The sequence below is a fragment of the Mesocricetus auratus genome, unplaced genomic scaffold (assembly GCF_017639785.1).
Source record: "Mesocricetus auratus isolate SY011 unplaced genomic scaffold, BCM_Maur_2.0 Super-Scaffold_100676, whole genome shotgun sequence".
Lineage (NCBI taxonomy): Eukaryota > Metazoa > Chordata > Mammalia > Rodentia > Cricetidae > Mesocricetus > Mesocricetus auratus.
The window spans coordinates 57208128-57278624 of record NW_024429266.1 but is presented as its reverse complement, the minus strand read 5'-3'; the positions used below and the strand labels follow the sequence as shown (position 1 = coordinate 57278624).

Here is a 70497-nt window from a genome sequence, read left to right as displayed (position 1 = left end):
CAGAGGCAGAGGACCCTAAGCTTAGCCCCTGTCCTCACCAGGGTCACTGACAGCAGCCAGTAGCGATACTGAAGTCTAGCAGAGAGATGGCAGGCAGCCACAAACTCTGCTTGGACACTGAATCTGCATGTGGTACCAGATGGGCCATTCTCTCTTGTTGACTCAGTTTCTCATTTGTCTGCAGGACAGAAACTTAGTCACAGGATTGTTGTGAGAACCCAGACTTGACAAAGCCAGGAGCACTGAGCAAGCAAACAATCCCAACTCAGGGCAAGAGGTCCAGGCCAGTGGACGGTAGCTTCTCCCATGTGATGGCCCAGTGTAACTGGGTGAATCGGTGTGAGTCTCTAGGATATCTGGATTAGCAAGCAACCGTTCGGCTCATTTGCGGCAGACAGTAGTTGGGCATGGGCTGTGTTGAAAGATGGTAAAACAGGAATGAACCTCTGGGTGTTAGTTTGTAGACCCTGAAAAGTAACTCTAAGGACCACTCTTGGTTTCCCTGGGCCTCCCTCTGTGCACCCTGACTACAAGGTGGGTACATGGTTGCCTTTGAATGCACAGTTACCAATAACTCATGGACCTACAAATCTCTCTGCTTAGAGCTCTCTGTTTCCCTCCTCATTCTGTCTTTCATCTTTTAGCTCTCCTTTCTCAGAGAACCTTTCTGGGCTCATTTCACACACAGACAGACAGACACACATGGACACCAGCACAGACACAGTCACACACAGACACACACATACACACACTAGCTCTTATCACACTAGTTGCCACCAGACTGTGCTTACTCCAGAGCCTGGCACGTAAGACATGCTAAATCTTTTTTTTCTTTCTTTTTCTTTCTTTTTTTTTTTTTGTGTCAATGACTAAAGCAAATCATTCCTGTTTTGGGGCTTAGAGCTTGCCTGAACACAAGAGAAGTACCGCCTCCCAGGCTAGGCTTTGCCTCCTCTCAATCTTGCTTCGTGGCTTGGTACTCCTCCCTACTTGATGCCACCTGGATGTTGCTTCCTAAATAAATGAATGGATCCTTGGCCAGGAGCTCTTAGAGGGCGTTTCTTGAGCAGGCAGTCTTAAATTCTCTTCCCCTGAGGGTCAAAGCCAGGCCCGTGGAGTGTGCCGCTAGACTAGCTTGGAGCTGAGCAGTCTGGAGAGAAGATAGGAGCAATCTCTGTCTCCTCTTTTTTCCTTTTTGTTGCCTGTGGGACCTGAGGTCAGGGCCCAGGTCACTTGAAGCCCTGTAAACCTTCTCTGGTTGTGACCGGTGAGACCCATTTGTTGGTCCCCAACTACCCAGCACTTTCTTCTTCCGAGTGGGTGTGAAGGGATACCGAGGCCTCTTTTCCCCCAGCCTCCTGTCCCCAAGACACCAGCCAGATTGGGAAGGGAGTGAGGGTCAGGCTAGTTCAGAGGAGGGGTGGCGTGGCCAGACGGTTGAGGTCCTCTGGTGTCTGGAGTCCAGCCCTGGGCTCTCAGCCCCCGCGCGAAGGGAGGCCAGCCGGAGCTGTGCAGTGAATGCAAAGAGCTGGGCGAGCTCCCAGCCCGGCGCCGCCGACGGCGTCCTCAACCGCGGCCCAATGAGAAGACAGCAGATAATTTATTCTCTAATCCCGGTTCGGGTGCCGGGCGCGGGCGAGTGGCGTGGGCTGGGGGTGGGGTGGTCCCCTCGTCCTCTCTCCCGCTCCCGCGGCCACCCCTCCCCCGCCCGCGGGCTCGGGCCGCGCACACACACATTTCCTGACAATTAGCGAGCACACCTTGGCCGCGCGGCCTCCGGCAGCGCCGCAGCTTTTGTCTCCCGCCCCGCCGGGCGCAAAGTTGCCGCTGCGCCGCGCTGCTCCGGCTGCCAGCCGCCCGCCGCCGTCGGGGGGCGTGGAGGGCGGGTGGGCCAGCCGCCGGCCCGGGGCTAGGGGGCCGCAAAAGAGAGGCGGAAGAAAAGTAAGGCAGCGCTGGCCCCTTCCTTTGTTACAGCCTGAGTGTGAGCGGGCGTGAGCGCGCGCGGGAGTGTCGCTGCGCGCCAGGCGGTGCGTGTGAGTGTGCGTGTGTGCGCGCGCGTGTGCAAGGGCGCGCGTGTGTGTGCGCGGGTCGGGACCCAAAGGCGCGAGGCGGCCGCGCGGGCAGAGAGCGGACCCGCTTCGCGGTCTTTCTCGCCCGCGCAGAACTCGGGCGTGCGGGCAGGTAGCCGGCCAGCTCCGGCTCTTCCCGGGACGCAGCTCGCGGCTGCTTTCAGATGGAAACCCCACCCCGGCTGGGACCGGGCGGTCTGCGGGGTGAGGGAGGACTGGAGGGAACGGCCCGCGAGGGGCTGCCCCACCGCAGGGGGCGCCGGAGGTGCGACGAGTTCCGGGAGGAGCCGGCGACGGTCCCTGCGAGCCCCGGAGGGCGCGAGGCTTGGGAGGTGGTTTGTGGGGCCGAGGAGCGAGCGGGAGGGGGGCGGGGGCGAGACTAAGTCTGTCTAAATGCCAGTTCCCTGAAGTTCAGCGCGTCGGTTGTCATTTCATCCCTTAATGCATATTTATGCCATGTCGAAATAGGCTTCATAATTAACTCCTGGAGTCATCCGCAGAGGTTAAAGGGACCCCGAAGATTTGTGCATTGATTGGGTACCCGGTGTGTGTGTGTGTGTGTGTGTGTGTGTGTGTGTGTGTGTGTGTGTACGCGCGCGCGCCCCGTGCGAACCCATTGAGAAGAATAATTATTTTTCTCCGCTGGAAGCTACAGCCGAGAATCAGACGAGGAGGGAAGAGAGAGGTTGGAGAGGGAGAGGGAAAGAGGGAGACAAAGGAAGTGAGTGCAAGAGAGGAGCCGGCTCAGCATCCGAACTGTGAGTACTGAGCGGAAAACAGGCAGAAAGTGCTGGGAGTCGGCGACCCCTCTGCGGGCTGGGTTGGGGGCCGGGAACCGCCGAGCACTGGCGTCTCTGCTTTGGGTTGGTCGAACCCCCTCCACCTCCGGCAGGCTCACCTGAAAGCCAGATCTGACCCGCTGCCGCCTGTGCCAACCACTGCCCTGGGTAGGCAAAAAGGAAGCCCCTCACCCAGGCTCCGTTGCCTTTGTTCCTTCTAAAGGGTTTCACAGTTAGTGGACTCCAGGGGGGAATGAGAGGGAGCTCGCTCGCTAAAGCTGAATCTACCTCCCCTGGTTGAGTGAAAGCCACACTGAGTGTTTCCCTCTCTCCTTTGCTGCGTGGTGGAATGCGATGAAGAGGGGGCTGAACCAGAGGCAGGGACCAGGACTTTGTGGCACCTGTGCATTTGTTTGGCACACAGAAGGGAAAAACAGCGGTGCATGGTACCCCAGGAGCGGAGAGAGGTCCTGGAAGCCCTTGTGAAGGAGGCTGGGAGGAGCCATGTCCAGTGCAAAACCACTAACTCCAGTAAATGTGAGACAAACATGTACCTGGGAGGAGGGGACACCAGCTACTTCATTCTCCCTCCAATCCTCTCCAGTCCCTTTGGCTTTGGGGTCTGAAAGGACCTCTGAGCCCTGAGCTTCCTCCCACCCCTCGGCCCCCTTGGGGACCCTTGCATACCTAATAAGGCCGGGGAGAAGCCACCCCGAGGAGGAACCCTGGCTGTGGCAGAGGCCCGGCAAAGCACCCTTGAGAGGATAGATACTCCCCTTCCTGAGGAAGGGCCCCTGACCACGGATAGTGACCCTAAAGGAAGGCTCCTGCCTCTCCATAGCTGGGCAGGAGAGGGCGCCTGGGGGCCAGAGGGAGAGCCCTCCTTCCTAACCAACATTCCACAGCCTCCCTTTGGAAGCACCGGTGTTCAGCCCTCCGTCTTCATTAGAGATTCTTCTCTCTCCTGGTCTGATTTAATTTTCCCTGGTGAATTTTTAAAGGTACTTTCCTCTGCCAGTGAACAACTTAGTTCGGGGCTAACTTAGCAGAGGAAGTCAGCTCCTTGGTGACTGGGTTCTGTATCGAGAGGATTGTCCTCCAAGAAGTCCCCGTGGTGCCAGTTTGTAGACTTAGACCTTCAAGGGTGCCCCAGCTGAGGCACAAGGCTGGAAACAGCTTTTTTTTTGTTGTTGTTTGTTTTTGTTTTTTGGCTTTATGAGACAGGGTTTCTCTGTATTGTTTTGGAGGCTGTCGGTCCAGCCCAGCCTTGAACTCACAGCAATCCACCTGCCTCTGCCTCCCGAGTGCTGGGATTAAAGGCGTGCGCCACCAACGCCCGGCTCAATTTTTTTGTTTGTTTGTTTGTTTTTTTTTCTGGAAACAGCTTTTACTTTTCAAATTGTTCAGTGCCATCAGGGCTGTCCCAGATGCAGGCTCTTAGAGCCACCCTTCCCCTGCTTCCTCCAAGGGGCTGCTGGGCACTTGCTCCTGCCTCTACCTTCTTGCCATCATGCAAAGACAGGACTATTCGGGAGGCGGGCTTCAGAAGTGGGGTCATTCTCCTAAAAGCTGATGAGGACACGGAGTCCCAAGAGTAGGTGTGGTCGAGTCTAGCCTGTCCCTTGGAATCATGTCATAAAACTGATTGACAGAAGGGCAGCTCTGACTTAGAGTCATGCACAGTGGCTTGTCCCTCACTGGTACTAGCATTGAGTCCTATCCAAGGGTCTTGCGCCATGTTTGACCCATTGTATATACTTAATGCATGTCATTGAAGGAGTAGCTGTCCCCAGACGAGTCATCATTTGAGGTTTAGGGGACTTGGCTGAAAGGGCAGGACTAGGTAGGCCTGGGCAGATGTGAGAACTGTTTGATATTATTCATGGTATTCTCTGGCAAACTGCATGCAAATTTACCAACGACCCATTACCATATTTTTCTCTAACAGCATGGCTGACTGAGAGGCAAAACTGTGGTCTGAGTTCTGTGCTTGGGGAGCTTTCACTCTGGTGGCATGAGCTCCTTCTTGTACTTTTCCTCCTGTAACCCAGCCAACAGGCTCCGTAAGGATTGGTACTAAGGCTGGAGAGACCTTGTACCTCTTATACCTTTGCTCTTCCTTCCTTGGAGCTTGTCTACTGCTGGAGAAGCGCTGTGGTGAAAGAAAATTCATGCCTGACTTCACTGTGGTTCCCTGTTCAATGGGAGCATCTGCCTCCTCTGGGGGGGCTCCCAAAGTGTTAAGTGAGAGAGAACCTCAACTTCTCATGCTTCGGGTTAGAAACGGAGGGTGTACAGGGCAGACTCAACCACAGGAAAGGCCCCCTAGTCTAGGCCTAGAGAGGGGAGGCCATCCTGTCCTCTGTGGTAAGCCCACTGCTGATCTGGTTCTGGTCTGGAGGACAGTGTATGGGAGCCTGTGCGTTCTTCAGAACCTAACTGTCTGGGTCCATCCCAAGCACAGTTCCAAACTGGGAGGTCTATTTGGAGCAGAGACAACAGATTGAATCTCTTGAGGTTCCTTTGGACCTTCAGCAGTGCCTCCCACCATGGTGGGTGGAATCCGATTGCTGTACTGCTCCTCATCACTTCCCACGGCCTAGGACCTACAGGCAGACAGGCATGTGAGAGCCAGCGCCTTAGTATTGTCCCAGGGTCCCCTTGCCCTGCCACCACAGGCTGAGACAGGTTTCCTGGGCTCCAGAAGACACATAGGTGGGGAAGAACCTCTGAGAATCAGAACTTTTTGGACCCGTGAGTCTGGATGGGACCATAGGTTCGGCTAACTGAACTTATGAAGGACTTCCACACAAGCATTCCGTTTATTATGGGCTCACTGGGTGTCCAGTGCAGATCTGGAGAACGGCTGTGTGCATGTGCGTGGCTGTCTCTGGGAACACTGAGCCTTACCCCCTGTGGAAAGGGTGGCATTCTATTACCTTGGGCTAAGCCTAGTCTGTCCCTGGGCCTTCTCTCTCGCGGAGAGCTGGTGCTTTACTGGCATGTCTCCACTTGTCTCCTTTGAGAAGCCTGCTCTCCTTGGCTTATCTAGCTGGAACCACTGTCCCAGAAGTATCCCTAGAAGGGAAGTGTTATGAGAGGGAGTCCCTAAAAAGCTAACATTCCCACTGTGAAGCAGACTTCAATTCTAGCCTGACCTGGGTTGTCCAGTTGTGCAGAGTTCATCGGGAAAGGGCAACTCGGCCGCTCTCGGTGTCTGCTTTCCCAGCATGCAGTGGGCTCCTGAGGGAGTGTTTGGAGGCCAGGGACACTTTAGGCCCCCTCATTCCTGTTTCCCTAGCTCTCCCTCATGTCACTTCAGCTTGTCAGCTCCCGTACTTTCAAGTGTTCTCTTTCCCCTCTCCCTGTATCCCCTTCCCCTGCTCCCCCATCACACGGCCCTCCAGCAAAAGAGAAAAAAAACTCTAGAGCAAACCTCAGTTTTCTTTTTTTTGGTTTTTCGAGACAGGGTTTCTCTGTATTGTTTTGGAGGCTGTCCTGGAACTAGCTCTGTAGACCAGGCTGGCCTCGAACTCACAGAGATCCGCCTGCCTCTGCCTCCCGAGTGCTGGGATTAAAGGCGTGCGCCACCAATGCCCGGCCCAAACCTCAGTTTTCTTAGCTGGAACTATAGTGTTAACATTACTGGACATAACTAATAGATGGCAGGTGCCTGCAGAAGTTTCCATCCAAGAAAAGATAAGCTCCTTTTGCTTGTGGAAAATGTACCTTAACCTCCATCCCCTTCAGTTTCTCTCTGTTCCGCCTCTACCATTCCCCCCTGCCCACCCTGCCTCCTGCCCTTGGTTCCCAGCTGCCTTTTCTTTACTCTCTTCCTTTGGCCCCTGCCCACCCTCCCCCAGCACCTGCCACGGGCCGCAGGGTTACACTGACAAGGGCAGGGCAGAGCTGATGGCAGTCTCAGCTTATCATAGGAGGCCCAAGAATGTGTGGAGTCATGAGGGACAATGAGAGCCAGCGACAGGAAGAATGGGGCCTCTGTTGGAACAAATCTCCCAAATCCAGAGCTTAGCCGCACGGCACACCCGAAGGCTCCTCAGAGTAGGTGCTCTCTGCCAAGGTGGTAGGCGATGGAGACAGGATACAGGTAGACCTCTTTATTTTGTGAGCATGTGGGGGGGGGGGCTTTGATCCATAGCACACATGTGCAGGCCAGAGGACAGCCTGAAGTCAGAGCTCTGGACATCAGACTTGGTGACAAACAACTTCAACTACTGAGCCCTCTCACTAGCCCTAGCTTAGGCTCTGGGGTCTTTTCCCCTGGAATTCTTAGGATTTTGATGGGACAGGCCTGAGGATGTGGTGGGACAGGGAGAAGCTACGGTGGCCCTGGACGGAGGCCCCTGTGGACAAAGAATGTGCCTTTGGCCACCTGGGTTCAGGCTCCCACCACTAGCAGAGCTGTAGGTTTAGGGGTTGACTCTAGGGTAGGGACGGTGGAAATGGCATCTGTGGGAAAGGCTGAGTCCTTGTGTTCTCACGGAGCTGTGGCCTTGTGCTGCCTTGGGGACAGAGAAAGCAGGCCTGAGGAGGCCAGGTTTTCCTGTCAAAAGGAGGTGGGGCCCATGTGACTTGCCTCCCCTTCCTCTACCTCTCAAGTGAGGTCTAGCCAGGCCAGAGCCTGTCACTACCCCCTCCAGCCCCATGGGGCCTTTGGACGTAGAAATAGCTTCAGGGGTCACCCCATTCCAGAGCTTTCTTGGGACTTGTTGGGTGTGCTGGGTCTGGCAGTCAGGACATTGCTACGGCCATGAACTGGAGGCCACGCTTGAGCTGTTTGAAGAAGGGACGAGGTGGATCAGTGCTGATCTTGGTTTTTCGAGGCAGGGGAATGGTGGTGACAGTGTGTATGGTGAGGAGTGAGAAGAGGAGGGGCCCCTGCAGGGAGCTGCCTCAGGTCTCTTGCCAAAAATTAAACCATTAAAAAAAAAAAGGCTGGAGGGGAGCGGCAGGGGAAGGAAGGAGAAAAAGGAGATGGCAGAGGAGGGAGGGGACCAAACAGCCCCTCCACACCAATAGCCCGGCAGGGGACGTGAGTAATACTCGGCTGGTTCAGAGGGAGTGAGATCAAAAGCGAGGAGATACAAGAGGTTTGTGCTTCACCGACCAGACAGCCAGAGGCTCAATGAGACCTTTGTTAACCCAGGCCCAAGTCAGAACTGAAGGAATACCTGACTACCCGCCCACTGACCGCCCGCCCCCAGCAGTCTGGTAGGGGGAGAGGCAGGTCACCAGAGAGTCAAGGCAAGTTGGGCACAGCTAGGCCTGGCCAAGAGTGGGTGGAGGAGGGAGGAGGTCTGGGCCAGGCATGGAGCTTGGAGTGAGCCGAGGGAGTGAGTGGCTGCCTGGAAGGCAGGAAGTGGCTCTTCTGGGATTATAAAGGGAACTGTGTGTGTGGGGGGGGGGGACCTGGTGAACTTGCCACCCCAGCCCCTAACCACTGTTCCTTGGAGGGGACTGTGGACATTTGGCCTGGAGCACACAGCTCTCTGTAGATTTCGGGGCTGGATCTCCGGGGATCAGTGAAAAGGACAGAGGCTACGGAACTGAGGGCTGGTGACTTCAAGTGTGAAGCCGGGTGATGCTTCATTAAGGTAGGGTGTGGTGGTGGTGGTGGTGGTGTGTGTGTGTGTGTGTGTGTGTGTGTGTGTGTGTGTGTGTGGTGCATGCTGGGAATTCAGTTAAGGGGATTGCTTCACCATGCCTCCTGCACAGGTGGGGGGGTAGGGCTAAAGTAGGGTGCTAGCTACTTCTTGATCCAGACCATGCCCCCACTGGGGGGTTCCTGGGGGAGGCCTGAGTCCCCTGAGACCTCAGTGGTTTTAGATAAGAAGGTGCCTTTGGGGGCAGATGCCTACAGCTGGTTCACACTGCGAGAGAGGAGAGGAAATTAATTTGTATTTAGGACATAGTTTTCCCAGGGTCCTGAGACCTAGATGAGGCCCCTCCCTCCTACTCAGCAGATGGACTGCTCCGAGCTGGCTACCCTCAGCTGCTGGGGACTTCAGCCCAGGCGCTCCCTCACCTCTAAGTCTAGTGCAGCAGTTCTCAACCTGTGGGTCTCGGCCCCTTTGGGAGCTTCACATCAGATGTTTACGTTATGATTCGTAATGGTAGCAGAATTACACTTATGGAGTAGCAACAGAATAAGTTTATGGTTGGGGTCACTACAGTATGTATTGAAGCGCTAGGAAGGTTGAGAACCACTGTTTAGAGAATGGTGAGACTCCCTGCACCAGTTCACCCAAAACTTGGGGGAGCTCAACACTTGTTCCTCCTCTAAACAAAGCACACTGCTGTACTGGAAAGGGTTAATTAAGTCTAGCTCCCCCCCCCCCCGAAAAAAACCCGAGCCCACTATGGGGCCTGGACATCTTGAAAAGATTGCCCTTATTTGTGAGAGGAGAGGGTAGTTAGGGACCTGGGAGGGGGCTGGATGCTAATTAGAAGAATCTGAGGAGGTCCTTTATGGCCAGGAAGCCGCACCTCCTCATGCCCACCACGAGGGCCATTGTGTGGGGCCTTTGAAGGGCTAGACTGGAAACTCATTATTGCCATAGCCTTAGTATTCTTGGGGCCCACCAGGTGGTGGGGAGGGGTGGGAGAATGCAATGGGGGGGGCTTGGACTCCCAGGGAGGCGAGGTGGGGAGGAGGGAGGTATGAGAATCCTCAGTCTCCTGCTTTTTGAGATTCCTGCCACTGGACCCCTCCGCTCTGCTGTGGCCTATGGCTTTTCATTCCTATGTGATTGCTGTTCCAAACTCATGTAGGGCTAAAAGCCATGGGCTACAGTGAGGGGCAAGCTCCTGCACCACCACACTCCCTAAGGACCAGCCACAGAGGGCGCCAGAGGGAGGGGCTGGCACATCTAGTGACTCTGGATTTGGGGCTAAGCTGTGTGATCTTGGCCGTGTCACTTCCTCTCTCTGGATCTGGTCCCTTCATTGTGAAGGGTTAGGCTGCAAGGAAGAAGGCGGCAGGTTGCCGGTGACACTGAGGACATACTGAGGAGTTGGTTCCCTCTTACCGAGCTACTGAATCCTGGGCTAGTGGAGAAGTGGGGGTTGGCTTCACCTTCTTAGTCTTGGTCTTTTATTTCTCCTCCCTCTGCCCAGCTCCAAATCCCAAACTGCTCTGTCTAGATGCTCTTTTGAGGTTGAAATGGGAGCATCCAGGCCAACTACCCTGCTGGTGGTGGTAGCAGCATGTTCCAGAATAAAACTAGGAAGGGCATATCTCCCCAAGGTACCACGCTGGAACCCAGAGTCCCCCAGCTTCTGGTCCTTACCTTGCCCATCTGCTAGGTTCCTGGAGGGCACTGCCTTCCCTGCTTCCTCCACCAACCTGGTTCTATTCCCACTCTGAAAACTGCACAGATGGAATTGAAGTAGTCAGTCTGGCTGGAACGGCAAGGGAATCACCCCACCTCCTACCCTGGGCTCCCCATTCCGTCTAACATAGACCACTGAAGTGTGTTCACAATTAGAAGGCTCACATTGTCTTATTTAGAGTCTTCCATTCCCCAATCAGCATTTGTCAAGTGCCTAGTTACCACAGTTCTAGCTGCCTTACCTGTATTAACCTGCTCGGTCTTCAAGACAGCCCTATTTATTATCAGCCCATTTTATTTATGGGAAGTCTAAAGCATAAGGGAGCTGGGAAACTGGCCCAGGACATACTGCCAGTAAGGAACAGAGGTGGGAATTGAACTCAGACTGTGGGGTGCCAGAACCATGATCTTACCCCTGCTGGGGCTTTGCGTGAGTCAAACTAGTGTGTTGGGAATAATAACCCCACTCTAGGTGATACCATGGACACTAGCACTTGTTTCATGGAGGTCTCTAGGGGATTCATGGTCATCACTCGTTAGCTATCACTGACTTTCTTTATTCATCGTGGCCAGAGAGAAGCAAAGTGAAAGCCCAAACCAGCTGGAGTTTTGCTGTGGCTGAATCAGGCTCCTTGCCGCCTTGGCTAGGCTTAGATAGTGCAAGGACACAGGGGTAGCTAGCCCCTGACCCAGTCTCCACAGTCGCTGCCCCGACTCCTGAGTTGCCTGGGGTTTTTGCTCAGCTCCAGGAACCTCTTGTTTTGCTTATCCCTGTTACCAGTTTCCTCACTGGAAAGATTTGAGCATCAGTCAGCTCCCCTGCCCTCTGTCTCTGGGCCTGTCTCACGAATACCCCTTTACAGTTTAAGACCCCAGCACCCAGACAGGGGACAAGTGAATAGCTTCAAAGATTCTACCTCTTGCGAAGCTCTAGCAAGGCTCATAGTAGGACTGTACAAGAAATAATGATGGAAGAAATGGTGAGCTAGGGGAGAAGGTGAGAGGTAGCCTGGGGGTGGGGGTGGGCGCTACCCTGGGATCACAGCCTTGGGCCTCCTTTGCACGCCGCCTTTGTGCCTTGCCACCGTGGGTGGGGCTGGCTTGGAGAAGATCCGCAATGGCGTATCTCGTAATTGTCCAGAGCCTGTGAATAGGCAAGCTGGCCTCGTGCCCTCTTTCCCTGAGGATTCACGAAGCAGCCCTGCGTCTGTCCTGTCCCTGCCTGCAGAGAGCCGAAACCAAAAATATCATCATAACTGAGCAATCTAAGTCTCCTACAGTCATCGGCTGGGCCCAGCATGAGGTTTCCCTAGGGAGACAGGTCCGTGTTTAACTACACTGAGTGTCAGGCACATTTCTCTGGTGGTATTGGTCTGTTTCTAGTGGAAATGGAGTTTGATTGCTAAGCTTCACTTCTAAATGCAAAGAAGACTGGGAAGACTGCTGGTTCCTTCTTTCTCAGGGACAACACCTTCTGGTGGGAGCGGTCTGCATCGGGTGCCTGGCTCCGCCTCCCCTGCCGGAAGTCAGTGGTAAGCTGCTGAGCCCCTAACACAGGGTGTAAAGACATTATTACTGAAGAGTATTGTTTTCCTGGCCCTTGCTACTCAGAGCCACTGTTAAATCCTTGGCTGTCTTTGTAGTCTTGAGGAGGGGGGCGTTTATTCTTTTTCTATAGGTAGACAAGCAGGAGACTTAGGAGGAGGGCTGTCCCTGCAGGCCAGGTACTGCAGCCTCTGTAGGTGTGGAAGGCAGAGAGGCCTTGACTCCCAGGTCCATGGAGCTCCTCTAACAGTTCAAGAAGGGGTTAACTTCCAAGGAGAACACAGACTTCTCCAGATGAGTACCCAGTGCCAGCTTGGTGGATGGCAGCCCTGGGAAGAGGTCCTGGGATCTGTAGTTGGTGGCACCACCCACCCTGGGTCTGCCTGTTTGTCAACACTGCCTTGCAGACTACAGTTCCCAGAAACCTGGAGGCCAGGCTTTGGGGGAAGGGGTGGGTGTGAGGATGGCTAGGGAGAGGAGAGGGAGGAGGTGGGAGAAAACCCAATTCACCCCCTTCCTTTAGAATTCTTTCTCCTGGTGTGTCTGCTGCACCGCCCGAGCTAATCCCCAAATCCGGTCTCCTAAGCGGCAGCTGCTTCCCTTTGCAGGGATGAATGGCTCGGGGAGGGAAGGTGAATTCATATTTTAATTACTGAGGCTCGGGTGCGGAGGGCACAGGGGAGGGGGGAGGATTCTGCATTGTTTCCCCGGGGCCTAGGGCACCCCTCCTCACTCAGTCACTTCTGCCCGTTACCTGGGGTGGGTCTCGCTTGAAGTGCCTTTGCTCTGCCTCGGGAGATGAGGGGATTGGGGTCGGAGAAACAATTGTCAGAGATTCCTGGCTTGTCCCAACACTCAACTATCATATATCCCCTTACCGCCCACTTTGATGGAGGACTTTGCCAAAATTCTAGAGACACTGAGGAATTTAGGCTTGCCATCCTGAAACCTCGCTTCCTCCTCATGTAGAGGTGTTGTCTTGCCCCTTGGTTCCTCCACGTGCTCAGATTATTTGGGTTCCCCCACTTTCCCTTGAGGTGGGAGGGTCAGAGCAGAGTGTGGCTAAAAGAGAATGGGTGAGGGCTGAGGGCAGGCAGGGGTGAGTAGTGAGGCTAGGGACCGGTATTTGGGTGACTTGGGAGGATGGATGATTTGTGACTTGGCATCTCTTCTGGTCGGCTCCCACAAGGCAAGCTTGGCAGAGGGACATCTTGGCCATCAGACCCCAGATCATCCTGAACTGAGCTGAAAGAGGCAGGTGTGGGAGTGGGGCAACAGGAACTTCCGCCAGTGTCAGCCCTCTTCGTCTTGGGGTTTTCGATATCCGTTTGTCCATTCTTTACTCTTGAACAGTAGCTTGGGTGAGAACAGAGTGGGGGCGGTTCCCGCTGGAGCACAGGTGAAGGGGGTGTTCCAGGATCTATATGACGGGGGTGGGGGTGGGGGGGTGGTCATGGGATCTGACTTCTCCAGGAGGCCTCCAGCCCGTGTTGGAAGTAAAGCTTACTGTCAAGTGTGGAGGGTACAAGCAGGGAAGCTCTCAGGTCCCTGCTGGTGGGGCGTCTGGGGAGAAGAAATGAAGCCACAGCACTCAGACACACTAATGTGGAATTTTCTCTCCCACTTTGGGGACTAGGTGCAGTGGCCTTTGTGCACAGGCTTCTGGGGCTTGAAGTTGTACCCGAGTGTGAGACTCCTAGCAAGGGTGACAGGGAGGAGCCAGAGGGCTTGAGGGCCAAGATCGGGGCAGAAAAGTTTGAGTCTGCCTTGTTCTCGATGCCTTTGGGAGCAAAGAACCCAGGAATCCCCCTGAGCCGCTGTGTAGCCGCCTGGCTTCCAAGAGACTTCTGTCAATGCTCTCTTCCTGTGCCCCATAAACTACCCCTGTTCCTCCTACACCCACCTGCCCCAACTTTCTCCAGTGTTTTCATCATCCCGTAAGGATTCTGGGCGGGAGCAGGCGTCAAAGGGGAAGGAAGGTGAAGAGGAGAGAGGGTCTTGGTGTCCTGCGGGACTGCGACAGGTGTCTCCCTAGGCAGCCTTGTGGTATTCTTCGTCGTGTGTGTCTGTGGCTGTTTTCTCTTCTGATGTGAGAGTGCTTTCTGCATAGTACCCTTCCTATGTACCCCAGTATGGTGTGTGTGCGTTACAGTTACTGACGACAAGGAACCCCACCGGCTGTCCCTCCCTTCCAGATCTAACTGGGACCCCCAGTGCCCACGTATTTCCTTAGGTCAAGCCTTGATTAACTTCCTGGTATACAGACAAAAAGAGACTGAGGGCCCAGAGAGATATAGCTACTTCCCAGGATGACAATATACCAACCTCAGAGTCAAGAATAGGAGCTAGCATGGACACCCCCCCACACACACCCCTGATCTATCATGAGAGGGATCCAGAGATTGTTGCAGTATATAGATCTAGAAATATAGTAGTTGTGTCTCGGGTCTGTCTATATATATCCTGGAGACTGCTCTCTGCTCACTATATATACTCCCCTAGAGTGGGTGTGTAAGCAGTGCTGGAAAGCAGGTTATTAAATAGCAGCCTGCCTTCCTACCCATGCTGACTCAAGCTGGGACTCCTGCCCATCCAGCTGGTCACTGGAAATGCAGTATCTCTATTAATTACAGTGATTGAATGTATTACCAGGGACTGAGGGTGGACCCTGACGGGGCCAGCTCCATAGCAGGCATTCAGCCGTGCAGGACAAGCACGTTGGAAGTTTGTCCTGAAGGAATTCCCCAGGAACTGTCATCACATGGGTCATTCCAGGTTCCTCAAGAAACAGGAGAGCCACTTCGCAGGTGTGCCTTGAGTGGAGCATGGCACCAACTGTGCTAGCTCTGCTGGAGACAGGGTGCCTTGTGCTTCCTTATTCCAAACCCTTTGCCCTAACCTGCACCTCCTTCCTTCCCTCATTGGGTTTTGCTCACCGGCTTTCTCTCAGTGTTCTTCCTAGAAAGAGAAGCCATTCCCACCAGGCACCTGTGGGTAAGATGCCTGCCTTCCTGTTCTAAGCCGCCCTGCCTAAGTGGAGTAGAAGGCACCTCTTTCCCTCCAAGAGCAGGGTTGCTTAGGGACAGAATGAACAGAGACATGAAAGGGGTATCATGACCAGGGGACTACGATGACACACAACACAATCATGCAGATGAGTAACACAAGGACAATAGAAATGAGTAGATAAGGGCTATGGTCCCCCAGCCTGAGCCCTTACCCTGGCCAGACTCCTGTGTTTGATTGCAGACTGGCTGTTACCTGGGGAAGAAGAGGTAGGCGGTCCATGTGCCACCCTCCCAGCCCTTTCTGCGGTGCAGGAGCTAAATACAATGTCTGTTGCCTAAAGACCCTCCCATTGCTGTCTGTTTCCCACGTGGTAGCATCAGAGGGATTGTGTGCTGCCTTGTGTCCCTTATGGAGTTCTCTAAGCATTTCAGACCACCTGGGATTGTTCGGGAAGGACAGAATCTGAGACTTCATTCTAGATGTCTAACTAGTGGCTTCCTCAATCTGTAAACTCCCTCGTCTGAGGTTTTGAATGCGTGACCTCAAGAATCAAGTGGAAACCCCACCCCCATCTACACACATGTGATCCTGGAACCTGCTTGAAACGACATGTCCAGAGGCTGCTTTAAGCCTGCCGCTTCCTGTTTCCCAGCTGCAGCTGTGTGGGGACTAGGTGAGGCAGACGGCTCAGGCAGCAGCTGGGCTTTCTCTTAGGGTGACGTCAGTTCCACACATAGCAGGAAATGAGAAGCTGGGCTTTGGTGGTAGGGCTCCTTTCCTTGATGGCAGGGCAGGCAGCAGCCTCAGGGGTCCCCGAGGGTTCTGGGAATGATAACCCCAGCTTGCTTCTCTCTCTTCCCACTCGTCTACCCTGCCTTTCCCTACAGATATGTGGTGAGCATTCCCCGCCCGGCCCAGGGCATGCCCCAGTTCACTTTCGCCTGTTTCTGTGGTCTTCACGGCTTCTGCAAGATGAAGAGGAGGAAGGAAGACGCTCACAGAGAGCGGGAAACAGCGGTGTGAGCAGAACCAGGTCCCCCTTGTCAGCTCCCAGTGGATCCAGGCCTGAGGCTGCTCACTGCTGTGAAGCTCAGTGCAATGTCTTCCGGCTTCGTTTAACGAGCATCTGACTAACATGAGGGCATCTGAGCCTTCTTGTGCCCACTCCCATTGGCTTCCAATCCTCTGTGCTCCTGGAGAGAGGCCTCAGCTACACAAGGGATTTCCAGGACCAGCCACTTGCCTTCACACTGGGCAGCCGGGGACCAAGGAATGAGGTTCCCAGGCTCCTCTCAGGGTTACTCCTCCCAGGAAGCTAATGTGGCCTTGGGAGAGGAAAGTAGCTGTTCTTGAGAACCTTGGAGGGTTTGACACCACCTCCAGGGACAAGATGGAGTCTCTCTGGGGCCCCAGTGTCTCAGTCCCCTCCCTGAATCCTTTTGGGCCAGGTGAGCCAGGACTGAGATTGGAGGCCAAAGTTAGACATTTGAGGGGCCAGGCTGTGGATGACTCTTCTGTGTGTCACAGGTCTGTCTTCCCTCAGTTCTGGCACTGGCCCACCAGTTCCTCACTTCTTAGGCAGCACACAGACGTGGGGAGGCCTTTCCCCAGGCACTAAGCCCCTCAGGGACTGTCCCTCAGATCTAGGCTGAACCCCGCCCATTTTGTTCATCCATCTCCTGCTCATCGCCCCCTCTCCTTGGGAAGCTGGAGAGGGCATAGCATTGGCATGCAACACCTTCAGAGGGCACTTGGTCGGGGAAACCTAGGGTTGTCCTTGACTCTTCCCAACCCATTGTCAGCCTCCTGCTTCAGGATCTTGTTCCCCACACCCATTTCTAGGAGTGCAGAAACAAAAGAAAAGGCCTTTCCTCTCCTCTCTCTCCTTCCTCCCCTGGCCTTGTCATCTCCCTGGTGCTAGAGAGAGAGCTGGGAATTAAGAAGGAAGTCTAGGACGTCTAGCAATAGAGAGAGTTTATGCAGCTTCTAGTCTGCTGGCTTGCCACTCTCCTCATGAGAACAGTTCACTATGGAAAGGAGTCACAGTCCCATCCCATGGGAACAGAACAGATAACCCTGGCAGGAAGGTCAGGGTCCAAGATGAAGGAAGGCCTGAACTCAATGAGGGCCTCTCTGAGCAAGGGACACTCCAGCAAGGCGTGTTTCTTGGGCTTTCTGCATGATTACTGGTAGTGTTGGTAGAGCTTGAGTACAGCCAAGCTTCTCTGTCCTCCATTGGCTGTTCTCTTCCTTCCCACCTGAGCCACCTACTGTCTGCTATTTTCTTTTATATTCAAAGAATCCTAAACACATCCTTCGCTCAGGGAAAAAACAGCAAGCATCTTCAGCAAAGACCAGTGGGGTCACAAGGAACAAAGCAAACTTTACAGTTTCCTCTTACACAGTGGTGTCCTTGGGTGAGGCGGAGATGGCAGAAAAGTTTTCGGGGTGTATTTTGAGACTGAAGCCAGAGGTTCCCTCCCAGGGGGAGGCTAGCTGCGGCCTGCTTTCCAGACTGCAATCAGAGAAGTCTCTCTGGAACCGGAGGATGAAATCATATCCCAAACACTAAGAGCCGTTAGGTGTTATGTCCCAACCACATAGGCTCGCCCAGAGGACAGGTCAGAGAATGGAGAACTTAAGTCTGGGAAGGGCAATAGGGGGGCAGTTCTCTTGTGCTCACTTCACAGCCCTTGGCAGGGACACAGCCACAGGGACTGGCAGAGCTGCTTATCCCACAAGAGTGCCCTTGGTGTAGGAGAGACACTGGATATCTCAAGCCCTTACCATAGGGACCTGGGAGGTTCAAGGTTCTTGGGACACCCCCGCCGCTTGCAGATAGCTACCCTTGAACCCTTCATCCTAGGTGAGGTGTAGCCACCCCGCAGTAGACATGACCTGAGCAGGAGGCAACACTAGCATCTAGCAAATGTACACTTATTATTTTGACTGTTTTCTCAGGGAGATAGGGACTCGGTCCTGCTCAGCATCTGGGAAGCAGCCAGAAACCTGCTCCCAATTCAGCTTCTGCCTGGTTTCAGTCAATTTTAAAGTTCCTTCATTCTGCCTGAGAGAAAGGCCAGCCCATGGGTCTTTTTAGACTCTACTGAGGTGGCCCTCTGCTCTTAGGGTGAGGCAGGTATACAGCCTTCCATTACTACAGCCTGGCACTCGTCTTCCCTAGAGCGTGGGCTCTGCGTGCCCCACTTGAACACGATCCCACCTCTCAGGCTAAGGAACTAGTCTGTGGAGAGTAGTGTATAAATGACTGCTGGGGTTCTTGGGACTTGAATATCCTCTATGGCCCTGGCCCAGGACCCCCAAGAGCTTCTTGTCTTAGGTTCAAAATAGTTAATTAGAATGCTATTTCTTTTCTCCGCTCCTAAGGGAGGAAGGCATTTTGAATGCAGTATATGGATTCATAGAAATACATAGAGAAATTGCTAATTTCTAGAAGAAAATAAAAGGCAACAATTTAACTGAAACAGACAGATGAGATGCAAGGAGCCCTGAGCCAAGAGCAGGTCTCCAGGGTTCTAGCCTTGCTTGAGCACCAGTGACCCTGTGACCTTGGATGAGTCAGGCCTTATTTCTGGGACTGGTTTCTTCAATGATAAAAGGGACTGCACTGATGTGCTCTGAGTCCAGGGCTTTGCTGGGTGTCGGGTGTCCTGTGACCCAGGGGATGTGTTCTGAGGACAGCATGGTGAAGACGGAAGGTTGGCGTACCCGGCAGATCTGAGAAGCGGTAGAGTGTGAAGGAAAGCCCTAGAGGTTCTTCTAGAATGTTCCTCCAGTGAGGCTGAGACTCCTTTCCTCCTCCATATAGCTAGAGTAACGGGAGTAAGTCTGTGGCCTGCACTCTGACCCCAGGCCCTGTCTAGGCCATGACTGCTGCCATCTGGGCTCTTACGGCACTAGTACCGAAGAGATCCAGAAGGGCCTAACTTCTGCTTGGGTTCACTTTGTGCGGCTGCCTGTTGCCCATCTCTGAGATGACGCAGCCATCCTCCCCCATCCCTCAGGGGTCTGAGCAGCAGTGGGCAGGAGGCACTGGCACTGTCCATGTGAGGAGGCGGTTTTCCCCTGGGGTCCCTCCTTCACTGACTGCTGACCGCAGAAACTGCTTCTTCTCTCCCACGGATGAGTCCCACGCCTGCCCTCCCTACCCGGCAGGAAGAGCACCTTGTATTGGATGGAGCCTGACATGGCAGGAATTTGGAGATGGACCCTTGGTTCCCAACCCCAAAGACAGGCTTCACCGGGAGAGGGAATCTGGATGGCTGCATTCAGTGGTCTCCCAGCTGCTGCTCTAGGAAGTCCACCATTCATCCTGAAGGTTACTGCTGTGACTGGGCTGACAGCTCCCCAAAACCAAGAACCAGAGTCTTCTCTGGGAATGAGCCTGCTGTAGCTTCCGCACACAGGAAGAACAGTGGTTGTCACTGCCGCCTAATCCTAAAAGCTTCAGAGTACACGTTGCTAACCAATCCAGGACCAGGGAGTCTGGCTTTCTCTGGACCCCCAGGCCAGCTCTGGAATAGTGAGGGCCCACAATGCTAGAGTTGCAGTATAGGCCCCTTTTCTAGATTCCTGTGGGGTCAGAACCTTGCAAGGAAAGCAGACTATCCACAGGGAGGGTGAACTAGGAGTTGCCCAGAGCAGCCTTACATCAAAGAAGACATTTCAGAAGCAGGAGCCTTGTAACTTGGGCATTCTGGGCCTGGTAGAAGCACCCAGGGGCTGGAGTTCAAGGGTCAGCTCCTTCCCTGCTGGGGCAGCCTCTCCCCTCTCTCAGCTCATCCCTGCATTCCATCTGAGGGGCGGGAGGAATGCCAGCGGGGGAGATGGCAGGACCTAGACACATCCTCAGGACTCTCCCAGCCTCCCTTGCCATGGCAACGCTGCTATTTTTATCCTGTTGTTCATGATGCTCAGAGCTCTGACTTTCTCTGTTCCAGAGAGCCCAGCTGCCTTCTGCCCTCACCCCTAAGCATAGCACCTTCTCACAGAGGCCCGAGGAGGGGAAGGGATGCTGGGGAACGGGGGGCACATTTAAGTCATCCCCTAACCAAAATTTGGTTTGCTGGCTTAAACAACCGGTTTTGTGTTTCCTGAGAGGTCAGAGCTATGCTCCACCTGGGTAATCACCATCAGGCTCTCTGTGACCAAGGCATGCACTGCTGCCTGTATTGGGGACACCCAGTGTTCTGAGGAATGTCCTGTTGGCATATGCAGTACATAAAGAACTCTGCTTGACTGGTTACAGCAGTCAGATAACTTGATGTTGCTGTGGAATTTAAATGACTTCTCTTCTGTCCCTCTACCAAAGAGCTAGGACGAATGCATTTATGGCTTTGTCTAGTCATCCTACCCAAAGCAAGACAGCGTGTATCCCCGAGCTAGAAAGAAGACTCCCTTTAATTTAGTCATAGTCCCTTTAGGAAATTGAGGTTCCACCTCCATTCCCTTGCAAGGTGCTGGAGATGAAGCCCAAGACCTCAGGTCCACTAGACAAATGTTCTCCAGCTGAGCTGTGCCTCCAGCCTGTAGCGCAATGATGCTCTTAACCGCAAGCACTTAGTGAAAGGTTTTCTTAGCTGTTCCTTCTGCCTCTCCTCCAAGGCCCGGTCTTTAATTGTCTTCCTGTGTCCCAAATTCCACCACAGTGGCAGGGAATCCCTGAGAATCATTGGTGCTAATGGTCTCCATCTATATGCTTCTATGTCAATCAGTGAGATGTGAGCTCAGCATGTGGGGTGGCTGGGTTATGGGGTACATTCTATGTGTGTCCCCAACACCTTGACCCTGGAAACAGGTCCAGATCTTAACCCAGCAGGCAGAAATCTGAATCTTGTTAACCTCTGCTTCAGTTGAGCTGACTCCTGAGTGGTTCTTTTTCTTAGTGTGACCGATACCCATTTACTAAGCCTCGTTGGTTTCATTTTGGCCCTAGTTGCACGGTTTCCAAAATCTATGCATCTGGAGTAAGCACTTTTCTGGTTACCACTGAAAAGCATGCTGGCAGATTCTGCTCTGATAATTGCTGTAATAAACACACTTTATTACGTCCCTTTGCAGCAAGTGAATTATGTTGTCAAGGCATGTGGGGCATCTGTGTTGATTTCACACTGTTAATACACAGCAGCAGAAGTCAAACGTGTTTCCCCTGATCTGAAAGGAGGGAGAATGGATCTGGGCAGCAAAGTCAGAAGTGTGTACACAGGTGATGAGGCCTCGGGGAGCACTGGGGGATACCTGGGGCCCTGGTACTATGTGCCTCATTTGTACCATCTGTAAACCGAGGGACAGTCAGCCTCCTGCCTCCTAGAATCTCAGGGAACCGGTGCGTCAAACTGACCAGTGCTGGAAAGGGTGGGCAAAGGGGCCGGGGTTTAGGTTGCACCATGATATCGTGGCTTACAGCTACTTCAATGTAAAATAAAGATCTTTACTTGAGCCGGGTGTTGGTGGCGCACGCCTTTAATCCCAGCACTCGGGAGGCAGAGGCAGGCGGATCTCTGTGAGTTTGAGGCCAGCCTGGTCTACAAAGTGAGTTCCAGGACAGCCTCCAAAATTACAGAGAAACCCTGTCTCGAAAAACCAAAAAAAAAAAAAAAAAAAAAAAAAAAAAAGATCTTTACTTGGGCTTCTCGGAACTATTGACAGGATGGGCAATTGTCAGTCTTGCAAGGAAGGTGGGGCGGAGGCACATTCATAATAAAGGTTACCAGGTGGCATGAGTTGTGTATCAATAGAGCTCTAAAAAAGAATTACTGTATCGAGACTCCCCTTAAACTGAGGGGGTCAGTGCGGAGATTCTACTACTGTGAGGAAATGGGGTCCGGAGAAGGGACAGAGAGCCTGAGCCCTCTGCCCTTACCTCAAAGCCAGTCTCCTGCAAGGAAGGAACAGCTGCAGATGAATTGATTGACTCAGGTCTCAAAGACAGGATCTTTCTCTATTGCCCAGGCTAGCCCGGGGACTCACTCTGTTACCCTGGCTGGCCTCAAACATTTGATCCTCCTGGTTAAGCTTCCTGAATTTCCATCCTGGGGGTTCCAGGTGATGTGCAGTTTTTGTAGGCAGCAATGTACTGACTGTTCGTGACCAGGGTGGTTCTCTTCTGGCTCAGTTTCCTTAATGCCTGGCACCCAGTATCCATGAAGTGTTCCTAGACTGCCTGGGACAGGACTGCACCCTGTGCTTTTGGTTCTTACATGACTGCCCCAGCCCTCTGCTATCTGCACCTCAGCTTTTACCCTGAGGAAATGTGTGATATTGTCCACTGAATCCATTAAGTCAGTATGGAGTTCTGACCCTGAGCGGAGCGCTGTGGAAGCCGCTGCAGGAAAAACAGGAAGTCAGCCAGTGCCCCTACTCCTTAGGAACTCCCAATATGACAGAAAGTGTTTCTGAGCTTGAGAGCCGGGAAAGACCTCTCAGAGGAGATGGATGAGCGGAGCCTCGGAGGCTGGAGGACCATACGAGACCCAGCATGATCTTGCCATCAGGTGCTGTGACAACCTCTTATGTCACAAGTGGGTCCTATTGTTCCCAAGTTCCTCTCCCCTCCCAAGTCTGAGTCCTGGCATCTCATTAGTGCTCTGACCCCCTGGGGTGAGGATCCAGGAGGGAGGTGGATGCTGAGTTGCTAACGGACACTTATTCTCCAGCATTAGTGACTGCTGGGACAGGTTTTGCTAGGAAGGAGACAAAGAAGCGGAGAGCAGGGCCGGGGAAGTGGCATAATGGTTAAGAGCCCTTTGGAACTCTCAAGGACACCGTACACTCTCCCCTCCCTTTCCTCTATTGTCTGTGACAAGAAGGGGAGAATGACAGCAGGTTGGCATACTCGAAGTGTCCTTGATGGTCCTGGCTTTATCTTAGATGAAACGCTGATGGCCAGATAGACAGACCTTGATGTTGTCCCCCTGTTTCCCACCTCTGGAGAGGGTGACTGCTTCTCTTCCCTTCACAAGGTTGGTGAGGACTAGCCTCAGTGTCCTGCTCTTCGTGACAGCCTTCTGAAGTCACTTCATGTCCCACACCTCTGCTGCCTCCTGTAGAACGCAGACAGCAACACCAGCCCCTTGAGCTTTTGTGAGGATCATCAGGTAGCATGCTCAGGTTAGCACCTGGCCCCGGGCAGGTAGGTGTTCAAGATTCAGTAACTGAGATGCTCAGTTGGAAGCATTCCAAATGTCTCTCACATATTCTACAGTGCTGGGGGTAGAAGAGAGCCTCAGTAGATACAGGTCGAACTGAACTGAAGACACTAGGTATGTATGGGGATGTTCGGATAACTGGGCATGCTGGCTAATGCCAGCACCAGGGAGGCTGACACAGAGGGATTGTGAATTCAAGGGCAGCCTGTGGTAACTAGCAAGATCTATCTCAAAACAACAACAAAAACACAGGAGTAGCTAGACGACCTCGTTTGCCAGGTAACAGACAAGACGTAGTTTATAAATACATTTGTCCCCAACAGCAAGGTGGCACGGTGTGGTATGTTGAAAAGGAATCCTTCCGCTGCAGCGCTGCTCGTATCCTGCAAGAGGCGGACTTGTCATCTCATCCTCAGCGGAGCCGGGGCTAGGATTGGCACGGGGGGATGGGGGAAGCACGAAGGAAAAACAGCCCCACGCGTCACTCACATATTTACATCGCAACTGTCAAAATAGTTATTTTTAAGTCGAGTTCCGTCTGCTACGAGTTTAAAACCAAGCTGTGCGGGGGCGGCCCAATGCGCGTGCGCAAAGCTGGGACAAGGGAGGGTGGCAATCGGGCTTTGGAGGGGTGTGTGCATGCATGTAGTGGCTCTTCTTATGGCACTTAAGTCCTTCCGAGACTCAGTTCCTGTGTTTCCAAGATGATGGATGGGCAGGTCGCTCCTGTTCCAAAGCAACCAACAAGAGGAAACTGTCCAGTTTTCACTGCTTCTGTTCTTGTCCATGTGGTCCTGGTCCCTGACAGCCCTCCACCTGTAAGTTTTCTGCAACCTTACTCTCCTAGCTACAACATGGGTCCATTTTCATCTCCAAGAAAGTCATCAGAGCCTCTGTATCGAAGCCTGAAGTTGAGGACCAGACATGCCCCACACTGGCCCCACTGGCCCTTCCGGGTAGGGCAAACCTCCTCTACATGAATTCTATAAGACCTGGTCAGCACTGAGTGGGCCTGAAGCTAAGGACCCTTTGGGTAAGCAAGTAGTAGCATTGTTCCTCAATGTCAGGCCTGTCGAGAATTCATTTTTCTCTGCAAAGAGAGGGACCCGCGGATTTGACACTCAGGATGCTTCTGTCTCTCTTGCTCGCTGCTCAGGGGCAATGGGATTTGAGACAGACGCTGGCTGGCCCTACTGCCATCAATATGTGTCCCAGCCCTGTCCAATGTCTGCTCGGTAATGAGGAGTGCTTCGGAATGTCACCTCCATTAATGGGGAAGCGACACCTGTGCACAGCCAGGGCCACCTCTCTGTCTTCATTAGGCAGTCTGAGGCCTAGCTGCAGGCTGCTCTGGCTGGGTGACAGATGACAGGCAGAGAAGCAAAAGCAGCAGACTCCTGCTGTCTAGGATTCATTTGCAGACAATGACCCCAAATGCCCCCTCCCCCAACAAACACCAAAATAGACAGCTGAGAAAAATGTCCTTCAAGAACAAGGTGCGGTGGCAAGGACTGCTAATAGCTGGGGAGCAGGCTAAGGAGAGCACAAGAGCTGACTCCTGGGACCGGCGGGCGCCTCTCCTTGCCACTGGTCTCCCATTTGGGTTGTGTTGTGGGGTCTCTGTCTCCTTATTGTCCCAGCTGTCATCACAGGCCACACTTTTTTTTTTTGCCTCCTGTAATAAATCTGTCTGCTATGCAAGTCACAGCATGAGATGAGAACATATTCTGATTCTAGACTTCTCTCCAGCCAGGCCTACACATAGCAAACCCCTGTTCCTTTAATTCTTGACATTCTTGTCCTCCTGACATAATGGGACAACAACACGAGCAGTGTCACGAATGGCAGGAGACATTGACATGACTTCAGAGGACCTCTTTCCTCTTAAAATCTGTCCTTAAAAAAAAAAAAAAGGCCAGCATGAAAAGTCCAGCATGGGGACTGGAAAGATGGCTTAGCGGTGAAGAGCACAGGCTGCTCTTTCAAAGGATCCTGGTTAAATTCCCAGCACCCGCATGGCAGCTCACGGCTTGTCTGTAACTCCAATTCCAAGGGATCCAACACCCTCCCCTCACACAGACACACATACAGGCAAAGCATCAATGCACATAAAAAAATTAAGAAGGAAGGGAGGCAGGCAGGACGGACGGACAGACGGAAAGATAGCACGATGTCATCTGGGTGCTGACAGTTGCAGCACCCAGAAGGCTGACAAAGATAATAAAGAGGTCCAGGCCAGCCTGGGCTACGTAGTGACACCTTGTCTCAAAACCCCAAAGCAGGGAGCTGCAAAGACCAGGATTTAGATCTCAGAACCCACGTGGTGGCTCAACTGTCTGTTACTCCAGTTGCAAATGATTTGATGGCCTCTTCTAGCAAGACACACATGCAGGCAAAATGCCATGCACATCAAATAAAAATATTTATCTTAGATATGGGGGAGAGCGTGATGGATGACTGTGCAAGCATGAGCACACGTGTTTGCATCCCCAGCACCCTGGAAAAGTTGCATGTGTCTGTTGCCCCAGCTCTATAGAAACAAAGACAAGAAGACACCTGGACCCCACTGGCCATCCAGCGTGGCTGAACTGGTGAACTTAGGTTCAGTGTGAGACTGTCTCAAAAAATAAAAAGGAGCTGGAGAGACGGCTCGGCGATTGAGAGCACTTGACTCTTGTACGGAGGACCTGGGTTTGACTCCCAGCATATAACATTCCAAACTCCAGTTTCATCCTTTTCTGGATTCCATGGGAACAAGGAACACATGCAGTGCATGCAGTACATGTACATACATGCAGACAAAACATTTATACACATAAAAAAAAGCAATGTGAAGTGACATGGCTTCTGATACTCTTTCCCAGAATCCCCAGGCGACCCCTCACATCAGCTGCTGACCTCTAACTCCACACATACAAACGTGCATGTGTGCCGTCACTTACGTGTACACACACCCACATGGATGCATGCATATCACACACATGGAGGGGTGACTATTATGAGTTGAATGCAGCTGGGCTAGACTGTGATTTTCACATTAGGCTGGCCTACAGTGTTGAGACCCTGTCTAAGAAGAAGATTGGACACTAGATTATGAGGAACTGAATTTGATGCCTAGAATCCACATTTAAAATGTAGTGGTTGTATTCCCAGTGCTGGGGATACAGACACTCTGGGGTTCCTTGGCCAGCCAGCATAGCATAGCTGGTGACCTCCAGGCTAATAAGAGACCCTGACTCAAGCCAGGTGGTGGCACATGCCTTTAATCCCAGCACTTCCAAGGCAGAAGCAGGGAGATCTGTTTGAGGCCAACCTGGTCTACAGCCGGAGTTCTAGGACAGCCAGGACTATGAAGAGAAACCCTGTCTGAACAAAACAATCAAACAAACAAAAGAGAGAAGAGAAGAGCCCCTGACTAAACAGAAACATGTGGGTATGGTGGTGCAGGTGCACATCTGTAATCCCAGCACTTGGGAGGCAGAGACAGATAAATCTTTGCAGGTTTGAGGCCAGTCTGGTCTAAACAGTGAGTTCCTAGGACAGCCAGGACTATATAAAAGTAAGAAACAAGTTGGACAACAACTGAAGAATGACGTCTGAAGATGACCTTTGGCTTCCATACATACGGACACACGGGAGTGGGGAGTGAAGGAGGCGGAGGAGGAAGACTAAGACATTTCAGGAATAAAGCAATCTTATGCAATTTTCACTAGAAACAGATTAAAGAAAATCTCTGTTAAAAAAGCGTCCTGATCTCCCTAGGTAATGAGAGGTAGAGGCTTGCTTGTTTCCTCTGGGGCTGGAGCTCACCTTTAGTTGCCTGTGGAGCGGGTCCAGACGCTGCGTGGCAGTTGGTTTCTTGACTGGGGAACTGGGGATAGAGGTAAGAGTGACCTCTCTGCCAGCACCTCACTCTGAAGGACTAAGAGGAAGTCCTGTGGGAGTCTGAATCTCCCCTATAGCCTCTTCCTTATGGTGAGGAAAGGCGCCCCCATCTACTGAGATATATTCAAGCACACCTGAGTCCACGCATCTCCCTGCCCCCTTTGGATCCACCACCAAGTCCTATTGGCTCTTCCTTCTAAGTCCCTTTACGGTGGGCTGCTCCCATCTGCTACTGCCTGCTCCCACCCGGCCTCTCCAGGCCCCTCTGCTCCCCCCTCTGTGCTGCTCTCGGCACCCTGACTTTCCCGTCGGTCCTGGACCATAGGCATCATCCTCCCAGGCTACCCCCTCCTCTCCAATGTCCTGTCTCCATATTGCTCTATGAAACCTCCTAGTTTACTCCATTTGCTTGCTGGTCTGCTTTCTCCTCCTAAGCCAAAAGCTCCAGGGAACAGGAACCTTAGTCTGTATTTACACTTTGAATCCGTAGCAACAAGAACAGTGGCATGTATGTAGTAAAACTCAGGAAATATTTATTGGGCAAATGAATGAATAAGCAAACCAACAAATGAATGTCGGACAGCTGTAATCTAATGACACCCGGCTCTGTAGCATCCTTATCATGCTCTCCAGAATAGCTAGGTGTCCTCAAATGCAACTGTCATCATGTCACTCCTCTGTCCAAAGCCCTTTGGTGACAAGATGTTGACACCTATTGAAGCAAGGCAGTGCTGCTTGTTGGCTTCGTTTATGTGTGTGTCATTTACGTCCCTGAATGTGCTTCAGTTGTTTTGAAATCATGGGAACAAACAAAAGCCCTTCCTAAAACTTGCAGTGGCTCCCACTGTCTCAGAACAAAGTCACAGAACTCCCAGATGCGCTTCTGAGGCCCCTTGTAGACTGACCCCTACCAGTCAGTCTTGCTGGTGGTCCAACTGCCTTCCATCCTTGCAGTGCTCAGGAAGCATCCATGTTTCTCTGCTCCGGCAGCAGTTATGACTGCCTGCAACTCATGGTTCTGTTTCCTTTGTAAGCACAGTGCTGACTAGGGTGCTTGTGTGCTTCTAGAGAGCAGTGTCCAACTGGAGATCCCGTACCTTATTCTAGGCGCAAAGATCTCGTTCCTCCTCTGTTCATCGTGGCTACTTTCTGGGTTTTTTGTTGTTTGTTTGGTTGGTTGGTTGGTTGATTTTTTGAGACAGGGATTCTCTGTGTAGTTTTGGAGCCTGTCCTAGCACTCACTCTGTAGACCAGGTTGGTCTCTAACTCACAGAGATCCTCCTGCCTCTGCCTCCCAAGTGTTGGGATTAAAGGTGTGTGCCACCACTGCCTGGCATACTTTCTGGTTTATTTTGCCTCTGCCATTACTGTCTTTCTACGGCTATGACAATCCTCACTTTAAGTCCCCCTGCAGTTTAAAAGACAGTAGATGTCCCGTGATGCCATTAATACCTTGGTCTGTTTCTTACCAAAAGGTGTTGTCTTTCCCGAGTGCTTCTGGGGAATATAAAACCCATTCCTCTAGTGTGTTGTCTCTCAGAGAAAGCAGCTCCCCGACTGGGCTGGCTTTTATAATGAGGAAGAGCAACTTTGAATTTCCTAGGTAGAGGAGAGGGGAGTAGTGTCACCTCTCACAAGCAGCTTATGTCATGGTTTAGTGAGGTGACTTCCTCCCACTGGAAGCATTTGCTGAATAGTGCAGCGAGCACCTAGGATGTGTTATCTCCTTGTGGAGTGTGCCTGGCCCTGAGTGACAGGCTGGGAGAGTGATATAAACAGAGACAATGCTACAGAAGGTCCAGGTTGTACATAAGACCATGTCACCCAAGCCTGAGTTCCTAACCTCTCCAAAGCTGTGTCCTAGGGTCCTGGGGTGCCCCCTCCAGCAGAGGAGACCCTGGCAGTCCAGAGCCCTTTTGCAATCCCTCCACTACTGTTCATGGAGTCACAAGAGATGAGGGGGGAGGACCCATAAATGTCCCTCTCTCTTCCTGTCTGTTCTGTCCTGCTGCATGTTGCTGTCACTCATCTCACCGTCCAGTTGTCACCACCAGCACCCTCTGCACAACTCCAGTGCTTCCCATCAGCAGTAGCAGGCCCCACAATTAAAGACCACAGACACAGAAGAAGCCTGGAACTGTCATCTTTCCCAGAAATCTTCGAGTGTTCTGCAAGCTATCACAGCCTTATCCATTGGCTTCTCCACAGCCAGCCAGGTCTTGTCCCCACTTCAAATGCCAAGCAGGTATTCACAAGTGCCCTTACCTAGAGTGCTCATCCCTGCTTGCTGCTTACTCGACCCCCTCCAGAAAGCCTTCCTAGTCACCCTGAGTCATGGTCAGCAGAGGTTTGGCTCTGCTTCTAAGTGTGTGTTAGCATGCCCTGGGGCTGCAGCTCAGGACCCCAAAGCTTTACCACTGAGCTATGCCCCCAGTCCATGAACCTTGACTTTTTATTTACATTTTTCCTTGTTTATTCTGAACTTAAAAAATAAATCTAGTGTAATCTCTTTGAGGTCTAGAATCTCATCTTGATGGCCCTAACCCACAGCTTATCTAAAACTTTTTTAAAGATTTTATTTATTATGTATACAGTGTTCTGCCTGCATGTATGCTTGCATGCCAGAAGAAGGCACCAGATCTCGTTACAGATGGTTGTGAACCTCCATGTGGTTGCTGGAAATTGAACTCCAGCCCTTACCTAAATCTTCATGCATGTAGGTTCAGGCCCAAAATCTCTGACTGTGGGTTGTGAGTGTCCAAGATAATCACCTATCACATTGGAGTCTTGCCTTGTTTGTCTTTTCCACAAGCCAGGAGGCGGGAACCATTTCAGTGTTAAGCAGCAGCTTGGAGAGCAGGGTACATGTGTAGCTTCCTATCTTTCAGCGGCAGTGAAATCTTTCCTTAGAGCCCACTATTTTCAGGGTTTCCCATAAACTTCCCAAGCAATATAGGCTATTGCTTCTGCTCCTGGTTGTCTGACTGAACTTGATGGAAAGGCCTATTGCTGAAGACACCATCCACTTTGAAGAAATCAGGCTGATGTTGGCGGGGAAGCATTCTCCCTTTTGGCTACCTTCCATCGTACCGGAAGATGCTATGCAGGTAACCAGTCTTATTCGATTGTGCATCCTGTGGGCTACACAGCAACAGACCTAGTGCGAGGGTGGCGTGAGTGCTATGGAGTAACCAGCTGCCTTCTGATTGGATCTGAGGGCCACGCCACAAGTGGAAACTCAAGCTAAGTACTGTAACTGACCAAGAATCCATAGCTTGGGAGCATGTTGGCCTCAGGGTGGAGTTCCTGCTATTGTTTCAGTAAATGTACATAGAATCAAGCTGCCCTCCAAATTCCCCTCTATACCCATAGATGAGCGCAGCTCTCAGGTATCAGTGAAGTTTGTGTGTGTGGTGGATGGGTGGTTAATGCAGAAACTCACAGCCCATCAAAGTGTAGGAACTGTCTCTGGAGTGCTCAGCGACAGGTGGGTGTCTATCGACGTCATATTGCCCTCCCCCAAGGCCCAGGGTCCATTGTGGAAGAGGGGACAGAAAGATTGTAAGAGAGAAGAGGCTGGGGAAGACCAGAAAACCGAAACAAAAGTGTGCTCTTGACATGATGGGACTGCCTACTCATGAACACAGCTGCTGTGGTTGCCTGAATAAAATTAAGACCATCAACATTCCAACATAGAGGCAAGAGAGGCTCACATGCTCCACCCTAGCTGAGGAGCTTTTGACACTGGATGACTTCTGGAGGTCAGCTTTCTTTAAAGAGTGTGGCCCCTGATAAGTCAACCATGCTCTAGTAGATGGCCCGACCCCATGGACATTTGGTCAGCACACTTTAGACTCAGTGGGTTTAAAAAAAAAGAAAGGATAGAAAGGAAGGGGTAGAGCTGGATCTAGGAGGAGATAGGGGACAATATAATCAAAATCCACTGTATGCTCCTATGACATTCTCAAAGCACAAATGAAAATATATTCAAAAGAACACAATGACAGTGGAGTGGCTGCCTTTCTGTGTCCCTACTGCCATTCAGTCATCACTCTTTGGGTTAGTGAAACCTTGCTTGAAAACCACTAGGAAAAAGCCGGGCAATGGTGGCACCCTCCTGTAATCACAGCACTCGGGAGGCTGAGGCAGGTGGATCTCTGAGTTCTAGAACAGCCAGGGCTACACAGAGAAACCCTGTCTCAACCACAGCAACCACAAAATCAGTAAGGAAGCTCACATTGTTTTAAGAAAAGATTTGTTTTTATGTCTGTGCATTTTGCCTAGTGCCCTCAGAGGTGAGAAGAGAGCATGGAATCCTGGGTCTGGAGTTACAAATGTTTGCATGTTTTCCAGTCTCCATGTGGGTGTTGGGGAAAACCTAGTCCTGTGTCAGAGCAACTAGTGCTATTAACCGACGAGCCGGCTCTGGAGCTCCAGTGTGCTTTCTTAGAAGCACTTTTGCTGTTGCGTTTATACAGCGGCCATTAAGTGACTTTCTCTTTTGTTTCACATCCATTTATTAGGATTCCCCCTCCCCATGTCCCTTAATGGGAAGTCCTCTCCTGGCCTTCACCAGGTTGTAATTCTGTTTCCCTGGTACAGGTAGCTCCCTGGGAGCGGAAACTCCACCTTCCCATCTCGTTTTCAGCCACACCATGATGGCAGATGCTTCCGTTGCCTGGTGACAGAACTCTGTAACCACAGACTCCCCTGCCAGCACACAGTAGTCACCAGCACACCGTCACCTGCACACAGTCTCCTGGGTTGATCCGAAGTGATTTTCAGGGGCATCAACCCCTCCTCCTGTCCTCCTCTGCCCCCTTCCCTGCCCTGTTGGCAGGGGCTCCAAGAAGGTTAGTTAATTTTAGTATTAGCCTCAGAAAGGTTAATTAGGAAGGCAAAATTTTTAAAAGGTGTAATTAATCCCAGAGCCAAACAAAAGAGTGTGGATTATCTGCATTACTACAGTCTTTGAGTAGGGCGTAGCCAAGGTTAAGTAGACTTGTGCAGACTCACTGTGTAGACAAGGACGGGACAGGTAGGAGCCTCTCTGAGAGAGTCAGAGACATCCCTGTGTCCTGTCCAGGATGGCTCTTCCCAGGCTGCTGTGGTAACCCCTCAAGTAGCTTCTAGACGTTTTTACCCACTCACCCTTGACTCATTGTCATTCCGTTTAATCTAAATGGGACATCAGAGCCACATCCCACTTAGAAACTTCTAAATGTGCCTAAAGGTGAAGGCCAAGCCCCTCAATGGAGATCCCCCACAATTGGGCCCCACACAGCCTGGCTGTTTTTCCTTCTCACCACCCTCGGGCTGTCACCCAGGCTCCTTGTTACAAAGTATGCTGTTCTTGGAAGTCTCAGCCTGAATGACACTTTGGGGGCTTTCCTGTTGACACTTATCTTATTTTCTTTTAATGATCTGTATTCTTTTCTTGTAACAGAGACACTGAGCTCTTCAACGATACTCTTGAAATATTTTTTCTCTCCTTTCCCTTTCCTTGACTTAAGTCAAGCATCCTGCCCGCTTTGCTGTGAGAGATGGTTGATACTTGTTGAGAGAAATTCATCAGCGCTGGCTTTCAAAGGTGATGGCAGTGGACTTTGCTCATTGAAACGCAAGCTCACCCAGCCTCCCCGGAGGAGTGGTGAATCCCGAGTGGAATACCTGAGGTCGTGACTGTTGTGACCCCTCTGCCTTGTAGCTGAGGCTCTGAGGCAGGTGGCTTCCCGAACAGAGCTGAGATGACTCAACCTGAGACTGACAGCTGCTGGTCTCTGCTTTGGCTGATTTCCCCCTTTGCAAATGGTTATTGGCAATTGAAACTGCAAATCTACTAGCTGCTCCCCTATGTAAATTGCATTTACATTTAAATTGTGCATTCTTCCCAAGGATGGGGTTAGTAAATAACCGCCAGATTAGGCTTGAGCAGAGGAAATTGTGCCCCATATCAAATCTGAGACTGAAGTGACATCTGGCTTTTACTATTTCCATTATTTTGGTTTAGTAACAGCATGCAGCATTAAGGGAAGAGAAAATTGGATCTACATTTTAATGAAAGGAGGAAACTCTGGATTTAGATACCTTATCATATTGAATACCTAGTCGATTGGCAATTAAACTTGCCTCAAACCTGGGATAAAATGTCTCCACAGCTATGGAGCGAATGAAAACAGAACAAGCCAGTGCCCAGAACCACACGGATGAGATTGACAGGAAGGCTGTGCACATTGAAGCCAAATACTTCAGGATTTCACAGGCCACAGGAATTCTCAGATGGAGCAGTGCTGGCAATAGCAACATGAATATGCATGAGGGGAGCTTGAGAGGATGGTCTGCCTGAAGACAAGCATACAGGACAGGGAGCTCAACCCAGAGATGTTTGAAGTCAGCTGAGTTTAGCCCTGCTGGTTTCAAATTCCAGGGGTTTGACCAAGAAAATATCTCAAAAATGCCTGCCTCCTTCCAACAGTCTCACTGCTGGAAACGGAAGCGATTCCACCTGCTGGCTGATTTTTGTTGAAAGCAATTCTGGGCCATGTAAACAAAATGCTTCCGCATCCTAATAAGGCAAGCCTATCATTTATTTGCTTTGATTGAAACAAATGTGTCAATTTTCTAAGTCTTTGTCTGGTGAATTCAGTGTTTGGATGCTGATAAAGGATCACATCGCATGTTTGGAAACTGGTGCTCTATTCAGAACTCCGGGGTCACAGTGTGGGAGCACTCAGACTTCCTAGCCATCCACCCCAAGATGCTCCACTATTTCCCAGACCTGGAAAAGGCTGGTAACAGGACGACATAAGAAGTGTAAAGGGAGACACTGAGACCGACAATTAATAAATGGGACCTCCTGAAACTGAGAAGCTTCTGCAAGGCAAAGGACACAGTCAACAAGACAAAAAGGCAGCCCACAGAATGGGAAAAGATAGTCACTAACCCCACATCTGACAGAGGGTTGATCTCCAAAATTTACAAAGAACTCAAGAAGCAAGTCTCCAGTACACCAAAGGATCCAATCAAAAAGTGGGGTACAGAAATAAATAGAGAATTCTCAATAGAGAAGTCTAAAATGACTGATAGACAATTAAGAAAGTGCTCAACATCCCTAGCCATCAGAGAAATGCAAATCAAAACAACTCTGGGATACCATCTTACTCCTGTCAGAATGGCTAAAATCAAAAACACCAATGACAGTTTATGCTGGAGAGGATATGGAGAAAGGGGAACACTTCTTCACTGCTGGTGGGAGTGCCGACTTGTACAGCCACTTTGGAAATCATTATGGAGATTCCTCCGGAAAATGGGAATCAGTCTACCACAAGATCCAGCAGTTCCACTCTTAGGCATATACCCAAAAGATGCACAAGGACATCTGCTCCACTATATTCATAGCACCATTATTTGTAATAGCCAGAACCTGGAAGCAGCCTAGATGCCCCTCAACTAAAGAGTGGGTAGAGAAAATGTGGTACATTTACACAATGGAGAACTACTCAGCAGAAAAAAAAATAGAATCTTGAAATTTGCAGGCAAATGGATGACACTAGAAGAAACCATCCTGAGTGAGGTAACCAGTCACAAAAAGACAAAAAATGGTATGTGCTCACTCATATATGGATTCTATACATGGAACAGGGGATTGTCAGCCTACAATCCCACTACCAGAGAGTTTGGGAAACAGGGAGGACCCTAAGAGAGATATTCATAATACCCTCGAGAAGAGGAATGGGATAGAATCTCCTGAGTGGATTGGGAGCATGGCGGAGAGGGGAGAAGGAACTGAGAGAAAGAGAGGGGGAGAGGAGAGAAGGACATGGGAAAGCAGGGAGGTTGAGTGGGGGGGAGGATAGTGAGCAGGATGAGAGATACCATAATAGAGGGAGTCATTATAGGTTTGAGGAGAGATCTGGCACTAGTGAGATTTCCAGAGATCTACAAGGATGACACTAACTGGCAATCTAAGCAATAGTGGAGAGGCTACCTTAAAAGTCCTTCCCAATAATGAGATTAATGACTACCTTATATGCCATCCTAGAGCCTTTCTTCATCCAGTGGCTGATGGAAGCAAAGGCAGATACCAACAGTTAAACACTGAACTGAACTCCTGGAACCCAGGCACAGAGAGGGAGGAGTGATGAGCAAAGGGGTCAAGACCAGGCTGATGAAACCCACAGAGACAGCTGACCTGAACAAGGGGGAGCTCATGGACCCCAGACTGAGGGCTGAGGCCAGCAGGGGACTTATCCAGATCCCCTAAATTTGGGTGTCAGTGAGGAAGCCTCAGCAGTCTATGGGGCCTTTGGTAGTAGATCAGTATTTATCCCTGGTATACAAATGGGCTTTGGGAGCCCATTCCACATGGAGGGATGCTCTCTCATCCTGGACACATGGGGGAGGACCTAGGCCCTGCCCTGAAGGAAATGACAGACTCTGGAGATTCCCCCATGGAGGGCCTCACCCCCCCTGGGGAGAAGAGTGGGCATGGGGGGACTGGGGCGCTGGTGAGGGTGCTGGGGCAGGCAGGCTCCTCAGTCTCCCTTAAACCCTTTCAGATGGCTCCTCTTCCCCTGGTGTTTAATGAACACACTGTGTTTTCTCACAGTTACATTTTGTCTCACATAATTGTTTTGAAAACCACAGCAGTTTTCCTTGCAAGACTTCAGCTACTAGTATGATGCTCCTTCCCTAAAATAAAGCAATAAGATCTATGTTTTGCAATGTAATGATAATATATGTCTCAGCTATCTTGTGGGTATCCAGAGAATGGAAGGAGACATGAATGTGTTTTAAAGAGGCCCTCGCCATGAGACTTCTGTCCCAATTCTTCTTTCTTTTAATTAAAAGACAAAACAAATCCATTTATCTATTGCATATGCATGTGTGGTATGTTTGGATACTTTCATGCCACAGAATGGAACTCAAGCCGTCAGGCTTAGTGGCAAGTATCTTTACCCAATAAACCATCTTAACAGCCCCAGATTCTTCTTTTTCTTTCTTTTTAAATTTTATTTATGCATTTTTTAAATGTATGAAGACTCTGTCTGCATGTTTGCCTGCACACCAGAACAGGGTGCCAAATCCCACTATAGATGGTTGTGAACCACCATGTGGTTGCTGGGAATTGAACTCAGGACCTCTGGAGGAGCAGCCAGTGCTCTTTGCTTATTGCTGAGCCATCTCTCTCTCCCTCCTCCTCCTCCTCCTCCTCCTTTTTCTTTTTCCTTTTGGTTTTTTGAGACAGGTTTTTTTTTGTAACTGTCTTGACTGTCCTGGAACTTGCTTTGTAGACCCTCAAACTTATAGAGATTCACCTACCTCTGCCTCCTGAATGCTGGGATTAAAGGCGTGAGCCACCACATACGGCTCTTATTAATTGAAAAGTCCTTCGTGTGGGTCCAAGTCTCTTCCACTTCCCTATTTCCCTGTACTTCTGATGGTGGCCTGGATGCTGGCTGGCATTTGTTTGACTTCCAGTTTCTCTTCCACATTGCTTGGCACCATAGAGTCCCAGGCAGCTTACTCCCTGTACACGATGGCTGACCAATGCCTCCTTCGGCTTGAACTTAGCTTAAATCCATCAGAGTTGCTGGGCTGGAGGTATGCTGCTGATGTCACATTGTCAGTATTGTGATTGTCACCATATCTAACAGGCAAAGAAGGGACAGTTGTTCATGGCAACCCGTGGGTGAGGCTCACCCAGCTGAGGTAACCAGCCTGCCTGCATAGACTTCAGACAACCATGTAAAGGGGTGAGTGGATTAATCATCCAGTTGGATTCCATTTGAATATTTGTCTGCCATATGTGTGTTCCCTCTAGGCAGTTGTCTAATGTCACTTGAAATTGATGAAAACTCTTTGGAAGGTTATTTTTGGGAAGTCAGAGAAACAACAGACAGCAGTTCTCTGGAACAAATGTCACTGGATCTACCTAAGTGTGCCTTAAATAAATAAAAAAAATAAACAAAAATCTGAGCTGCTGAGCCACAGTGCCCTTTTCCTTTCCATCATTAGACTGATTTCTGGAAAGGTTCATCCAGCTCCCCAAACACATGGAGAAGGTGGAAACTAATGTTAACCAAGACCGTGTTTGCAAAAAAGAAGCATAGTTTGAAGCACAAAATTGCCCAAGCAAGAGTTTCTGAGTGCCCTGTCATAGGTCACACAATTCCCTGGCTTTTTGAGCTTGTTTATGGTGTGTTTCCTAATTTGATGGAGCACTAATAAAAGCAAAGTCATTTCTTAAAATGGGACTCCATCTTCCCGGGCTGAGTGCTTGGCTTATTTTCCTGCAATATTAAAATCCTTGAAACCTGTTAGGAACAAGGTGCAGTAAACAAGTCCTGTAAGGCAAGCCTATGAAAAGGGCTCCCAGAGGAGTGACTCTGCCTTTCTTCACCTCATTCAGGGGGTGATAGAGTCAGTTTTGGGGCTCGGAATCAAGAGATAAAAGGTATAAAATAATTGACTTGAGGTTGTACAGGTTTAGACAGATCAAGATTTCACAAACCAATATAACCCAATCTGTGTGGAGAATTAAGACTTGGCTTTTTCCAAATGTCAGTCCATTAACCACAGTGTTTGCTAGTGCATAATTAAAAAAAAAAACGCTGTTAACCTCAGTAGGTAAAAAAAAGCCTTGCCTATTGACCCATATAGTGGAGGAAGAGAACTGATTAACAAATTGTCCTCTGACCCACATACGTGTGCTGTGGTGCCCACCCATCTACACAAGTGCATATGCTCATGTGCACAAAATACATGTAAATAAAAAATTTTAATGCCAGACGGGTGTGGGTGTTGGTGGCACACACCTTTAATCCCAGCACTCAGGAGGCAGAGGCAGGAGGATCTCTGTGAGTTTGAGGCCAGACTGGTCTACAGAGCGAGTTCCAGGACAGCCTCCAAAACAATACAGAGAAACCTTGTCTCGAAAACAAAACAAAATTTAAGACTTTCAAAACCTGCATCTTATTGTGCTGAGTGTTAAGCTGCAGATGTGAAAACCATTACAGCTTGCAATCTCTGAGCTCCCAGAAGCCTTGAGGGGGGGCAGCAAGAAATACCATAACTTTTCTAGCTCACTGAAAACAAATCCCTCTCACTTCTTTCATATTTAATTAACGGATTATCTTCCGGGGTGCTGGCGTCCTGAATAGCGTTCCAGACCAGTCACAGAAATATTCTGTTCATTTTACCCAGGTAAATTTTCTTACAGTAGTTGAGTAGAAAAGTTAGAAATCACTGATGCTCCCAAGTTTTGCTTCGAGGCTGCCACACCCAGCAGGACTCTGGCAGAGAACGGAAGTGTCAATATGTGCCTTAGCGCCTATGCTGTGGTGTTTATTTGTAAAATTGTCTGAATGAAGTTAATATTTTCCTGCTTCAAGGTGTCCACTGTCAGAGGAGAGGCCACGTTTCTATCAGTATGGTGGATGTGAAGTGTCTGAGTGACAACGAATTGCGAAAGCAACTTAAGAAGCTTGGATTCTCACCTGGCCCAATAATACGTATGTTTACCGCTAATATTAGGGGGTGTCTGTCCATTTATTGCTTACAAACTACTTCCAAAGTTTAAACCAGAAAAGTACAAGTAGAAGGAACATATGCAGTAAAAACCACTAAAAATACAAACAGGAAAACAGAAAGCCATATGGAGGGAAGATGTAAGAGACAGCCCCCAGTCCTTACAGATTGGGAGGGAGATGGTTTTTATTCGTGCTTTGTTTCAATGCTGAAAATCCAATTATTACATTAGTTATCTTGGGTTTTTGGATGTGCCCTATATTTTCATTATCTCTATGGCTATAGACAACCATGTCCCACTCGCTCCCAGTACCTGGTTATTGATAATCTGTAGGCATTCCTTGAGTCTATAAAAGAAAGAGTGACTTCAGTGACTGTGGGGTCTAACTCACTGTTAAAAGCCACAATTATCCAATAATGTAAGGTCCTAGAAGAAACGTCTGGTTATAAAATAATTTCTGAACTCTGTGTATGCAATAAGGAACAATTTAATTCTCCATGTCGTTTCTCAGCTTCCACCAGAAAAGCGTATGAAAAAAAGTTAGTGCAACTGTTGGTCTCGCCTCCCTGTGAATTACCTGCCATGAGGAGACTTAAAAAGCTGCATGGCTGTGAGGACAGCGATGACAACGAAGGTACCATTGTCTGTTGTGCTGCCAGATGGCAGCTTCACATTTATTAATACCCTGTCCAGCATGACTTACACACTGTAAATGATGTGCATACTGACCTGTGAAATAGCCCTGTGGCCTCTTTTTGCACAGAGCCTACAAAATAAGCCCTTAGGCTGCAGAGGAATCTGAACAGCAACGTCTGTATTCACACGGAAGACAGGGCTGGATAAGATGTTGGGGGAAGGACTAATCAGTGTGGATTCCTTAAAATCAGGTCCTATAGGCAGGGTTCCAGCCTCCCGTGAGGTCTGAAACTGATACATTTCACGATGATTTTCTTTGGATTAGGTGATTTTTTGCCCAGAAAGAAGGATGAATCAGCTTGTGCTTCTCTGAACTTCTCACATACAAACTGCTGACAATAGTTCTGGAGGGTGGGTGGGAAGCTGTGGTCCCTGGAATCCCTTTCCTTTGCTTCCAGTGGCCTTGGCTCCAGCATGCACATTATGTAAAGCAGCATAAATCATACATCCACAGTAATTTCTGTCTCCTGGGTTCTCAGAGGATGGCCTTGGAGGTCCCCACTATATATCCCATTTCCTAGGAGTCTCCTGTGAGCCCAGAGAAATAGCAGCTAATGTGGCCACTCATGTCTTTTGGGCAGGATGAACATCAAGTCCTTTAATCCTCACAACACTTAGCTAAAGTCAGAGAGCTAGAATGATGCGGTGGTTTGAAAATAAGTAGCCCCCAAAGAAAGTGGCACTATTAGAAGGTGTGGCCTTGTTGGAGTAGATGTGGCCTGGTTGGAGGAAGTGTGTCACCGTGGGGGTGGGCTTTGAGGTTTCTTAAGCTTAAGCTATGTCCAGTGACACAGCTCACTTCCTGTTGCCTGAGGATTAAGATGTAGAATTCTCAGCTCCTTCTCCAGCAAGATGTCTGTCTGCATGTCACCATGTCCTACCGTGATAATAATGGACTAAACCTCTGAACTATAAGCCAGTTCCAATTGAATGTTTTCCTTTATAAGAATTGCCATGGTCGGGGACTGGAGAGATGGCTGAGAGGTTAAGAGCACTGGCTGCTCTTCCACAGGTCCTGAGTTCAATTCCCAGCAACCACATGGTGGCTCATAACTATCTACAATGTGATCTGGTACCCTCTTCTGGCCTGCAGGCATTCATGGAAGCAGAATATTGTTTAATAATAAATAAATACATCTTAAAAAAAAGAGTTGCTATGGTCATGGTATCTCTCTTCATAGCTATAAAACAGTGACTAGGATAAGAGACTAGCCCCAAATCACTTCACTGAGGAGTGGTCCTCGGAGATGAGTATACAATGGGATATGGCATGAAGAGCCAGACTACTTAGTTTCACCACCACTCTCTGTCTAGCCTCACATAGCAGGAATTCAATGTATAGGGTTAGGGTAAAAAAGGCACAGCTGCCTGTGCTGGAGGTGTAGCTTATCATAGAGCACTTGCCTGAGTGCACAGGGCCCTGAGAGCCACCCGGGCTCACAGGCACACACACACACACACACACACACACACACACACACACACACACACACAGTGACGGAGCTGAGACTTGAACTCAGGACTGCCACTTAAAATTGTTCTTTCTACCTCGTTGCCTATACTTGACGAACACACTGTGTTTTGGAGCATGAGTGATCCATACAAAAGGATAATTTTCCATACCAATTAACAGCTCAATTAGACAGTGCAAGTCCTCTCTGGAAAAGAAAAAAAATCTTGATATTGGATGGACGCAGAGATTTCTTCAATGGGCACAGCCAGCTCATTTGGAAAAGACCACAGGATTTAGGGATAGTACGTAGGCCAGTGTACAAGCAACAGTGGGCAAGTAGCTGTCTCAGATGGGGGTCTTTGCTGTTTCCTGCCCTCAGAAGAAGCTTAGGGAACTAGTTCATCCTCAGAAACTGTTCAGGGCTGCCATGAAGTCAGAGCTGTGGCCAGCTCAAGCTAGTTCAAGCCTAAGGTCCCCTTCCCTGTCCCTGCAGTGCCATTGGAATGAACCCGAGTTTATGTGGGACCCTTCTGTCTCAGCTTGGACCTAGGTCACAAAAGCACCTGCTGGGGTAAGGAGTAGGACTGGAAAGGACAGCAATGATAGGAAACTCATTAGGTCACTCAAACAACCAGTGATTAGATTTTGTTTTTTCATTTTTACTCACTGTTTTGGGCAATCGGTGAACTTAACTTTAATTGTTCAGCCTCTTTTTCTTTCTTTCTTTCTTTCTTTTTTTTTTTTTTGAGGGGGCGGGTGGGAGGCTTTGATTATGTAACCCAAGGTCTGGAATTCACTATACAGACAAGGATGGTCTTGGACTTGCAGTGATCCTCCTGCCTCAGCCTCACTACTGATGGAATTACAGATGTGTGATTACACACCTGGCCACCAACCTCTTCTCAAACTTCTTGGATATCCCACTTGAAATGTATTGTCCTAATGTGGTGGACTATGTCTGAAATCCCATCCTTGCGGAGGCTGAGTCAGGAGGGCCTCAGCTGGGAGGTGGAGCCTGGAATAAATAGTGAAACCCTGTCTCAAAACAGCAGAAGAAAAATAAAATGCCTCTGTGAAATGCAAGGCTGAATGCTCATCAGCACGGCGTCCTCCTTAGATTCCCAAAGTGTCACTGTGGGCTGCTTTCTGCTGCTGGCTGTCCCTCTACTCAGAAAGCCACTGGCGTCCCCTTCTTCAGGGTGCTGTTCTAAACAGGAGGCAGAAAGTCCTTCCTCTCCTGACATTCAGAGACACACAAAGCTCACAGCTGGTTTGCAGGGACGATGCTAGACTGCAAACAGCTGCCCAGAGAGCAGCCCTCAGAGGCATGCAAACATGACAGTCAGTCATGTCCCCCAGGAAGCCTGAGCGCATTTCCCTCAGCTCCTGAAGCTCTGGAGGAAGACTCTTTTCTCCATAAGGAAAAGGAGGGCACTGTGTGTTTCTTCCCCCATGGAAGCACACCGTGGCTGAGGAAAAAAAAAACCCACTTAGTGTTTATTCTGCTATCTTGTATGTTCACATGGCCTATTTTCTTTTTGTTTCCCCAGATCCAAGAGTAAATATCATTTTGAAAGGAAATATCAAATTCTCAAAGGACAGAGCCAAAGAATGCAAAAGAGTATGTACCATTCTAACGCGTGAACAGGTCTACACATGTGTTAAACACAGGAATTTGCATTTTCAGATATAAAGAGGTTCACTGTGTTTTGTTAGAGTCCTGAGGCCCTAGTCTAAAGCTGATCTTGTAATGAAAAATTTTTGCCTTTTGAAATGATTTTTGTGTTCTAGCCAAAGCGCGGAGTAACGTTGTCCCTTCTGCCCCATAGTGACAGTCACCATGTACCCCACCAGCTTCACGCTTCACAGGTACCATTCCCTTAGCATTCACACACTGAAGTGGTTCTAGGCCCACTATGAACACAGGATAAATGTGAGTCTCTAGTCTCCTCTCCTTGACAGCCAGATATTGAGATGCGGTTTCTACCTCCATCACAGGGAGGCTGGAGGCCAAGCATGTGAGGGGGGCTCCCTCAGGGGAGACCCGGCTGGTTTAGGGGCCCTGGCCACTGCTTGTTTGGGAATGCTCTGGGGAAACCAGTTAGCTGTAGCCGACAGATCCTGCCTGCCCTGGGGACTGTCAGAGAAGGCAGGCCTGTGCCATCAGCATCTAGCACGGCATGGAACTGGCCTCCCTGAGGAATTCTCACACTGGCTTCTTTCTCTGCTCTATTTTGAGGTCTGCCTTTTTGCTTGCTGTCTTCCTGTCTAAATGCCCTTATGCTTGAGGCCTCTAGCTCTGGCTCTTTCCTCTTGTCTTCTGGGCTTCCCTTGGCACCTCCTTCTGTGATAACTCCTCCAAGACCCTTCTCGGGCACTGGCCTGTGACAGGTTGGTTTACTCGGTCTCTAAACTTCCCTCCTCCCTGCATCCAGTCAGCAAATGATCCCTCACCATCATGAGTATTTTGCAGGTTGGAGGGATGTGTTCATTCCTGGTCACATGGCCGTTCCCCTGCTACTGTGCAGGGTGGATGCGAGGAGCAAACGCATTCCCACCCCCACGCAGCCGCACAGGAGGCCTCTACTTACCGCCCACCATCACTGTCCAGGCTGGAGACCTCTGGTGGAATATCCTCTCCTCATAGCTCCTTCTATGTAGCAATTCCCAAATTCTAGAGTTCAGAACCGTGTGTTTTGTTTTGTTGTTGTTGTTTACCTCATTACAGGCAGGGCCAGGTGGTTCATACCTTTGATCTCAGTACTCAGGAAACTGAAGCAGGAGGACAGTGAGCTCCATGCTAGCCTGGGTTACACGGCAAGACCCTATCTTAAAAAAATACCAACCAATGGCCGGGCGTTGGTGGTGCACGCCTTTAATCCCAGCACTCGGGAGGCAGAGGCAGGCGGATCACTGTGAGTTCAAGACCAGCCTGGTCTACTGAGCGAGTTCCAGGACAGCCTCCAAAGCCACAGAGAAACCCTGTCTCGAAAGCTGGGGCCGCCCATGTAACTCACCAGTAAACACTGGCTAGCGTATACAAGCTCTGGGCTCCATCCAAGACTTCCGCCCTGTGGAGCCCCTCTTCCTCCTCTCCACCTCCCCCACCTCCACCTGCATTGTCACTGCTTTATCTGAACGATCGTGAAATCTCTCCAAGTGGGTTCTGTCCCTGACTCTCCCCAGAGGCTTAGCAACACCACTCACTTGTGACCCTGAGACACTGGGGTACTTCCAGTTCCCCTACCCCTCCTCACCCAGTGGATGCAGCTGCTGTGTTCTCTACAGCATCTCCTGCGCCTCCATGCCAGCTGGTCCTTGAAGGTGGAGTCCCTTTCATTCTCATGCCCTGCTCTTTTTCTCCCTGTTAAGATCCTGTGATTTGTAAGAGATGCTTCAAAGGCCACTCGAGTGAATCCCTTTGAAATGACACTGTATCCCATTCATTAGCCCAGCCGTCACAGGGTCTTGCACCTGACAGCAGCCTAAAATGTACTCCCCAAGTCTATCACAGTTTTAGCAACAAATAGGTTAGTTGCAATTGGATTCTGGGACTTAAACTACCTGCAGAATTTAAATACATGAAAAGACACCCCGGGTAAACAGGACTACAGCGGCAGCCTCCCATTCAGAAACAGTTCAGATTTGATGAAGTGATTCTGAGCGAGCATAGCATTTTCTAAAAGGATTTTTAAAAAGTCTAATAAATGGCTCTCTTAAAGAATCCTTTCTATTCACTAAACCCCAGTTCCTCAGAAAACCCTTTTGTCTAGATCTTACAGAGATGGTCACAGTAGAAAAAGCAACCTTCCTACTTGAAAAACCCCTAAGAGAGGAAGCGGCGGCCCGCGGTCTTTGCTTTACATAACCCGAGACAAAGGTGCATCGATATTTTCAACTGGTAATAGAACCAGATGGAAAGTTGGTGATGGCACAGAATCTTTTAATGCGAAGGGTTTATATAAGCCATTTCGATGCTCCAAAAGGGCCTCCACGACATCTGTTCCACTTTATATCTGGAAGTAAATGTAAATAAGCACTCAGGGTTCCTTGTAAAGGTGGTAGGAAGTGTGTTTATGTAAACACTTGCTGTACACACTATATGGAGTAGTCGTCTGCACCAAATAATCTTGTCAGTGCCTAAGAAGGGTAGGTTTGTGTTTGTTCAAAACACTCTCCTTTCATTTTGGTAAGTCCCTAGCGAAGTGCAGCCATCTTGAGACTTGGACTATGACAGTTGCAACAGCCTGCTTAACATAGTGAATTTGTATTTTGTCAAACCATGTGCAAAACCATGTACAGGTTTGGTCATGAAGACCACTCAGAAAGCCAGATCAGGGATAGGGTGCAGTTCAGTGGTAAAGCGCATGTCCAGGAAAGGTCCCCGTGTAGAGGCTGGCAGCACTGTCATCAGACAGGGACCAGACGTCTTTCTAGTGTTGGGGTGAGAGCTAGGTTTGCATGTACAACTCAGGCTCCCTGTCTCTTCCTTCAAAGGGATTTACAGTAGCTAACAGAGCTAACAGCCTTCACTGGAAGCTTGTGTAAAGTGGGATTTGAGTAAGGTGCCAGTGTGATTTGTCCCTGAACAGGATGAAGAAAGAGTGGGGGTTCCCAGTCAGGGAGACTGGAACGACAAGAGTAAGGCAGGGCTGTCTCGGTCAGAAAAGGATACATGGTCATCTGGGGTCAGTTCCAAGGATTGAAGTATTTGTATGTGTGCACCTCACCTTGAGAGGGATGCTGCAGCCAAAATCCAGAGGGCAGGGGGCAAGCTGGTAGGGCGTTATGGAATATTAACTTAGGATGTGTTACATTCACTTATGCTGTGGAACGTTCATTTAATGATGCAAAGATGTGTTGCATTCATTTTTACGTAGGAAATTTATTGGGGGAAGGGAAGGGAGTCAGGGAAGGAAGCAGAGAGAAGGGAGAGAGAAGAAAGAATGAGAGAGAGAGAAAGACAGAGAGAGAGAGACAGAGAAAGTGTGTTCTTTTATGCTGCATTTGTTTAACTCTGTGAAGCTGTGTTACTTTGCCTGTATAAAATACCCGATAGGTCTAATAAAGAGCTGAACAGCCAATAGGAAGGCAGGAGAAAGGATAGGTGGGGCTGGCAGGCAGAGAGAATAAATACGAGGAGAAATCTGGGACGAGATATCTAGGAGCAAGAGGAGGAACAAGAAAAGATGGGGTCAGCCACACAGCCAGCCACGGAATAAGAAGGAAATAGAGCAGGGGCCTGGGTGGTGGTGGCGCACGCCTTTACTCCCAGCACTCAGCAGGCAGAGGCAGGCGGATCTCTGTGAGTTTGAGGCCAGCCTGGTGCACAGGAGTTCCAGGACAGCCAAAGTTGTTACACAGAGAAACCTGGTCTCGAACACCACCCCCCACAAAAAGAAAGAAAGAAAGAGAAGAAGAAGAAATAGAGGAAGGTAAAAGCCCAGAGGCAAAAGTAGGGGGTGGGTAATTTGAGTTAAGAAAAGCTGGCTAGAAACAAGCTAAGCTACGGCCAGGCATTTATAAGTAATAATAGGGTTCCTGTGCATTTATTTTGGGAGCTGGATGGCCTGACCTCCCAAAGAGTAAAGAGCAACAAAACAACCAACAACAGTAGGGGGGTCTTTCCTCTGTCTGACTGTTCCTCTGTCTGTCTGTCTGTCTGTCTTCCTCTCTGTTGTGTGTGTGCCTCTCTGTGCGCGTGTGTTGGAGTTCTGCTGCTCCTTCTGAAGTATCCATGTTTCTGCCCAGAGAGAAGCTGCTCTTGGTGGCCAGAACCCCAGTGTCTCTGCTTCATTTACCACCTTTCCTACATATTTCACCCCAGGTTTCTCACATGCACCCCATGCCTAGGAATCCACTTTTCCAGTCAGCCTCCCCAGCCCTTTGCCCAAGAGCTTTCTCTCTAGGTTGTAAAGTGTTGACGTTAGATTGTTTCATCTTTGCTTTGAGTTCAGTTCAACTCCAGGCATATGAAGAGGGACTTCCTTGTCCCCACTGGCCTCCTTGGAAGGAACCTTGGTCCTACACTGAGGTAGATGGTCTCTTTCTCTTATTTTCTATGCCATACCTGATGTTTTACCTCTTAGACAGACATTACAATATTGAGAGACAGTGCTTTGGTCATAATGAGTATACACCAGTTCAGAAGACAGAACTTCTGCCCAGGTTCAGCCTATCAGCTAAGTGTCACTTCTGGACATAGGACATAGGACATCTGCTTGAAGAAGAACATGGGTGCAGAGAGAGGCATAGTTTCTATGCTGAAGAAACCTTTCTGTTTTTGAGACAGCATCTCACTATACAGCCCTGGTTGGCTGGAATCAGATGTGTGATTAGGCTGACCTTGAACTCACAGAGATCCACTTGCCTTTGTCTCTTGAAGTGCTGGGCATAAAGGTGTATATCGCCATGCCCAACTATGAAAAAACTTTAAAATGTGCTCTAAATGCAAAAAGTCATATCAAAAACGATGGGTGCTAGGGACAGACTGCCAGGGCTCAACCCCAGCTCTGGCTCTCACTCTCTCTCTCTCTCTCTGGCTAAGTCCCTGCTCTTGCTGTGTGTAAGCTCACCGCCTGTAAGTAGGCTAATAATGGTTTCTGCCTTGTAGTGTGTTGTGGAGGTAGAAATCAAGCATATAAATCAGACTGGGGGTATAGCTTGGAGCAGAGTAGTTATGCCATCTAATAAAAGATACTTAGCTACAAATGAGGGCTATTGTTTTTGTTAGCAGAATTGGTCTATAAAAAGCATTCTATTTAATTAGTTGCAATACACAATAACACAGTAAAAAAAATAAGGTGATGGAAATAAGATCTTCCGTACTGAGCTCAGAATGTTGCAGAATATAACTTATCAAAATGCTGAGAGGAATATTTATATAAGTAAATACTCAGGCATAATTAAAGACTGCTTTCTGTATGCCACGGAGGCAGGCTGAATAATTTTGAACTTGTATCAATATACAAATTATCTTAGACAGAAATGCAAAAATAATTTTACATATATATCAATATGCAAGATTCTACAACAATGTAAATTGTCTATAATTAATAGTAGCTAAAATAGTTTACAAGTAGATACACTAAGCTACCATACTATCCTATCTTATCTATTCCCCCTTTTTATATATCAAACAAGATATTATTATGACCCCAACCCTATAATAAATTATAACCAACCCTGAGAAAAGCCAAAACCATCCATCTCAACTATTGGGAGACGGGAAGGTGTTATTTTCTTAGAATTATTTCCAGATGTCTTGGGGGCAACAGTATCTCCATGGGATCCTGTAAAAAAAAAAGAAACTAAAAAAAATGGTTAAGACTCAAGAGGAGCCGGGCAGTGGTAGCACACACCTTTAATCCCAGCACTCAAGAGGCAGAGGCAGGTGGGATCTCTGTGAATTCGAGGCCAGCCTGGTCTACAGAGTGAGTGCCAGGAAAGGCTCAAAAGCTACACAGAGAAACCCTGTCTCAAAACACACACACACACACACACACACACACACACACACAGACTCAAGAAGACTAGCTGTAACATTTGTAGCCAGTCTCTGCATAGCTGGTAAGGCTTATCTGAAGTTCTGGCTAGAGTGTTGTAAGAAGGTGGACCATCTCATCTAGGCAATTTGGAATTGTCTTGAGCAGTTTTTAGTCCAAAGCCGTTGGCATCATTATGAACCAAGTGGAATTGTTGTTGTGGGACCCCATCTTCTTTCTGGAGACTTTAGAGATTGCTGTTAGGAAAATTTATTGTTCACTGTGGAAAACTTAATCATTACGAATATCAAAATAGAAAGTTAAAATTTTTTTTGATAGATGTTCACTCAAAGAAAAGTACCATAGAGACGAAAAAAAGTATGGGAAGAAGTAGAATTTTGGAGAGATAACAGAGTTTTGACAATAGTCCCTAGACTTTTGGTTTTCTTCTGTCCCACAACCTACCACTCAGGAGATTGAGTCAGAAGCACTCCAAGGTCAAAGTTAGCCTAAGCTACATAATGAGACACTGACTCAAACAACAACAACAAACCAAAAAGGCTTATGTGCCCCCTGGTGTTGAGGACCGGCCTTCCTTAATCTTACGTCTACATCCTTTTCCATTTCTTTGAACATTTTAAAATTAAGTTACTTTGAGATAATTTTACAGCTACAGAGTGGCAAGAGTAGTACAAAGAACCATATTCTTTTTACCAGAGTCAGTTGTTACCATGTGCCATTTTTGCTGTGTGTTGGGTTGTGTCTCTGAACTCCCTTGAGAACAAACTGTAGACATGAAGCCTCCAGACGTTGGGCAGGCAATCTGGTAACCTCAAAGGAAGCCCCCGACAACACTCCAGAGATCCACTAGGGGCCAACCCCACCTCCAGTACACAGACCCTGCAACACTCCAGAGATCCACTAGGGACCAACTCTCCAATGCACAGACCCTGCAACACTCCAGAGATCCACTAGGGACCAACCCCCCCTCCAATGCACAGACCCTGCAACACTCCAGAGATCCACTTGGGACCAACCCCCCCTCCAATGCACAGACCCTGCAACACTCCAGAGATCCACTAGGGACCAACCCTCCCTCCAATGCACAGACCCTGCAACACTCCAGAGATCCACTTGGGACCAACCCTCCCTCCAATGCACAGACCCTGCAACACTCCAGAGATCCACTTGGGACCAACCCCCCCTCCAGTGCACAGACCCTGCATCACTCCAGAGATCCACTTGGGACCAACCCCACCTCCAGTGCACAGACCCTGCCTGTCTTCTGCTGTTGTCTCAACAGCAGCATCCTTTTGCTTTCTGGTCTACTGTCATTCTAGAAACACCTCTCACATCTAGTTGTCTGGTTGCTTCAGTATTCTTCATCCTAGCACAGCAAAGCCTCAGTCTCTCCCTATAACTTATGCTCTGGCCAGTTTTAGAGATCAGTGCTTTCATTCTGTTGGATTAGTATGCTCCACTATAATTGCAGACTATTTCTGACCCCGTGTGTGTGTGTGTGTGTGTGTGTGTGTGTGTGTGTGTGTGTGTGATACCAGCCCAAATCCAGGTCTTCAGACAGAAATGAACTATTCACCTTGACAGCTACCCGGAGTTAGCATCAGGTCCCACAGATTAAGAATGCAGTCTCCTAACCTGCTTTTATTGAAGGTGCTAATCCCTATCCTTGGCTCTCCCGTGCTTTGGATAGACCAACTCTAAGTATGGGTTTCTATGATTCCTTTCTTGGGCCTGATGATCTGTGAGAATGTCTCACAGATCTTGAGGATAGTGTGCTGGGTAGTTTTATGTCAACTTGACACAAGCTAAAGTCATCACAGGGCAGGGGACCTCAAAGAGGAAAATGTCTCTATAAGAGCAGGCTGTTTGCAAGCTTATGGAGGCATTTTGTTAATTAGTGATTGATGGGGGAGGGCCCAGACCATTGTGGGTGGTGCTGTCCCTGGGCTGGTGGCCCTGGGTTCTCTAAGAAAGCAGACTGAGCAAGCCAGGGTTGGTTGCACTCCTTCATGACCTCTGCATCAGCTCCAGGTTACTGCCCTGTCTGAGTTCCTGTCTTGACTTCCCTGGAAGTGCACGTCAAATCAACCCTTTCCTTCCCAGCTTTCTTTTGGCAGTGGTGTTTCATCGCAGCAATAGAAGCCCTATGACAGATAGTTTACTTAATGTGTGTGTATACAAATACACACACGTTCCTGCTAGGGCTTGACCCCTCAGCATGTTGAACACATATGTCACCACTCAGCTGCATCTGAAGTCTTCTTGGTATCTTATTTTGTCAAGATAGGGTCTCTCTGTGTAGCCCTGGCTGTCCTGGAACTCACTCTGTAGACCAGGCTGGCCTTGAACTCACAGAGATCTGCCTGCCTCTGCCATCTTAGTATTGTTTTAATGCTTGACTTATCCCAGATTTGGTCAGAAGCAGCCTTGTGAAGATGGGTGTGGCATGTTTTTGACAAGTTTATATCATTTCTTAGTTTCCAGCCTGGAAGATACTTCAGATTCACCTTGCTCTTTCCCTGTCCTGTAAGTCCCTACATGGTAGGCCTGCAGAGTGGTGCTTAGAAACCAAGACTGAGGTAGTATCACTTTCTGGCCTGTTTATTATGCACAAATGTGTTGTTTTGTATATAATGAATGCTTTTATGTACAAATGTATTTGTCTCTATTTATATAGGTATGTCTGAAATTAATATTAATCTCCAAATGCAATCAACACTTCAGTGGTCTGTTTTTTTCTAGCAATTCCCCTCAGTGGGTCACATCTCTAACCTGGATTCCATAAGCCTGTGATTGTGGATCCCATTATCATCGATATATTAATGTTTTTGCTCAATTTTCTGTTTTTCCCATGTAAATTTTCTTCCTAGTCACAGTGGTTTCCTCCTCTGCACAACTCCCTGGCTGCCTTCTTGACCTTGGCATATACTAACACTCTCTGAGGTCCCCCCCACTGCCCTTCCTTGGTGCCAGAGCACACGCCACTCCTGGTCCCCTGCTCCAATCTCTCAACCCCCAGGCACTCAGAACCCTCCTCCAGCTGTTCCAGTTTTTTGTTCACATGCCTGTGCCTCTGTCCCCTCTGTCTGCTTCCTCAGTGTGGAGGGTACATGGATAACCAGGGGACAAAAGCCTTCCAATTCTTAGGTTATGCCAATATTAAAGTGTTAACACTTTAATAGGATTTTAATTCTCTGTGTCTTAATGCCTATTTTGCCTTATAAGATACCTTGTAGGTCTACAATTAGCATGTGCAGGGTTAAATGCCGCTGTCAGAAGGTCCAGTGAGACAAGGGAATGTGTGGTAAATGGCTTCAATTAAGTGTGTGGATCAAGTAGCATGTTCTAGAAGACCTGATGTTAAACATCACTATAATAGTTTGTTAATTAACTGAAAAGCATTCTTATTCCCAATAGGAGCTGTATACTCTAGCTGGGTTCAAGTGAAGTGTAAATTGCATATTCTATAACTACTTAATAAGCCTTCTCTTCTCACCTTTGACATACGCTAATGGGAGCTAACTGCCATCTTGGCAAAGACCGTGATTTAACCTCAACATCCTACCTTAAAAACCCTGGCCTCCCAGGGATTTTGTGTGACCCGTGGTGTGTTGTGAGTTCCCCACTAACCTGTTGATTTCTTTCTATGTAAAAGAAACCAGACAATGAAATGAAATGGCAGCAGGCAGACATGGGGAAGTCAAACTCCGAGTGTAAAAACTGGAAGATGCTAGTTAAGGTAAGCCTATCTATGTTCCTAAAACTGAATAGTGTGTCTTCTACTATTAGAAACACATGACCTAGCGTGTCTTTCCTGTCCCGTCCTTCTAAGAATATAGCTATATTGACTTTACTATCATTTCCTTTCCAAGAGCATACATCTATCCTTGTTTTATCGGAAGGGATTTCCTGCTGCCCTTCCCATAGGGCACTCATGAGGACAGCTTCATGGGCTCGCAGACACCATTCATACTAACTCCTGAGCCCTGATGTGATTTATTGAAGATAATTATTGATTGTGGAATTTCCTTCATGAAAAGTTTCTTGACTCTATTATAGATGATGAAATGTACAGGAAGGAGATGACACGCCCAAGAACACAGAGAAAGCTAGTAGAAAAACTGGAAATAGAATTTCTATTCTCAATTTCTATTCAGTTCTATTAAGTGACCAAGAGGGAGGAAAAGTGGCCTTAGTGATGAAATCGCTCCCCCTGGTGTCTGTTTGTAGGTATTGAAAGAAGACTTGGGCTGGGTAGCAAAAACCTCTCTCTGATTGATTGATTCCTTTGGTTGGTGGGCCCTTTCAATCACACACCAAGGCTCTGGTATACAGGTTGACACATCTAATCTTTGCAAATGAATTTCTGGAATTAGGAATTCCTAAGTGGATGGTAAAAAAGCCGAATCTAGCACCTTTTGATACTTGATTATAAAATGTATTATGATTTGAAAAGGAACCCTCCGTCCATGTTCCTAGTAGCCACATATTCTGCTAAGCTGGGTGTGGTGGCACACACTTCAGTCCCAGCTTTTGGAAGGCCTGGTTCGTGCAGGTTGTTTGAGGACAGCCACAGCTACATAGTGAGGCCGTGTCTCAAAACAAAGCAACAGCACTATTCTAAATCGTCAAAATTTAGCATTGCTAGATTTAATTTACTTTTACTTTTGGCCTTCGAGACAGTGTTTCTCTATGTAGCCCTGGATGTCCTGGAACTCACTCTGTAGACCAGGCTGGCCTCGAGAGAACTCACAGAGATCTGCTTGCCTCTGCTTCCTGGGTGCTGGGATTTAAGGCATGCATTGCCACCACCGCTACCTGGCTGCTAGATTTAACTTTTATCAGTGTGGTGGTGGGATGTGTTATCCATGATTGTAACTGGAATTTCTCTTATTGCTAATAAGATTGGGCTTCTTTTCTCATATTAATTGCTCATTTGTATTTTCCCACTTAGGAAATGACTGTTCGTGCGTGTCTTTTGCCCATTTTTATTAGATTGTGTAATTTATTGGTTTATAGGCATAGCTTAGATATTGTGGATACCAGTTGTTTGTTAGTGATGGATGTAGCACATACCTTTTTCTGGTTTTGGTTTGTCTTTTCAGTCTTTTAAACACATTTCTATGTCAAGAGGTGGTGGGGAAAGCTTTTAATCCCAGCTCCCGGAGGCAGAGGCAGTTGTCTCTCTGTGGGTTCGAGGCCAGCCTGGTCTACAAAGTCAGTCCCAGGACAGCCAGAGCTACCAGTCTTCAAAAACAAAAACAAAGAAAGTTTTGTTTTGAAATTACTTCAAATTTATAGAAAGTTCCCAAAGAGAACACCTGTGTGGTCTTCGTCTAGATTGTGGTTGTGGTATATGTGGGTTGAGATACTGGTGGGTGGCGGCAGGGGGGAGGGGGGACCTTGAGCATGGGCCAGCCAGAAGTTGGTGTTGAGTGTCTTTCTCAGTTGTTCTGGGTCTTAATTTTTTGAGACAGGGTCTCACTGAACCTGGAGTTTGCCATTTGGCTACAGTAGCTGCCACGGAGCTCCAGGGATCTGCTTGTCACTCTGCCCCTGCAGTGCTGGGCTTACAGATGGGCCATGGCTCCTCATGCCGGTGCTGGGGATCTGAACTGAGGGCCTCATGCTTGCTTGGCAAGCACTTTACCTACTGTGGCGGTTTGAATGAGGGTCATATATTTGAATGCTTGTGTTCCCCCTTAGCAACACTGTTTGGAAAGGATCAGGAGGTGTGGCCTTGTTGGGGATGTGTGTCATTGGTGGCAGGTTTTGAGATTTCAAAAGGCCATGCCATTCCTAGTCTTTCTCTCCGCCTTGTGCTTGTAGATAAGGATGTGGCTCTCAACTACTGCTCCAGTGCCGTGCCTACCTGCCTACTGCCATGCTCCCCTCCACGATGGTCATGGATTCTAATCCTCTGAAGCTGTGAGCCTCAAATAAATGCTTCTATAAGCTGCCTCGGTCACGGTGCCTTATCACAGCAACAGAAAAGCCACTAAGACACCCACTGAGCATCCCCACCCCCAGCCTCCAACATTAACGTTAGATTGTGACGAAACCCAAACACCGCCAGATCAGATGCCCTAGGCTGCACAGTTCACAGGCGCTTAGTGCATCCAGAATGTGGAAGCAGCACCCTGGTCTAAAGAAAAACTCCCATGTGCGGTGAAGCCGGCACTCCGCAGTCTCCTCCCTGGCCATGCTGCGGTTGCACACCTGCCCTCTGTCTCAGTGGCTATACCTCTCCTGGATAGTTCATGGACATTGAACCCTTTGGTGTGTGACTTTTTTTCTTCTTCTTTTTGGTATGAGTGCTCTGTCTGCATGTCTGCCTGCATGTCAGAAGAGGGCACCAGATCTCATTACAGATGGTTGTGAGTCACCAGGTGGTGAATTGAACTCAGGTCCTCTGGGAGAGCAGTTAGTGCTCTTAACTGCTGAGCTATCTCTCCAGCCCCCTTGTCTTGTCTTGTTTTCTGTCTCAAGTAGCTAAGTTTGGCCTTTTGCTGTCTATATAGCTGAGGATGGCCTTGAACTTCTGATACTCTATGGCTGAGTGCTGGGATTACAGATGTGTGCCATCTGCCTGGTTTTGGATTGAATTTGCCTTTGTGTATTCTAGGTAAGAACTCTACATCCCCGTCATTTACACACACACACACACACACACACACACACACACACACACACACACACACACCCCAGTGGTGAGGTCATTTGGCTTTGAATTTCTCTTATGGCTAGTGATATTTTGAAAGTTCCCGGTAGTGGGTTTCTCCACTGATGCAATAAGTCAAATTCAGTGGAACTAATAAGACCACGTTTAACATGCAGAATAAACAACCCCCACCTGGGTGATCTCAGGAGAAGCAGGAGGGAAATCATGGGACAAGTCCAGGGACTGGGTCTTTAATACCCCGCAGGCATGGCCTCCAGCATCTCAGGGGCAGGAGCTGCTGCTTTCTGAAGGCAGGATAGAGAGAGAGAGAGAGAGAGAGAGAGAGAGAGAGAGAGAGAGAGAGAGAGAGAGAGAGAGAGAGAGAGAGAGAGAGAGAGAGGCCCAAAGACGAGTTCCCAGCTAAATATCTGGGCAGGGTTTGGAATGGGGGAGTGAGAACAGAACGGAGATTCCCAACAGTACTGAGTGCATCTTCATGGGTTCACTGCTTGTTTCAATATCTTCCTCGTAAGAAAGAAAGTCTTTCCAAACCCTTTACTCACCTTTCTGTTTTGTTTTGCTCTTGTTCTGGTTGGTTGGTTTTGGTTTTTAGACAGGGTTTCTCTGTGCAGCCCTGGCTGGTCTACACTTTTCTGTGTAGACCAGGTTGGTCTTGAACTGGAGATCTAACTGCCATTGCCTCCCAAGTGCCACCATCATCCAGCTTCCTTAAAAGGGGATTTGATTCTTGTGTTTGTTGGGATGTCAAAACTCTTGACATATTACGATTTTTTTTGTCAGAAGTCTACCCCCCACCTTCTCCATGACGTCCTGTGGTGCAGAAGTCTTCACTGGATTTCTCCAGGCATTTCTGCTCTGATTCCCTTGGCCTCTTAATCTAGACGTCTTCTATCAAGTCTGGGCCATTTTCAGACATTATTTATTTGAGCCTCCTTTCAGGCTCCCTCCATCCTTCTCTTTCAGGGATTCTGAGACCCGGCTAATGTTTCTTGGTCTGTTCTCTCTGCTGTTTGGCAATTTCTATTTCTCTGTCTTGGAATTCACTGATTCATGTAGTGAGGCTTTCTTTTCTTCTAAATCATTTCTAAAATTCACACTTAGTTGTTTTCCGTACCTTCTGTTTCTCTGTAGAGAATCTTTTTCTGTTTGTCTCAGACATATTCAGTGAAGCACATTATAATGGTTGCTCTAGGCCCCTGGTGAGATAATTGCAGTGTCTGTACCTTCGCAGTGCTAGTGGCTATTTAGTCCGCGTTTACGGGCTTCTGGAGCCCAGACTAGTTCTCCCGCTGAGCCACCTGCCTGGCTGACCCTGAATCTCATATAAACCTTCTGCTTGGCGGACTGACTCTGAGGTGTCTGGGCTGCCAGATGCAGGTAAAAATCTAGATGAACCACTGGGGACACCTGGTGTGTGTGTGTGTGTGTGTGTGTGTGTGTGTGTGTGTGTAAGCTCCCATACACAGGTGTGAAGGTCTAGGCTCTGCTCACGTGGACTGTTTGGTTGTGGTGGGGCGGTTACCAACAGGACGTTTTCTATCTTAGTAGGCTGTGTCTTCACAGCTTTTCTGAGGGCTCTTTGGGAGGGCTGCTTCAACTGCCATTTCTAAGGTTACGGTTTCTCCAGCATGCTATTCTGAATATGTGAGGTAAGGAGGAAGTCCACAGACCCATCAGTGCTCTCTGCTCCTGTGGTCGGCCTTCCAACGGCTTTCTCCACAAAGACATTTGTATAGCGGTTTTATGCATAATATCTGGGGGTGTAGGGTGTCCCTGGTCAAGACATCCATATCCTCAACCATGGAACAGTCCATTCCTTTCCATCTCCAGTATTGTGCCTGCCACCTGTCAATTTTTCATAGATACACTTGTTTGTTTGATTGCTTTAAAAAAAAAAAAGAGTTAGACAGTGTCCTGCCTGCACACCAGAAGAGGGCACCAGATCTTATTATAGATAGTTACAAGTCACCATGTGGGAGCTGGGAGTTGAACCTGGGTCCTCTGGAAGAGCAGCCAGTGCTCTTACCTTTGAGTCATCTCTCCAGCCCTACTTGATTGCTTTGACAGGTTTATTCTGACACCCAGCGTCAGTTCTCATCCACACTGATTACAGATTTTTCCCCACTGTAGCGGGTTACCACGGTGTGCAGATTTTTCCCCACTGTAGCGGGTTACCACGGTGTGCAGATTTTTCCCCACTGTAGCGGGTTACCACGGTGTGCAGATTTTTCCCCATTGTAGTGGGTTACCACGGTGTGCAGATTTTTCCCCATTGTAGCGGGTTACCATGGTGTAGAGCTTGTTTGCTGAATCCTCATCCTCATGGTGTTTGCTGGACAAACGAACACAAATATGGTGTGGGACATTCTTTATTTCTTTGTCGCAGACAGCTTTGTTGAGCCTGGTAGAAATGCACACATTTGGAAACCCTGAATCTTTCATGGAAAATTACTGGATTTCTTCGTGCCTGAAGGTCACACTTCCTGAAGCTCATTCCATGGGTAGTCTCAAGTCACCATCTTGTCAATGGCAGAATGGCCCTTATTTTTCTGGTCCTTCTTTCCATGAGCCATTGTGCGAAGTCCAAGTTACAAAGGTGTTTTGGGTTTTTTGCGATGGGATCTAAATATGTAGACTAAGATGGCCTTATTGCAATCCTGCTTCCACTTCCAGAATTCTGGGATTACAGGTGTGCACCATCAAGCCCAACTACATGGGTTTTTGTGTTTTGGGACACAGTCTTACTAACCCCCAGTTGGCTTTGAACATGCCACACAGACAAGGCTGGCCTTGAACTGCTGCCCTCCTTCCCCGCCTCCCAAGTGCTAGGATTACAAGCATGTGCCTCCACACCTGGCTGATTGCTACATGGTTATTTTTAGATTATTCTTATTTATTAATGCATTTATATTGCACATATGTGAGAGTGTTGTGTATTATAGGAGCACACACACACACACACACACACACACACACACGGGAGGGTACCGAAGTCCCTCTTTATCACTTTCTGCCTTGTTTCTTTGAGGCAAGGTCTCTCCTTGAACCTGTAGCTTGAGTTCTTTTGTCTATACTGGAGGCCAGCAAGTCTCCTGATTGTCCTCTCCTTGACTGCTAAGGATGGAAGCCATGCGTAGGACTGTGCCTGGTTTGTTATGTGGATTCTGGGATCTGAACTTTTGTCCTTATGCTTACACAGCAAGTGCTTAACCACTGAGCCTGCTCTCCAGCCTCATATGGTTATTTTTAGCAGGTATTTTAACATTTAGTATAATTTTCATTAATGTCCTTCAGTAAGATTCTATAATTTTTTCAATAGCTTTTCTTTGGATAGTTTTATTGGTAGGTTAACTTTTAATTTTTTGCTGCTATTGAAAACAGCATCTTAGCCAGGCAGTGGTGGCACACACCTTTAATGCCAGCACTCGGGAGGCAGAGGCAGGCGGATCTCTGTGAGTTTGAGACCAGCCTGGTCTACAAGACCTAGTTCCAGGACAACCTCCAAAGCCACAGAGAAACCCTGTCTGGAAAAACAAAAGAAAAAAGGAAGAAAGAAAGGAAGGAAGGAAGAAAGAAAGAAAAGGAAAAAGAAAAAAAAGAAAGTTGCATCTTATACTTATTTTGTGGTATTATTGTTGTGGGGGAGCAGGGTCTTATTTAATCCAGGCTGAACTTGAACCCAATGTGTAGCCAAGTATGGCTGTCAACTTCTGACTCACCTGCTTCCATCTCCTGAGTTGCTAGGGTTATAGGCATTTGAACCCCGGGCTCCATGCATTCTAGGCAAAAATTCTACTGAGTTACATTGGCCTACTCATTTTATTTTTGCTTTGAGACTGGGTCTCATCAAGTTGCCCAGGCTGGCACTGAACTTGCTCTGAAGCCCAGGCAAGTTTTGAACTTCCTTTAATTTTATATATATATATATTTATGTGTGTGCATGTTTGCATGTGTATGTGAAGGTCAGAGGACAACTTGTGGGAGTCGATTGTCCTGGACACATATCAACATGTGTCCTCAGTCTTGGCAGCAAGTGTCTTTGCTCAGCAGCCATCTTGCCGACTCAGGCTTTGGCCTTCCTGACTCCGTCCTGACTTCAGCACAACTTTAGCTAACTACCTTGGCTTTGAACTCCCAATCCACTTGCCTCCACTTCCCAAATGCAGCCGTTGTACATGTGGCTTTAGCTTCTAAATGAGACTTGATTTTTAAAAGATTCAGGTGAAAATAGTAAAGTAGGAGTTGGGTGTTATTATGAGAATTTTGGCTATAATCCTTTTAGTGAGTAAGGGACTTGAGATCAATCAATTTTTCTTTTGAGACTGGGTCTCATGATGTAGCTTTGACTGTCCTAGAACTCTCTCTGCAGACCAGGCCTGCCTCGGACTCACAGAGGTCCTCCTGCTTCTGCCTCCCGGGTGATGGAATGAAAGGCGTGTGTCACAGCTGCTTGCTCTGGGATTAACCCAACTGTAAAGTGCAGTGAATCGGAAGGACAATTTGTTGTTCTTCCTGAGGCCTGGCCACAGCTGCAGGTTTGCCGCATCATCTGTGTAAATGCCCAGTTCTACATGTAAACCATGCACACGTGTAGCACTAAATGAACTAGAGTGGCTGGGAACTGTGTCATGTTTCAGTTGGAGAGACTGCGGTGTCCAAGCCCTGGAGCATCCTGGCTCTACCAAGAGACAGGGCAAGAAGTCCCTGGAAAAGCAGGGACAAGGAAGGGCAGAAATTTGTCCAGCTCCTTTATTCACTTCTGTAACTGGAGGTGTCAGCCCATGAAATTTTGAACAGCTTTGCATCCAAGGTATAAGAAGCATTTGAAAATGCAACCTTGTGCTTTTCTGTGGACAATTAATGGTGGCTTTAGTCAAGTTAGAGCATTTTTCTTTGCTTTTTTTTTTGTTTGTTTGTTTTGTTTTTTTGGTTTTTCAAGACATAGTTTCTCTGTATTGTTTTGGAAGCTGTCCTGGAACTTGCTCTGTAGACCAGGCTGGTCTTGAACTCACAGAGATGCGCCTGCCTCTGCCTCCTGAGTGCTGGGATTAAAGGTGTGCGCCACCAAGGCCCAGTTTAGACCATTTTTCAAAAGTCAGCACTCAGGAGGCAGAAGCAGGGAGATCTGTGAGTTAGAGGCCACCCTGGTCTACAGAGCAAGTTCCAGGATGGCCAGGGCTACACAGAGAAACCCTGTGTCTCAAGAAAAACAAAAAACAAGTGTAATTTTTAAGTTATTTTATTTTAATTATGTGCATAGGGGTGAGGGGGTTGTGCACAAAAATTCTATGGAGGTCAGAGACTTCGGTTCTGGAGTTACTAATAGTTGGGACACGGGTCCTGGCAGTCAAACTCAGGCCCTCTGGTAGAGCAGTTCGTATTCATAATCACTGAGTCATCTCTCCAGCCCCAAATGTGGCTCAGGGCAAAATGACATAATGAGAATACAGGCTGATTATTGTTCATACTGGCAACCCAGTGTTTTGTAGTAAATTAGAATATAACACAGGGTGATTCAGTATCTCATATACAGTCCACTTTCAGAGTCAGTATGACATACTTAAGTAGGCCAGGATTAGTGTAAAATAGTTCACCAGGAAAAGTCTTGAGAAAAAGACTATTTCTCAGAAATTCTAAGGAACAGAACTAATAGCTGTAAATATTGCTCCCACTGGAAAATAATGATGTGATAATTTATTAATTAATGGAAAGTTTAAAGATATGTTTTGATATGTTTTCAATGACAAATTTTCTAATAGAAAAAAAAAGCCTTCAAAGGTTTGAAGTCATAAAATACCTGGGTTTAAGATGTGACTATCAGAGTTCAATCAGAAGGTTTTTCCCAGCATGCTCAAGGCCATGGCTTCTGTCCTTAGTGCCAGAGAAGCAAAATCAAGAAACAAAGAAAGAAAGAACAAAACCAAGCCTTAAAATCTAACTAGCCCTTTATTGATTGTGTTAGGGAAAATCATTTAACATCTTGGGTTTCTATTTCTTCATCTGCAAAATAGTGGCCATAATTACTTCCTGGGATCTTAGAAGGAGTAAGAGAACTGAGGAACACCGAATTATCCCAAAGATAATAGATGTTCAGAACATACTGTTTCCAACTGCCTAATGGAGCCGCACTGTCTTATTGTCTGGTACGGAGATGCTGAGCGAGGACTCGGCCATACAGCTGGGGCTGCCACCTGGCACCATCCCCTCACCAGTTTTGTAGCCAGAGCAAGCTGCTGACATGTGTGGGTAAGCTTCCTCATCTGTGGGTAAGCTTACTAGAAGCCCCTTGTTCATAGGCTAGCTTAGAGATTGAGTTTGTTTATGTAGCTAGTATTACAGAGAGAATGAATGGCTTGTATCAGCACATCTTTTGTATTTACCATGACAGCCAGGGCCAACACTGGGCTCCTGACTAGAAGGATTCTCTGGCCGGGCGTTGGTGGCGCACGCCTTTAATCTCAGCACTTGGGAGGCAGAGGCAGGCAGATCTCTGTGAGTTCGAGGCCAGCCTGGTCTACAAGAGCTAGTTCCAGGACAGCCTCCAAAGCTACAGAGAAACCTTGTCTCGAAAAACCAAAAAAAAAAAAAAAAAAAAAAAAAAAAAGAAGGATTCTCTGACTTTAATTCAGGAATATAATAAAGAGAGTCAAGAAGCAAAAGAGACCACACATTCCCTCTGCTCTGCACTTCTTTTATGCCTTTTTTTTTCTAAGTCTCCATCAAGACAGGTGGCCTACATCTTTAATTGAAGCACTTCAGAGACAGAGGCAGGTGGGTATCTGTGAGTTCTAGACCAGCCTGAAACTCATAGAGTAAGTCTCAGGACAGTCAGAGCAATATAAAGAGGCCCTGTGTCAAACAAACAAACAAATGAACAAACAGGTTCTCTCTATAGTCCAGTCTGGTCTTGAAAAGATCCTCTTGCCTCAGCTTGCGGAGTATTACCACAATTCCAGGCATGTACCACCATGCCCCAGCCAGCTCTGGACTGATTGTTTAATAGATTCCAGCTCTGGACATGGGGGAGAAAGAAGCATAGAAACGCTGGGCATGGTGGTGCAGGCCTTTAATTGCAGCACTCTCTGAGTTTGAAGCCAGCCTGGTCTACATACATAGTGTTTTACAGGCCAGCCAAGGATATGTCTCAAATATGGGACCTCATCTCTGCTTATTGGGATTCACTGGGTAGTGGTGGTTCATGCCTTTAATCCCAGCACTCAGTAGGCAGAGGCAGGCGGATCTCTGACTTGCAGGACAGTCTGATCTACAGAGCAAGTTCCAGAACAGCCAGGGATACACAGAGAAACCCTGTCTCAGGAAAAAAGAAAGATGAAATATAAATCGGCTACAGACACCATTGTTGCAAAGCTCAGTTTTGTTTTGTTTTTGTTATTTCCTTCTAGTTTTATTTGTATGAAGATCTAGTGTGTGGACAGCCGACATTGCTGTGTGTATAAAATTTTCTGTTGTTTGCCAGTAGACATATTGGTGACCCTTTTCTTGGGATACAGTCTTTATTTTTTTTTCCTTTTAAAAATTTATTTTAGAAGCATTCTTATTTACATATCAATCTTCCCATTCCCTCACCCTCCCATGCTTCCCACAGACCCCCCTAACTCACCCCCCACCCACTCCCCAGGGATAGTGAGGCCCTCTATGGGGGACTATCAAGTCTGTCACATCATTTGGGGGAGGGCTCAGGCCCTCCTTCCCATATCTGGGATGCAATAGTATCCCTCCATAGGAAATGGGCTCCCAAAATCCTTTTGTGTTCTAGGGATAAACACTGGCTCCACTGTTAGAGGTCCCATAGACTGCCCCGGCCTCCCAGATGGCACCCACATTCAGAGGGCTTGGTTTGATACAATGCTGATTCCCCAGCTCTATGACTAGGGTCTGTCACTAGGTCAGGTCAACTGTGGGTTTCTCCAGCACTGTCTTGAGATACAGTCTTTATAACATTATTGGTAGTTCAGTCCTAGTTCTGATGCTACACTTCAAGTGGACAGGCCATAATTGCTCTATATTTAAAAAATAGTCTACTCTTTACATATTATACCAGAACTCTATATGCATACATATACTTGTGTATTATACTACATATAAAGTCTATTTAAAAATAGGATAGATCAGCACTCAGGAGGCAGAGGCAGGAGGATCTCTGTGAGTTTGAGGTCATGGTGAGTTCCAGGACAGCCAGGGCTGCACAGAGAGACCCTATCTCAAAACAAACTAAAACCAGGATAGATGAGTGTCTGTTCCACACCTGCAGCCCCGGCTTGTCAGTTGTTAAGGCACAAGGATGGCTCGAGTCCAGGAATTCAGTCATTCTGGGCAACACTGCAAGATGTCGTCTCAACAAAAAGGAAAGGAATGGATGATCTAAAACTACTGAGGACAGGAAGAAAAAGGAGGGAGTATTTGATTGCCTAAGAGCCGTGAAATCCTGTAATTTTATTTTGCAATAGACTTCTATCTGAAGTGCTTTATTTAAACTTCCTATTTCTATCTCCAAGAAAAAAGTGGTGTGCGACAGGCGTGTGGAGGCTTGCTACACTATTGTCTACTTTTGTGTATGTTTAAATTCTTCTCTAAGTAAAAGGCTTTTAAAAATGGAATTTTCTCAACAAAAAGATTTTCCAGTACCCTTGGGAACAGCACAAAATATCTCTTGCTGAGCATACATGACTGTGGGGACCTCGGAGGAGAATTGTGCCTGAGAACCAGTGTTTAGGAGGTGACTGGGACCAGCAGGCCCATGAGCAGAGAGGGACACAGCTGCAGACCCTTTTTGGACATCTGGGCCCCTGGTGAGAGATCCTCTTTGAAGGACAGAGGAGGAAGGGGCAGACAGACAGCAGCCTTCCCATGGCTGTGGTCACAATTCGGTGGGGTGGTCATACCTTCTTGCCCTACCAGGCCAAAGCCCATGGAACTGCTGATGGGTCTGTGACAGTTCAGTCACCAGGTTATGTGTTCCAGTGAGCATCCTGACAGTATTCAGACACCAAGGTGCTTTGCCCTGGAAACCTCAAGATGTCACTGCCTTTTTTTTTTTTTTTTTTTTTTTTTTTTTTTTGTCCCAGGTGCCACTACCCAGGTCCAGCCGCTCTGGTCTTCTGGTCAGGCATCCCTTTGGCTTGCCTTGGGTTATTGTTCTGTTGAGGCATCCAGTCTTCCTCTTCGGTCAGTGGTTGTCTGTTTGCCCTGTGCATCAGACAGCACAATGGTGGTGGAAAGCCTATTCTTACTCAAGTCTCAGGATTCCAGGGGGACAAGAGAAACAGGGCATGGTGCTGTGAGAGCCAGCTGACCAATATCCAATTAATGGAATGCTTACACAGTATCTTTTCATGCTTAGCTGTCTGTGGTTTGGATAGTGTGTGGTCTCAGTATCCACAGACCTCCTGACATGTCAGAAAAACACAATAAATCAATAGAGCTAGCTCAGTGGTTAAGAACACTTGCTTCCCTTCCAGGGGACCTGGGTTCAGTTCCAAGCACCCACATAGTGGCTCACAACTGTCTCTACTTCCAAAGGATCCAGCGCCTTCTTCTGGCCTCCCTGGGCCAGGCAAAAGCATAGTGTGTATTCACACACTGAGGAATGCATATAAACAGGCTAAATGAATAAGAAGATAAGGAAATAAATCTTAAGAACACAGCAATGCAAATAGGTCCATATCTATCGCCATGTGCAAAACTCAAGTCCAAATGGATCAAAGACCTCAATATAAATCCATCCACCCTGAACCTCATAGGAGAGAAAGTGAGAAATACATTTGAATACATAGACACAGGAGACCACTTCCTAAATAAAACACCAGTATCACAAACTCTGAGAGCAACAATTAATAAACAGGACCTCCTGAAACTGAGAAGCTTCTGTAAGGCAAAGAACACGGTCAACAAGACAAAATGGCTCCCTACAGAATGGGAAAAGATCCTCACCAACCCCACATCTGACAGAGGGATGATCTCCTAAATATACAAAGAAATCAAGAAACTAGAGGTCAAACTACCAAATACTCCAATTAAAAAATGGAGTACAGATTTAAATAGAGAATTCTCAACAGAACAATCTCAAATGGCAGAAAGACACAGAAATGCCCAACGTCCTTAGTCATCAGGGAAATACAAATCAAAGCCACTCTGAGATTCTATCTTACACCAATCAGAATGGCTAAGATCAAAAACACCAATAACAGCTTATGCTAGAGAAGATGTGGAGAAAGGGGACTCCCTTTCTGGTAGGAGTGCAAACTTGTATAGCCTCTGTAAAATCAGTATGGTGATTTCTCAGAAAATTAGGGATAAACCTACCTCAAGACTCTGCAATACCACCATTGGGTTTATATCCAAAGGAGACACTTTCACACCACAGGACATTTGCTCAACTATGTTCATAGTAACCTTATACATAATACCTAGATCTTAGAAACAACCTAAATGCCCCTCAACTGAAGAATGGATAAAGAAAATGTGGTATGTTTACACAATGGAGTACTACTCAGAGATAAGAAACAATGACATCCTAAAATTCTCAGGCAAATGGACAGAACTAGAAAAAAGCATCCTGAATGAGATAACCCAAAACCAGAAAGACAAATTTAAAATTTAGTATGTACTCACTCATAAGTGGATACCAGACATAAAGCAAAAGTTACCCAGCCTACATCTACAACCCCAGAGAAGCTAGAACCCTCTTCCAGAAACAGGTGGAAGCAAATGCAGAAATCCACAACTAACCAATAGGTCAAGCTCCTGGAGTACAATCGAAGTGAGGGAGGAGTGATAATATGAACCAAGAAGTCAAGATCATGACGGGGAAATCCACAGAATCAGCTGGCCTGAGCTAGTGAGAGATCACTGACTCAGGTCTGACAAATGGGGAGCCTGCATAAGACTGAACTAGACTCCCTTCATATAGGTGACAATGGTATGACTGGGACAACATATGAGACCACTGGCAATGGGTCCAAGATCTAACACTAATGCTCAAACTGACTTAGTGGAGCCCATTCTATATGGAGAGATACCATGCATAGCCTAGACACAGGGGTGTGGGGGTTGGAGAGGTGCCTTGGTCCTGCCTCAACTAGATGATGGGACTGACTTAGTAGACTTCCTAGGGAAGGCCTTACCCTCTCTGAGGAGGAGGTGGGGGTGGGGGGTGGGGGGAGCGGGAGGAGAGAATGGAAGAGGAACTGGGATGGGAACGTAAAAAATAAATTAATAAAAAAATTATCCCCCCCAAACCACAACAAATGTTTTCTGAGTAGATAAAAGTTCTAGCTGGGCGTTGGTGGCGCACGCCTTTAATCCCAGCACTCGGGAGGCAGAGGCAGGTGGATCTCTGTGAGCAACCACATGGAAGCTCACAACAATCTGTAAAAAGATCTGGTGCCCTCTTCTGGCCTGTAAGCATACATGCAGAAAGAACACTGTATATGTAATAAATAAATACATCTTTAAAAAGATGAGGAGAGAGAGAGAGAGAGAGAGGAAAGAGAGAGAGAGAGAGAGAGAGAGAGAGAGAGAGAGAGAGAGAGAGAGAGAGAGAGAGAGAGAGAGGGAGAGAGAGGACAGGGCTGGAAAGATTGCTCAGCATTTAAGAGCACATCTTGCTCTTGTAGAGGATCTGAGTTTGATACCCAGAACCCTATGTCCAGCAGCTCACAACTACCTATAATTCTAGCCCCAGGGGCTCTGTCATCCTCTTCAGGCCTCCCTGGGCACTGTACTCATAAGACAGACATACAGAGACATACAGACCACACACACACACACACACACAAATAGAAATAAGTCTTTGAAAAAAGAAAATATAGAGCCGGGAGGTGGTGGCACACGCCTTTAATCCCAGCACTCAGGAGGCAGAAGCAGGCGGATCTCTGTGAGTTCGAGGTCGGGCTGGACCGATAACCTCCAAAACAATACAGAGAAACCCTGTCTCATAAAAACCAAAAAAAAAAAAAAAAAAAAAGGTTCATTTCCTAGGTTGTTTTCTAGTGTTTGTTCACAGACAACATATTTTAATAACTATTATTTACCTGGAAATCACATGCTTATTTTTTAAGTGGAAGAAAAAGAAAACAGTTTCCAAGGCACAAATTAGAAAGAAAAGAAAAAGAAAAAAGGCAGAAAATGGAGTTAATGCTCAGTAACAGAGTGGTGTTTTCACCACGTGACTCAAGTCATCCAGGTGTCTGTACACTAGGTGCTTTTGCTGACTGCTGAGGAAAGATAAACTCAAATATTAAACCACCTGGTGTGCCTAAAACATGGGCCAGTTTTCAGATTGATTTTTTTCTGACATAAAACCCAAGTTACAAGACATCGCAAATAAATTATTTCTTGCATTTTCTTCTTATATCAGAGACCTGAGGCTTCCACTAGTAACAGAAGAATCTTAGACATCTACTACCTGAGGCAGAAGCCCGCAAAGGGAGTCAGGTAAAGCCTGATATTCCTGTGTCCTAGGGTCTTGGGCATGCTAGCCAAGAGCTCTACCCTAAACTGCATTCCCAGCCTCAGGTAAAACCTTTGGTAGCATAAAAAGACAGATATTATTGGGAAGTGGGATTCGTTATACAGATGTCGGTGAAGGGTTTGAACCTGAAGGGAACCTGCTGAGAGAGAAGACAGGCTAGTGATACTGCAAAATTTCAAAGCCAAAGTCTGTATCTCATCATTCATATTTGGAGATTAAAAGAACAGGTGTTGGAAGGTGGAGGGTGTTGACAGGATGTCAACCAGACCAAAACCCAAGTCCTCATTTGTAGTCATCTGGAGAGATTTGTCACTGGTTGCGTTTTGGAAACTGGTTAAGAGCTAGTATTTTTAAAGGGACATGGCTCTGGTAAAAGCTAGACTAGAGGTGAGTTTATTAGCCAGAAGTGGGGTCTAAGGTGTGGTTCAGTGGGAAAGCATGAGGTCCTGGGTTCAATCTTCAAATGCCAACCAATGATTCAACCAAACAACAACCCCCCTAATGTTCTAGAAAATTCCATAACTATTTTGGGGAAACTGGGGGTGTTTAAGACATGATCGCATGTATCACAGGCTGCTTTGAGTTTGCTCTTTAGCTAAGGATGACTTTGAACTTCTGACCCTTCTGCCTTCTCTGGTTAGCCTTTGTAACTTCTGAGGAAACATTAGTTGGTCTTGCAGGATTAGATTAGCCAGAACATAAAGTCAGAGGTTACACAGGTGGTACAGCAGGTACCTAGCGCTAAACCTTCCTGTTGTTTTAAATGTTGATTTTAAGGACGACAGAAAAGCACTTCCATGTGTACCCAGAATGGTGGTGTTGGGTCTGTACAGAGAGGAAGACAGGGCCTGTTATGACTCTGTCGCATGTACAGCTTCCCATTGGGGGACCCAGAGACCCTAAGTTTCTGGAACCAGGCTTTGCCAGCGTTGTGTGTTTCAAAGGCTGTTAACAGTGGAAGGAAATGCGCGGTGCCGAGAGACCTGACTTTGAGAGATACTGACATTAACACAGGTTTTCAGAGGGTCTAGGGCTGCTCCCATGGGCCACCTGATTGCACACATTTCCCTAAGAGGTGATGAGGAAGCAGCTGGTTACATTCCTAGGAGCCTCTGAAATGTTTCCACAGGTATGCTGCAAGACCGATTCCGCGAATCAGTCATGGGTGTGCCACCAGAAAGGACTACTGCCAAGAGAACCAGAGCCTGCAGAGCAGCTTCCTGAGCCAGAACCCTGGCAACAGCTTCCCATGGAGCTTGAAGCTGGCCATCCTTGGCATTTTCATCATTGTGCTGTTTGTCTACATAACTGTAGAAAAGAAGCCGCTCATGTCTTAAACACTTCTTGCAAAGCGGAAGGGCCAGAGCTACAGCCAGGCAGCCCTCCCAACCCTTGTCCTCCAGGCTCCCCGCCCTACGCTGGCTCTCCTGGACTGTATCCGGGTTCAGCTAGGTGGAGGAGCAAGGGCAGAACCAGGCAGCATGCTAGGTGCATGATGGTCTGTAAGTCAAGTAAACCATCATTAAAGGTGCTAACCCAGCAGAGCGCTCTCTGTAAAGGAAACTGCCTGGGCCCTTTCCTCCCCTCCTCCCCTTGTTCCCTCCCTATCCTGCTTCTATCCCAAAGAAGTTTCATATTCTTATAGCGGACCACTTGCTAGTACAGAACATAGAAGCAAAAAAAAATTACATTCTTAATAAAATGTGTCCAACTATCCAGATAGTGGTGACATTTCCAGTTTGGCATGGCGATGACAGTGACCTTGGTAGAGCACAAATCAGTTCCTCCCTGGCTGCAACTCCTCAGCATCAGACAGGTTTTTTCCCAGTGACTGACTGCACCTGACTTCATCTCTGGTTTTCATTAGAGTCCTTTGGGGAAGAGGACGATTTTTCCGTTTTCTGTTGGGGCTCTGTGACTTTTCCTGGGAAGATGGAAGTAAGTGTCTGTTTGTCCCAGATAGGACACAGAAGATAGAAAATCTGGGGATCCAGTCTAGCTTGGGAACCAACTCATTTATTGTGGTTATTACAGGTGCATGAATGAAGCGCTCCTCCAGAGCATGGTGAGGATTCAGGAAAGCAATGCTTCTAGAGCTCCGGTAGAGCTTGCAGACAGCTCCTCCAGAGACGTTCCTCTCTCCAGCGATTGTTTACTGCTTCCATGAGCTCAGAGAGGGGCCTCACAGGCTTGTAGGTTTCCTGTGAGTTATTGAAATTGTCTCTTGAGTTTTATGAGCCTTCCTCCCTCCCTCACAGATGGAATGTTTCCATCTGCAGACAGAAGTAGCTACCCGGAATCATTTGACCCTCAAAATCTATGAGAACGCAGCAAGGGACAGAGGTAAGTGCGTGTGGGGATGGACAATGAGGGTAAGCCATAGATCACATTTTAGTCACTGCTGGGGTGGAGCAGCCATGGAGAGGGGGTGGAGCGGCCATGGAGAGGAGAGGATGGTTGGGCTGGAGATTAGAGGTAGAGCAAGCCTGGTAAGTGTGAGGTCTGGACTCCAGCCAGGGTCAGAGAGGAAGAAGTACTGTAGCAATTTTTATGGCTGCTAAAGCAAACCCTAAATAAATGAACAATAATGGGGACTAGTTTAATAAACAGAGATGAAGTGATAATAATTGAAATTTTTCTTTTCCTTTTTTTTTTGTTTTTTCGAGACAGGGTTTCTCTGCAGCTTTGGAGCCTGTCCTGGAACTAGCTCTGTAGACCAGGCTGGCCTCGAACTCACAGAGATCCATCTGCCCCTGCCTCCCAAGTGCTGGGATTAAAGGAGTGGGCCACCATTGCCTGGCCCACAAAAATATTACATTCTGTATATACTGTGTATATTTCAAGGAACACAAAAACGCTACTGAGGTTTGCTTAAGCAAACAGTTTAATTCCTGCCATAAAAGTTTGGAGTTTAAAGTATGTAAGATTATTGAAAACAAGTAAATAGGATCTTATTCAAATGAATCAACTCTAGAAAATACTCTCGTCACCCGCTAGCTAGCAACTTGGCTCTGCCTGGAGAGAAACCTTGGGGTGGATGTGAGGAAAGCTGTTCAGACGCTGGCCTCTAGAAGCTGGGGTCTCCTCCAGCAGCAGGTGGACGCAGCAGCTGACGTGCTGGCCTCAAGTATCAGGTCCCTTGGCCCCAGCAGCAGCCAGTGTTACTGCTCAGTGTGAGACCCTTAGCTCCGAAGACCTCACAGCTCTCCGGAACTCTTGTTGCAGTTGGAGCCTGCAGGTTGTTCTCCTCTCGGGACCCTCACAGCTTTAATCAGCTCTCTACTTTCTGGCCACCTCTCCTCCACTTCCCCTTTTCTTCTCTTGGTCACCG

The 70497-nt window shown here is 48.3% G+C and overlaps 1 protein-coding gene and 2 long non-coding RNA genes across 4 annotated transcripts; all 3 read left to right on the top strand.

Moving 5' to 3' along the window:
* Positions 1–2731: 2731 nt before the first annotated feature.
* Positions 2732–20826, top strand: LOC121136987. Its single transcript, XR_005874192.1, has 2 exons — positions 2732–2827; positions 15642–20826. It is a non-coding gene; the product is annotated as an uncharacterized LOC121136987 (long non-coding RNA).
* Positions 20827–22101: 1275 nt separating this feature from the next.
* LOC121137201 lies at positions 22102–23447 on the top strand. Its single transcript, XR_005874433.1, has 4 exons — positions 22102–22599; positions 22737–22884; positions 22979–23036; positions 23246–23447. It is a non-coding gene; the product is annotated as an uncharacterized LOC121137201 (long non-coding RNA).
* A 12989-nt stretch (positions 23448–36436) lies between these two features.
* Positions 36437–68833, top strand: Lemd1 (LEM domain containing 1). Of its 2 annotated transcripts, XM_040738949.1 has the most exons (8): positions 36437–36562; positions 38201–38320; positions 38849–38971; positions 42037–42107; positions 50469–50570; positions 51647–51730; positions 67053–67129; positions 68296–68833. In XM_040738949.1, the coding sequence occupies exons 2-8, from the start codon at positions 38239–38241 to the stop codon at positions 68501–68503; spliced, it is 747 nt and encodes a 248-aa protein (XP_040594883.1). In that variant the 5' UTR covers positions 36437–36562; positions 38201–38238; the 3' UTR covers positions 68504–68833. The 2 variants fall into 2 exon arrangements, with proteins under 2 accessions (XP_040594883.1, XP_040594884.1); XM_040738950.1 differs by lacking the exon at positions 50469–50570 and having other exon boundaries at positions 36438–36562.
* Positions 68834–70497: the final 1664 nt, after the last annotated feature.

What these genes read in the sequence shown, in the direction of transcription:
- Lemd1 (XM_040738949.1), top strand. Translation starts at nt 38,239, where the DNA reads ATGGTGGATGTGAAGTGTCTGAGTGACAACGAATTGCGAAAGCAACTT. An exon ending in GGACAGCGATGACAACGAAG is followed by an intron (nt 38,972 to 42,036) that starts GTACCATTGTCT and finishes TTGTTTCCCCAG; the next exon opens with ATCCAAGAGTAAATATCATT. An exon ending in GAGCCAAAGAATGCAAAAGA is followed by an intron (nt 42,108 to 50,468) that starts GTATGTACCATT and finishes ATCATTTCTTAG; the next exon opens with TTTCCAGCCTGGAAGATACT.